This window comes from Miscanthus floridulus, chromosome 10 (assembly GCF_019320115.1).
Source record: "Miscanthus floridulus cultivar M001 chromosome 10, ASM1932011v1, whole genome shotgun sequence".
In the NCBI taxonomy this organism is placed as follows: domain Eukaryota; kingdom Viridiplantae; phylum Streptophyta; class Magnoliopsida; order Poales; family Poaceae; genus Miscanthus; species Miscanthus floridulus.
The window spans coordinates 44,661,551-44,733,639 of NC_089589.1; the positions used below are offsets into that span (position 1 = coordinate 44,661,551).

General features: G+C 46.8%; 3 protein-coding genes and 1 pseudogene across 4 annotated transcripts; 2 read left to right on the plus strand and 2 right to left on the minus strand.

The window, feature by feature from the left end:
* The first annotated feature begins 12,338 nt into the window (after positions 1 to 12,338).
* Positions 12,339 to 16,516, plus strand: LOC136490129 (myosin-binding protein 7-like). 2 transcript variants are annotated; one of them, XM_066486610.1, is made up of 3 exons: positions 12,339 to 13,853; positions 15,748 to 15,794; positions 15,876 to 16,516. In XM_066486610.1, exons 1-3 carry the CDS (start codon positions 12,636 to 12,638, stop codon positions 15,988 to 15,990), a joined length of 1,380 nt encoding a protein of 459 aa, XP_066342707.1. In that variant the 5' UTR covers positions 12,339 to 12,635; the 3' UTR covers positions 15,991 to 16,516. The 2 variants fall into 2 exon arrangements, with proteins under 2 accessions (XP_066342707.1, XP_066342706.1); XM_066486609.1 differs by lacking the exons at positions 15,748 to 15,794; positions 15,876 to 16,516 and adding an exon at positions 14,963 to 15,693.
* Positions 16,517 to 17,472: 956 nt separating this feature from the next.
* Positions 17,473 to 22,746, minus strand: LOC136490130 (uncharacterized). The gene is made up of 2 exons (XM_066486611.1): positions 22,390 to 22,746; positions 17,473 to 20,353 (listed from the first exon to the last, which is right to left on the minus strand). Exons 1-2 carry the CDS (start codon positions 22,744 to 22,746, stop codon positions 17,687 to 17,689), a joined length of 3,024 nt encoding a protein of 1,007 aa, XP_066342708.1. The 3' UTR covers positions 17,473 to 17,686.
* Positions 22,747 to 27,518: 4,772 nt separating this feature from the next.
* On the plus strand, positions 27,519 to 39,465 carry LOC136488524 (obtusifoliol 14-alpha demethylase-like; annotated as a pseudogene).
* Positions 39,466 to 48,798: 9,333 nt separating this feature from the next.
* LOC136488525 (uncharacterized mitochondrial protein AtMg00810-like) lies at positions 48,799 to 49,290 on the minus strand. The gene has a single exon (XM_066485432.1). It carries the CDS (start codon positions 49,288 to 49,290, stop codon positions 48,799 to 48,801), a length of 492 nt encoding a protein of 163 aa, XP_066341529.1.
* Positions 49,291 to 72,089: the final 22,799 nt, after the last annotated feature.

The window sequence follows — 72,089 nt, forward strand, 5'->3', positions numbered from 1 at the left end:
TTGACAATCAACTAGATTTACTTTCAAGTATTGCATATGCATGAATGTTGGTTTGTCATTTTGTTCCATTTGCCCTCTTATTGCCTATTTTTTAAAAAGAATTATAGCCTAAGGCAAAATATTTTGAAAAATATGAGGGTTTGAGAGAGGTCGCTCACATCAGTCCTAATTGGTATTTATTTGGATCTTATTCAAGTTGGGACTTGATTGGGGATAGGCAGCGCGAAGGAACTTTGAAGATTTGCTGGAAAAGGGGCACCAGACGCTGCACCGGACGCTGCTGTCCAGCGTCCGGTCAGTTCACAGGAGGTGAACTGCTGCCGAATGAGTGATCGGACGCTGTGTTTGTGCGTCTAGTCAGGAAGGGATCCAGCGTCCGGTCGATTGAAGAAAGAACAAGCTGTACTGACCGGACCCTGCCTGCGTCTGGTCATGGACCACCGGACGCGTCCAGTCAGTGGATTTCGCGCGGCTTTAGGACTCTTTTCTCCGTTTCCTTATCTGTCGCGTTTGGGGGTCCTCATTTAAACCGCAGCTCTTGCGTCTCTCCTTGACCTAACCCATATGCCGCCTTGACAGCCACCGCGCCGCCGCATCTCACCGAGCCCATGCCAGCGCCGCCGCTCCCGCGCCCAAGCTCACCACGCCGCCAGCAGCCGTGCCCCAGCCACGCACGTCACCGCGCCTTCCCTTGCCCGCGCTCGCCCCTGCTCCATGGCCGAGCACCTCCCGCAACCCTTGTGCCGCTGCAGCCATGACCTTGTCGCGCGCCTGTAGCGCCGCCAGCCAGCGTGCTACCTCCACCGCGCCAATCGGTCGCAGACGCTCCGGCCAGCCTCCAAGTCCATCACATCAGCAGCTCTTGCACCCTAGCCCTATTTCCTCCTTGATTGGTAAGGCCAGACAGTTGTTTCAATCTTGATATTCTCAATTGTGACCTAGATCAAATTGCAGTGCACTGATTCCCCATCGCATTCAGGGCTTTCGACCTAATCCTAGCCGGTTCTGAGGTTCCCCCGCGCGATGTTTTTTCTTTTCCCAGATCACTAATTCGTCAGGTAGCTTGCCCATCGTCTCAATTTCGTACCTACATTGCTTGCTTCCTAGGTTTTCGCATCTATTAGATATATTGTCTTATTCGTATATCCATCTATTCTATCATGTAGCGAGTCGGTGCCGTTGTGGTTCTTATGGTAGTTGGCAATCAACTCAGAGCCAAGCTCGTGAGTAAGGATCGAGGCCAAGCCTAGGGAGTGTCAGTTTGACAGTTGATCTTCATCAGCGGCAGTTCATCCTCTTGTTAGTTCAGATGGCTCGCACCAAGAACGTTGGTGGTGGCCCAGGTGATGATGATCGGAGGCCCCCATCTCACCAGCCTGTAGGATCGAAAGGCAAGTCAACGAAGTAGGTGACATCCAAGAAGTGCAAGTACCCCGATGCAGAGACAGCGAGAGCAGCAGCTGTTGTAGAGGCCGCAGAGCATGCCAAGAGAGGCGGTGCCCGCAGTGGTGTCATCATAGCAGATCCACAGCTCACACCAGCACAGAGGGTAGCAGTTGAGGAGGCTGAGCATCGTCATGGTGGTCCACCTAGGACTGTCATGATGGCAGGTAGTCGACTGGCTATTGAGGAGGCTTGACCTCAAGGGGAGTCCCAGCAGGAGGCACAGCAGCAGCCCCTACCAGCAGAGCCTCAGCCAGCTCAAGAGACTCAGGAGGGCTAGCAGGCCGAGGAGACCAAGCCGACACCCCAGCTACACTGCTCTGGTTGTACCAGTGCTATAGTTCCACTGAGGCTAGCTACACAGCATAGGGGTTCACGCCCTCCGCCTAGACCACAGGGTCCTCCGCCAGTGGTACACCTTGACTTGAGGGCCGCTACAGCCAGGTAGGTTCGCCAGCTGCGTTTTGTTGAGTTCGACGTGTGGTTCCCTTCGAGGAGGGATGAGAGAGCAGCAGAGGGGTTCTATACACTGCTCCAGGAGGACTTCTACAATGCATATGTGAACAGTGGGGCAGTGTTTAGATCTTAGAGGGTCTGTAGTTTGGAGTCTATTGTGGCAGCAGCCGGAGAGCACATCCGCCCCTACTTGTGATATTTGCTGGGGCTAGCAGATCTGATTGGCCGGACAGGAGTATATATACCATCTTGGGTCTGGTAGTTTTATGCTTCACTCTACGTTGATCCGCATCACAACGTCATACACTTTGCATTCAACGGCAGAGATTACAGGGTGATGAGCTTTAGGGCCCGGGAGATACTGAGGTTACAGGAGCAGCATGTAAAATTGCATGAGGTATGTTATGGATAGCAGGAGCCTCCCAGGCATCCTCATGGAGGGTTGGTGCCTCCTACAGATCTGGTGAGACATTGCTTCAAGGAGCCCTTTGGTGAGGGATCGAGCAGGAACCCCAGTGACTTGACTCCTACAGCAAGAGTGCTAGAGGCCATTATTAGGAGGACACGGCTTCCCAGGTTGGGATATAGGGAGGGTCTGACTCGCTTACAGCTTTGGCTCTTGAATGCCCTGATGCAGCAGACCGTGTTCGACATTTGGGACCTCCTTCTATCAGAGATGGAGGATACTATTGCTGAGGGTTTCAAGGGTCACCGACAGCTTCCTTATGCACATTGGGTCACATTCTTGATGCTACAGTGTGTGCACGTCAGGACCCCTGAGTTGGTTGCAGAGTACAGGGCTGCCACCACAGAGTTTCCCACATATAACATGGCATAGAGGATTAGGCACAGCACTCCATAGGCTCCAGCTCATCCTAGTCGTCGTCCAGATATTCCAGAGTCAGCAGCTCAGCAAGACGAGATCATTAGAGGCATTGCCGCCATAGAGGAGGAGCAGCTTGAGGCACAGCAGGAGATGACTGAGTCCAGTGATAGCTTAGATGATGACTATCTACCGATTCCTTAAATGCCTCCACGCAGACATGATGCAGAGATCGGTAGTTCCAGCTTAGCTCCACCAGCACCGCAGATGGACCCCGCATTGATTGCCATTCTTGAGCGAATGCAGCAGGATCAGGCACGATAGGCATAGGAGACCACTACCAACTTCGCATAGTTCCAGGCTCATCAGGACGAGTTCTAGAGGCAGCAGCAGCTTCTCCAACAGTAGATGCATCACCAGTAGATACTCATGCAGCAACAGCTTATGGGCTTTATGCAGCATGTAGTGATAGCACTTGGGGCCCCACTGCCACAGCCTTCGCCCCAGCTTGCTTAGCCTACCTCCACCACGATGACTCCAGCTATACAGCCTAGCGGGCTTTAGAGTCAAGGACAGCCTCCAGCTCAGTTTGCTTCACCTACAGTTTAGGTGTCCTAGTGGTTGTCCTCACCGGTGGTTGCCCCGCAGTTCACTCCATATCACATGGGCTTCTCACCAGAGCAGTCACCCTTGCTATTTGTGCCTAACACATCAGTCTCCAGGAGTCTTGGAGCATCTTTCAGCGAGTTGACCGGCATGCCTACACCGCCTCACATGCATACCGCCGATCCTTCTACAGTAGTCATAGTCGCAGTGACTACTCAGAGGCTCCCCTCGTCTGTCGCCTCGTCAGATCCTACGATAGACATACTAGCAGCTTCACAGGCAGCACCAGCCCCAGCTCAGACCTAGACCGCTTCAGCGACACTTTCTGCTTCAGAGGGTCAGTCAGTTCAGAGCTCAGGGTCAGATGATGATGGCGCCTAGTTCCATCTTGCTCCATATACTTCAGCGCCCGGCTCGTCCGCTGCAGCCCCGCCGACTGACCCTTAGGTTTTGGTGTTTGACGCCAAAGGGGGAGAGTGAAAGGTCCTTGTTTGGTTTTGGTAATTGAGTGACAACCTAGGTGGACTAATTGTGTTTATGTGAGATACACAGGTGATTAGTCCACATGTACATGTGTGTGAGCAACATATGCCATGAAGGTGAAAATGGCTTGGAAATGTTGCAAAGCTCACACATGTGATGATGAAGGAGCTTAAATGCACATGAGACATGACATTGAGTCATGTGATCAAGGTGGAGAAGATCAAGACAAGACTTGGCTTGATGGACCAGTTGCAAGCGTGAAGGGCAAGTCAAAGGCTTTGGAGTGATGGACCGCGTGGCGGTGAAGCTTGAGCAAGACTTGGCACCGATGGATGATGGCAACGGTGAAGAGCAAGTAGAGTCAAGATCGATGAACCAATATGATCATGTGATGATATGAAGTGGATCATATCATTGTTGATCGTGTTGGTGCATGTGTTGCATCGACATTGAAGGAGATGGAATAGAATGCACAAGGCAAAGGTATAACCTAGGGCATTTCATTTCACCGGTCATAGGTGTGTAGAGAAGTTTATGACCGGGTTTAGGATAGATGGTTGTACTATCAAGAGGGGCAAACTTGTTTGCATATTGGTCATCTAGTGCCACTCGAGTGATCTAACTTTGCATTGTCGCTAGGATCGAGTGGCGTGGCAAGTTGAGTGGCTAACATCCTTTGGGAAATGATTGTGAAAATGCTAACACACTTACACATGGTGGTGTTGGCACATTTACAAAGGACTTGGTGCTTGCGAGGCAGGATTCGGCGCTTTCAGGAAAATGGAATGCCTATTTTCTATTGCGCCGGATGCAAATTCTTGGTGGTTAGCACATTGGAGCAAGGGTGAAGAAGTTAGAAGTGAAAACGAGTTGATCGCGAAGATGCTGGCGTCGGTCAACTGACCGGATGCTGGATCTGAATGCACCAGACGCTGGCAGGCTACGTCCGGTCAGGCTGACGTACGATGATGTAGAAGCTAGAGTGTGACCGGACGCTGGCTGCGTCCGATCAAGTGTGACCAGACGTGTCCGGTCGAGGTCGATACCTTACTAGAAACGACCGGACGCTGGGGGTTCAGCGTCCGGTCAGTTGAAAGCTGCTGCGTTCGGTCAAGTCAAGTGGCCGTTGGAACCGGGACACGTGGCCGTCTGTGGGTGACCGGACGCTGAGGTCCAGCGTCCGGTCAACACGACCGGAGCGTCCGGTCAGCCCAATTTTTGCCCAGTGAAGGGGTAACGGCTAGTTTAGCCCTTGGGGCTATAAATAGAAGTGGCCTTCGGCCATGGCTGGTGTGGAGCACCTTAGGGGACTTTGTGTCCATGCTTGAGAGTGCTTAGGAGCCCTCCATCTCACACATACTTGATAGTGATCATTCGATTGTGTGAGTGAGCGATTCTAGTGCGATTGCATCATGAGGTTGCATCGAGTGGTACTAGGTGATCGAGTTGAAAGCCGGTGGTGCTTGTTACTCTTGGAGGTTGCCATCTCCTAGATGGCTTGGTGGTGGTCTCCGTTGAAGCGCGCAAGAAGCTTGTGCGGTGCTCCGGAGAAGTGCTTGTGAGGGGCACTTGTGCTCGCCCCGCAGGAGTCGCGAAGAGCAACTTTAGTAAAGCGTGTCATTGAGCTACCCTCACTCAAGGGGTAGGTTCTTGCGACGCCCAACATGCGGGCTTAGCGGGTGATGCTAATTAGCCGCCGAACCACCAAGTGAGCGGTCGACACAACGGGGACTAGCGTGTTGGCAAACACGTGAACCTTGGGAGAAAAATCATCGTGTCAACCTTGTTCTTCCTGTTGGTTTGCATCCCCATTACACAAGCTTGCGATTACTTTTATACATATTAAGCTTGTGTAGTTGCTCCTGTAATTAGATAGCTTGTGTAGCTTGCTAATTACCTTCTTGCTTGGGTAGCATAGAAGTAGCTCCCTTGCATGGCTAATTTGGTTTGTGTAACCTTGTTAGTCACATTACTTAGTTTATGTAGCTAAGTATTTGTGCTCTCTAATTTGGCATTGGTTGCCTTATTATTGAGCATTACTAGTGAGCTTAGTTGGCTTTGTGCTTTTGCTTACTAGCATGTGTAGGAGCTCCCTTGTTGCTTAAAGAACTAGTGGCATTGGTTTGTGTAACCGTGCTCCTAGAATTGTTTAGGAGAGCTCTAACTAGCCCGGCACCTTTATTGCATAATTGTTATCTTTGCAAGGTGCTAGTGAACATATATAGTGGGGTATAGTCTTGGCTAGACCGATAGTTTTAATTCCGTATTTGTATCGGTTAGCCGACGCGTTTAAGTTTTAGAAAAGACTATTCACCCCCCCCCCTCTAGTCGCTATCTCGACCCTTCAGAGAGGGTTCGAGTATGTAGACTTAGGGGGAGCGAGATTGAGGGGGAGCTAGTTATCTAGTCTTAGTCTATTATATACATTTGGAGTTTTATTTGTGTGATACACTATTACTTATGTATTCGTGTGTTTACTTTGTGCACATTATTATATCTATGTGATAGTGCTATTTACGTGATTGTGATATATGACATGTGTGCTCTCTACTTTACATTATGTATATGTCATATCACTTGTGTTATGCTCATTTGCCTTTGCTTCCGCGCTTATACTCCGATGCAAATGAGCTTTATTACTCGTACTCATGCTTAATTCATATTCTTTGAGTACATTGTGTTGGCTTGGGTTATATAAGCTTGACTAACACTTTTGTTCTTATCGACAAAAGCTTATATGAACCAAGCCTGTCAAAAACCTCACTCTTTCACATACTCGAGGTGGTATTGTCATCAATCACCAAAAAGGGAGAGATTGAAAGCATCTAGCCCCTAGTTGGGGTTTGGTGATTAATGACAATATAAGATTACTATGACTAACGTGTGTTTTGCAGAGGCAATTAAGTTAGGTCATGGTAATGGAGATCGATTGGGCAATCAAAGAGGTCATGCCCCTACGATGGAAATCATTTCGGTTTTCAAAGGATGGATGACAATGTTAAGGGCTTGTTTGGCACGGCTCCTCCCGAGGGGCTCCTCCGGAGGAGCCGGAGCCGTTTTGGAGGAGCCACAAATTGTGGCTCCTCCAAAATGGCTCCGGCTCCTCTGTTTTTTACTGAAAAACGGCTCCTCCAAGAAAACGTTTGGCAGGGCTCCTCTGGAGGAGCCGGAGCCGGAGCTGGAGAGGAGCCCTGCCAAACAAGCCCTAAGGATGACTAGTTCTAAGTGTCGATTGGAGTTGGAGAGACACTTAGAGTAGTTTAGGACTTTGTTTTTCCTTTGGCCATACTATTAAGGGGGGTATGGACGGGTAGCTTGACCTAGTTGAGTCTAGTGAGTTAGGTGTGGTGCACACTTGTTAAAACTAGCTCTAGGTAGCTCTTATGAATGCCTAAGATCCTTTGGAGCAAACTTCATTCACATATGTTCGAGAGTTGGAAGTGAATGGAGGGTCAAAAGCTGACCAGACGCTGGCTCCGGTGCGATCAGATGCTGGCCGCAGGGTTTGGTCAGTTCATTTGATCAGCAGTCTGCGTTCGGTGCGACCGGACGCTGAAGAGGTCAAGTGACCGGACGGTGAAAGACAGCGTCCAGTCGACTCCAGTAAGGTTCCAGAGAAGGGAATCTGCGACCAGACGCGTCCGGTCAGTACTGACCGGACCCTGAGGGTTCAGCGTCCGGTTGAGTCCAATAAGCATCCAGTGAGGGTTTCATGCGACCAGACACGTCCGGTCAGTGCTGACCGGACCCTGCCAGCGTCCGGTCAACACATTTCCACTAGTTCGCGGGTTGAACTGACCACTTAGGTCTCGTGAATTTCCAATGATATTGTAGCACTTTCGTTGTTATTTGACAATTAGTGTCCAATCATAGTCTAATTAGGCTTAAAAGATTCGTCTCGTGAATTTCGTCTAAACGGAGAGAGAGTGAAAAAACTTGGAACTTTGACGCAATCTAAACAAGGCCTAAGTGGGAAATCCTTGCTTGCACGGATAACAAGGCTGGCTAGCAAGGAATCCAGACATATCACCTGTTCCAACTTCTTGCCTGGCGAGGTGACGCAAGTCATGGATAGAGATCCACATGCGCCCTAATGCTATAAGGATTGATAAAGTAGATGGATCATATTTGAAAGGGAAAATGGTGTTCTTGCCCCTGTCCAGCAATCCAATTGTGATTTTACTCTTGTTTTTTCAACTTTGTGATTTTGCCACTGTTATTTTAAAACGAACCATCCGTTTGCCCCTGGTTTGGATGTCTGTTAGATGGACATAGAATAAATGAATTAAAAAAAATCAAAATCCCTGCAAACAGAGGCAAAAAGACCATGTTGCCCCTCATCTTATCTTCAACCTCCTGTTCGTCCAGCCACAGGCAAACCACATGGGTCGGGGATAGATCGAGCGGGCGTGCACGCTTCTCCTCCGGAGTGGTCGGTGTCAGCTTAGCAAGCATCGCGGGGCGTCGACCGGTCCCAGCCACGGGGCGCGTTGTGCGGGGGACGATGGTGGCTGTGACGCTCGGTGGTGGCTGCAGGAGGCTCGGTGGTGGCGGTGTTCGTGGGTCGTTGTGCAGGCGGCTCGATGGTGGTTGTGTTGGCGGTGGTGCCTGACCTCGACGTGGACAGCTCCAGCCATGGCGCGGGCGAGCTCCGACTCCATCGGCTCGGCCCCAGCGGCGCCCTCAGGCCTCAGCCCACTCCCTCGCCCTTTGTCCATGAGCGCGGCCGCGAACGCCATGGCCGAGCAGGGAGCTCCCATCACTGCTGCTTGTCCCACACCGTTCGAATGCCATGGCCGAGCAGGGAGCTCTTGCTCGTGAATCCGAGCCGATAGGCGGCCGCGATGAGTCCTTGCAGCGTCAATGGAGGAGACGGGGAGGCGAGAGGTGCTGTGTATGCGGAGATCGATGAGCTTGACCTCGGGTCGGCAATGGCGGCGACGGCGGTCTCCTCCGCAACATAGGACGCCGCGCGCTCGCTCTAAGCTCCCCTCCGCTCTTGCTGAAGGCGTATGCCATTGGCGCCTTGCTCCACCGCTCCAAGACCGTTGCGCCAAGACCCAGGGTTGCCGCCCACCGCGCCAGAGCCCAACGCCGTCGGCGCCATGCTGAAGACCGCCCGCGCCCTGACCCACCGCCACCGGAGATACTGCCGCCCCGGCCTTTCTCCGCCGTCACCACCAGAGACGCCGCTGTTCTACTTTCTCTGCCTCTCGGCAGCCATGGATGGAGGTGCCTGCCTCCCATCTAGGTCCCAGCCACCTCCGAGCCAACACAACCACCACCGACGTGCCACCACGAGCTCCAGCCACCGCGCTACCGGGGGGATGAACGCCGCTGGGAGGGGAGTGGTGAGGCGCCGCCGGGCTGGAGAAGGAGAGGGAGGGGGAGGGAGGGGGAAAGAGTGCGGCCGCCGCCGCCGCCCCTTGTTTCGGGCTGGGAGACGCAGAGCGAGATAGAGGGAAAAATCACAAGGGCATATTTGTCCTTTGGTACAAAAGTTAACACCGTTAGGGGTGGATGATGGAGCAGGGGCAAACTGGTGCTTCGTGAATAGCCCAGTAGGGGTAAATTCACAAAGTAAAAAAAAACAGGGGCAAAATCACAATTTCGATACAAAACAAGGGTACAAACACAAGAGCCCCTATTTGAAAACCTATATGATCAATATATACATACAACAGGTTGCAACTATTTTGATCAAACACTTGACAGAACTAGTAAACCAAATAGCTTTGTTCTGGAATTTTCATCGAAAAGATGTATTATCTTTTGTTAAAGAGTCAGCACTACTATGAAATTGCAAAATCAAGGCTCTGGCAGGATGTGCAATCACGCCTTCTTAAGTAGCAAAATCCATCTCTGACAATTGCATCTGGTCCACAAAAACATTGACAATTTGAATAGGCAGCCACAATCTATGTGCTACAATTTACCATATTATCTCCTAAACAAATTGCACTGGCTAAATTGGGGTACCACTAGTATAAACATATTAGATAACTAGATCTCAAAAGTATAACCATCCTTGACATGCCTGCAATTCAAAAATACAAAAGGGGTCTCACCGAAAAGTCATCACGGGGAAGAGGATTAATGCAGGTAGGATACCGAGACCAGCAGGAGGCTACCCTGGTGTTTCCCAACCAATTTAAGGCTGTGTTTAGTTCATGAAATGAAAATTTTTAGATATCACATCGGATGTTTCGGGGATGTTGGAAGGGGTTTTTGGATACTAATAAAAAAACTAATTACATAGCTCGCCTGGAAACTGCGAGACGAATTTATTAAGCCTAAATAATCCATCATTAGCGCATGTCAGTTACTGTAGCACTTATGGCTAGTCATGGACTAATTTGTCTTAAAACATTCGTCTCGCGATTTCCAACCAAACTGTGCAATTAGTTTTTTTCGTCTATGTTTAATACTCTATGCATGTGCCGCAAGATTCGATGTGATAGTTTATGGTGAAATTTTTTGGGAACTAAACTAGGCCTATGCACCTGCTGTTGCCACCCACGGCTAGCCGGACTGAACATGGAATCCTATCATCTACCAACGAGGGTATGGGCATCGAATAGGCGCCGGTGTAACTGGGGTTTCTCATGGCACTGATGGCCGATTCAGATCAAGAGGGCGTGATTTCAAGGAGCTCGAATGTGGGAACATGGGGCAAGGAGAGGCGCGTGCATGAGAGAGAGGGTGAGCGGCACGCAGGAAAAAAAAGGAAGGAGCACGTGGGAGAGGGGATGCACTCGCGGGAGGTCGAGGATGGCGAACAACATCTACTCGAGAAATCTACAGAGTGCAAATGCCAAGATAGCGGATCGGGGGAAATGGAGAGCCAGAAAAGAGATGCCGTTGAGGAGGTTTTGTCGCTATTGTCAAATTAGTGTTCGCGACGGGCAATGTCGACTCTGTTGGAGTTGCTCTTAGGCAATACTACCTAATAAGTGCACTTCTAGCTATGCATCAAGATATATAAATGCTGTCTAGATAGGTAGCCCAAAAAAATATTTATTTTTGGACGAAGAGAGTATATATCACTATGTATTCACCAAAAACTCAAATGCAACTACATGAGTGTAGCAAGCAAATTATATAACGTAATTCATAAATTAATATTTTGTTTTAACGAAATTCGTTGCTATTTAACGAAAATTAATAAAGATTTCAAATATTTGAGAAAGACATAATGCTTTATCTGTGTTTTTATTCACACAAAAAATCTAAGTATTCCGGAGGGTGGCACATCAAACACGGTGAGAGTTCTTGTTAGAAAAATCGAAAAAATCATTATGGATGTAATAATAATTTCTTGGTTAGGAAAACAAAACGGGCCATGACAATTAATCTTCAGTCTGTTCGGTTGGCTGGTTCGTGAAGAAGTATTGCTGGCTGGTTTGTGTGAGAGAAAAATACTATTCTGACTGAAAATTTACGATCGTTTACGACAAGCTACAGCCAAACGAACATGCTGTTATGTCCACAGTACCAAAGCATAGCACCTTTGGCAGCTCTCTCATGGAGCCATGCTTGTTTAGTTTATTGTGGTAGCTAGAGTTAGGGCCTGTTTAGATTCCAAATTTTTTTGCGCAGTACCCGTTACATCGAATCTTGCGGCACATACATGGAGTACTAAATGTAGACGAAAAAAACTAATTGCACAGTTAGGTGAAAAATCGCGAGACGAAACTTTTGAACATAATTAGTCCATAATTAGACACTAATTGCCAAATACAAACGAAAAATGCTACAGTAGCCAAAATTTAAAAATTTTTGGATCTAAACGGGGCCTTAGCCAAAACCATGGCCACCAATTTGATGACGTCCCAAAATTTAGGCCCTGTTTAAATCTTTTTTTTTTATTTTGGCTACTGTAGCGCTTTCGTTTGTATTTGACAATTAGTGTATAATTATGGACTAATTAGGTTCAAAAGTTTCGTCTCGCGATTTCTCATCCAACTGTGCAATTAGTTTTTTTTTGTCTATATTTAGTACTTCATACATGTACCGTAAAATTTGATATGACAGGTACTACGCAAAATTTTTTTAATCTAAACAAGCCCTTAACCAGACACGCACGCACGCACGCCCAAGATTTATATATAATAATATAGGCCGAGCGTGCTTTCGCGCCTACGTCATTTCGAATCGAGAGACGACGACCCGCCAGCAGTTGTGCAAAATTTAGCCAGGTAGGCTGGACATCGGGCCAAGCAGCGGCCTGGCCCACGCTAGCGCGCACGACCCGGACACCCGGTCCCCTTTTTCGCTTGCATCAGCCGCAGCACGCCGAGTCGCCAACCCACCACGGTCCCGTGTCAGTTTGCGTGGATACGGACCGTGCCGCTTGCCAGCGACCGGGCTTGGCTGCTGCGGCGCTTGCAAATATCGCCCGGAACTAGCCCGATTCGGCCGTGCTCCGCTCCTCCCCACCCCGCCACGGGAGCAGGACGGGCTCCCGCGCCCGTGTCCTCCCGCCTCCACCACCTCCTCCCTCCCATCCCACACCCACCCCAAATTCCGCGGGGCAATCCACAACCACCACCCGCCGCCGAGCCCGACAACGCCGCCCTTCCCAACCCGCCCGGAGAGAGAGAGAGAGAGAGTCTTGCCAGAACAAGTCGCCCTCGTCACAACCAAATACTGCATCCTGGCAGAGCGCCAGAGCCCCGTCTTCCCTGCCGCCGCCTTTCACGCCGCGCCTCTCCCACGGCCACCCCCGGCGAGCCCACCCCCACCCCCGCGCGCGCGCCTTCCCCCAGCGGATGCGCGCGTGCCCGCGCCGGCGGCGGCGTCGTCACCCTCCTATCCCGCCGCGATGGCAGGGGAGGACCCCGTTGACGCGTGCCCGCTCTGCGGCGGCGCCGGGCCCCCTTCGCGCGTCGCCCTCGCCAAGCGGGCCCCGCCCGCCGACGCCACCGCGGTGGCGGTGTCCTCCGCCTCGGTAACCGCGTCTGGCGGCGACGAGGCGTCCGCGCTCCGCGAGGCGCTAGCGCGGCAGCGGCGAGGGGTGGCGGACCTGCAGGCGGAGCTGGAGGCGGAGCGGGGCGCGGCCGCGGGCGCCGCCAGCGAGGCCATGTCCATGATCCTGCGCCTGCAGCGGGACAAGTCGGAGGCCATGATGGAGGCGCGCCAGTACCGGCGGTACGCGGAGGAGCGGTTCGCGCACGACGCCGCCGAGGTGGGCGCCCTGCACGACGCGCTCGACCGGCGCGACGCCGCCGTTAGGGCTGTCGCCGCCAGGCTCAGGGCGTGCCAGGCGCGCCTGCTCCACCTCGGCTTCCCTTCTTCCCCGTCCCCGACCCCGGCCTCGCTCCCAGCCTCCCCGACTGCGGCCGACCTCCCCTGCTCCGACAACTCCGACTCCGACGACGGCGACGGTTACCGTTCCGTCCAGTGCCTCGACCACCCCGCCGACGTGGGCACCCCGCGCACCCACCACCTGCTCAACAGAATTCCCAGCCCGGACGGCTCCGACAAGGCGGTCGTCATGTTCGGCTCCCCGCGGCGCCGCTGCTCCTCGCGCCACGCCCGCACGTTCTCCGCCGGCGATGGCGTCCCGTACGACTGCCGGATCGCGTTGGCCGACGAGTTCCCTCTCTTCACGGACCGGGACGCGCCGGACCAGGACGACGACGAGGAGGCTGACCGGGTGTACACGGTGGACGCGGTGCATGGCGTGCCCGTGATGGCGCCCGAGGACTGCTGCTACTTTGGGACGACGACGAGGGAGGGCGCTCGTGCTGGAGCTGGGGGCTGGGCAGAGGAGGACGAGATACAGAAGCTCAAGGCCAGATTGCAGGCGTTGGAGGCAGATCGGGAGTCCATGCGCCATGCCATCTTGTCCATGGGAGATGAGAAGGCGCAGGTTGTTCTGCTCAGGGAGATCGCTCAGCAACTCTGCAGGGATGCGGCGCCATTCCCGGTTGTTCCGCTCAAGGTGCAGCCAAGGCCACAACCAGTTGTGATGGCACAGAGGAAGGTGGTGAAGAGGCAGTCATCCTTCGCTAAGGTCTTCATTGAAACTGTGATCAAGGTAAATATGTGCGGGTATTGTGTTTCTCTGTTTGATTGCTTCGTTATAGTTCTACTGAGTTGACAAGTTATTGTGTTCCCAATGTAATGTTTGCTTGGAGGAATATGTGATGTAATTTAGACATGCATTAGAAAGGATAACGTAATGAGTATGCAGGACTCTAATCAATGAGCTATCTGGAACACACTATTGCTTGATAACATGTGAAATCATAATGGGTGCTCTTTTGTATTCCCTGCATTTTGGCGGTAACTTGTTCCTATTTGAGCTTTTGGTAAGTAATAATTGTCTCATTTAATGGATTCGGCGCTGTTACAATTGGAATGGACGCACTATTTTTTTGAAATGCAGAAATATGCGTACTTTTTTCCTCCCCTGAAGGCAATAATACCTAATACCTTGTTTTATGTGGAGATTAAATTGAAAAAATGGACTGGTCACTTTTTTGTTAATGTTGTCTTGAAGTGTCCATGATTCTCATTTGGAGCTTATGTTTTGTAATACATTATTATTCTAAAATATTTGACCTCTTAAAACTTTAGTGAGTGCCACCGTTAGAGATACAGATCGCTACTGTATGTATTCTGTTCAATAAAATGGCAGTATCACTATGTACCCACATTTATGTATCCAAATTCTATGATTGTGCTGGGAAAATTAGTTGTTTGTGATGAACTTGTGGGTTATGAACCTGTGGTTATTCATGCTGTTGACAATCTGTTGTTTTCTTGGGATGCAAAAACTGCTATACTACAAATGTACTTCATTTAGTAAAAGAAATTCTCCAGCTACATGGGCATGACATTCTTGAACTTTGAAGAAATCTTAACATTTATAATGTTCATTTTTATAACCATGGTAGCTGTGGGGACTTAACACAGTTACTTAAGGTCTCTGTTTATTCCTTAAAGATGTGATGTGCTGCAGCAGAAAGATTGTGCAATGGTCAACGGATGGTTCATCATCCTTTCACTTAGTTCTCTTGCGAAACTCTTCTTCCTTCTGTATCTCTTAACAAGGAATCTTCCTGTTTTTTTTTTTATTACAAGTATTCCTGAAATATTTGAGATAATGCCCCTCAACTGCGCTCCCGTGTGCACCCAGTGCAGAGAGCTCCCGTTCTGTGCGGGGTCTGGGGAAGGGTGTCTGTGGCAAGCCTTACCCTCGCCTGTGCAACGCGAGGAGACCGCGACTCGAACCCGGGACCTTCCGGTCACATGCGGTATATAAATATGGAAAAAAACTTACGCTGTCGACTTTACGAGGTTACTAATTACTGTTATTTGACTACATCTGTTGCACCCTATCCCAAGTGTTCATCCTTTGTTGTGCACTCTCCCAGTACTTCAGCATTGTATAGTGCATCGTACCTTAACTAGAGGTCTTGGTCATGTGTGTTTTCCTGTCACACTCTAGAACCAGAAGAAAGGGCAACCTCTATTGGTTGAGAACAGGGAATCAATTTTAAACTTGGTTCTTCGATTATTTTACTGTGCCAGCTGCCAAGTCTGCTACCGTATGTGTTGGAAACAAAGGAAAACATGTGATCTTAGGATGTCCACATGGTAGTTATCCACCAGGATTGGGTTATAATTTATAACTGATGATTGACTAAAAAAGCATGAGTTTTGACTTTTGACCACATTACGCTTAATTTACGTGTACTGGTCCCAGCGTGTTGTCTTGTTCTGCTGTGTAGATTGTGTTATGGATATTTACTTTAGTTAAATTATTACAAGCTTCCATTTCTCTGAGCTTGGAATAGAGACATTAAATGTAATTCATATCACACCATTTGATTGTTAGCATCTAGCAAAAATTAGTGTTGTACATGATTTGTTTCATTGGCACCAACTTATTTATTGCTGCCTTGCTTGTTTTATGTGCCATCCAGTGGGTCGTGTCTATCTTTTGCTGGCGAAGGAAATCAAGTCGCATCAGGTAAGTTGCCAAATCTTGCTCCATTGTCTGATCTTTGGGTGTTACTTTTCTGCATTTCACCAATGCTTGGTATAATGGCAGGTATCCCATCGGGATGTGTGGGAGCAATGTCGGATTGATGCTGGTACTGGATAGGTTCTCCAAACAGAGGCAAAAGAAGATTCCTAAAAGGAAGCTAAGTGCCTCCACTCTCTGATAATCTGATTACATGCGACCTAGGGAAAGCTGAGTCGTGCCTCTGCGATTATCTGACCCGAATGAGCAGTTCTCTGAACATAAAAGCTGGTTTTGTGAAGAAGCGATTGTTGTTGCACATCGTTCCAACCATTTTTTTTCTATGCATTCATTGGTTGATTTGTTTTTTTGGCAGTCTAGCTAAAATGTTCATATCCTTTGTGTTTTCTTCCTCTGCCTGTTTTTTTCTCCATTTATTGTTGATATTCCTTTTTTGTGCAGTAGTGTCGAAAAGCGCATTGTAAATAAAACACGGACCATTTTAATCGTTAGCAGTAGAAAGTTTTGACACATCAGCAGAGTTCTTTTTTTCTTTCTTTTCTCTATGTCACCTTTTCTCCCCCTTTTGTGGAACAAAATCATATTGTGTTGTATTGTAAGCAAATTTCAAACTGAGTAGTTTGTTTTGTGGGAAGTCTTTTCTTTTTTTAGTTCAATGGGAACAAATTGATGTAAACTTGAGGTACCATTTTAAAGAGAATTTGGGGAACCAACTTTAAATGTCTTGGATATATTTAGAATCTTAGCTGGTACTGTCATCAATGTCTATAAACCATTCAGAGTAGCCTAATATATATAAACACTTAACTAATGATCCAAGTTGCTACTAGATATTTACATAAGTTATAACTCATCTGAAATTACTATATGTAATATTCATACAAATTGTTATAAAGTACACCCAATTTTATATCTTATTCTGAAATATATGTCATATCTTTAATAGTTGCAGTAAGTTACGTATATATGCATATATGCTAATGGGGTATGCACATAAGTAGCTCCTGGACATTTCATGAAAAATGTTGCACACATCCTGTCAAACTAATTGTTGGCTGTACAGAAAAAAAAATAATTCTAACTGGCATTCAGCGTGTAGTTTTCTATTTTTGGGGGCCAATATGGTTTAAGATTCACTACTAAAATCGTTGCGCCCAAAATGATTATTTGCCACATGCGCTGAGCAGATCTTTTTGATGCCAGAATTTTTATTTTAGTATCGGTTTTCTTTTGTGGGCAAGGCGTGATGCTGCCTTTGGTCAACTAAAAACACCGAAACATGTTTCTTTTCTTAACCGCTGCAGTTTACTATGTGTCTATGTGCATAGTGCGATTGCAAATGCAAGTGGTGACACAGACGTGTCAATTTAGTTTTGCTTTAAATTTTATTAGTTAAATAAATAAATAAATTGAGTTTTGTGCCGGCCTGGTAAGCCAAGGAAGGTAAAACTTGCATTCTAAAATGTGATCCACGCTGTGCTCGAGTGACAGATTGTACTGTCAAGAATTTTATTTCTGAATCCTAGGACAAAAATATAAGAATTGACATCAACGGGGGGAAAAAAAATGTACTATAGCAATTAGAACATTTGGAGATTACTCTTTAGGTAACGCGTGACCCAGATGGACCTAATGCATTGAATGTAACGTGTACAAGCAAAGCCAACGCACCCGCTTTTTATTTGATTTATTTACAGAACAAGATTAGTGGCAGAAGCAGGGATTAGCCACACCAACGACGACACTTAGCACACATCGATCCCTGAAACAAACCGACTGAGGAAACGAAAATTCGTGCAGAAATCAAGGGCAACCAGAAACACGAGACATGCAATCTCCATGGCTCATCACTCATCGGCGCGCCGTTTGTCTGTCCGTCAAACGATGTCATCACCGACGGGCACCACCGCAGTGGGCGATATCGCTGGCATGGGCGTCGCCACCAGACGCTGCTGTTCCTGTGCCGCTCCGGCGTCGTGTCTTGGCTGTGGCGTTGGGGCGGCGGTTCTTCTTCTTCTTCTTCTTACCTGTGCCGGTTCTTCTTCCATCTCCTCATCCGGTGCCTTTACCAGATCTCCGGTGTCCCCAACCGTGGGCGGCTCCGGCCTCTGCATCTTCTCCGGCATGGTCTCCATCCCCATGTAGGACAGGAGGAGCCAGACGTAGGAGAGGTACTCGCCGCCGTTGCCCAGGCTCTTGGCGTGCAGGTACCCGCGGCACCTGCCGGCGGAGAAGCAGAGCATCTCCACCCACACTCCCTGGATCACCGCCCACATCTTGTCATCTGCGTGCTCTCTTGCTCGAATCATGAGCAGCTCCTCATTCTTGGTTATAAGATTCCTATCCACGAGCTCCGCGAGCTTCTGATTCTCCTCGTCCACCAGCTTGATGGCCTCCCCTGCTTGCTTGGAGAATTCCTTGGCCGCGAGCACCGACTTCTCCTCTTCCTTCCATGTTGCCTCCGCCGCCATCTTTTCCTCGTTGTTGACGAACTCCTCTGCCGCCTTCTTGGCAGATTCCAAGAGGTACGTGATCTTCTCCTCCTCGTTGGTTTGCTTCTTCTTTTTCTCCTCGTTGATGAACTTGTTTGCCCCGTTGATAAACTCCTTTGCCTTCACCTTGGCCTCTGTCCTGCCATCCATGAGCAGCTGGATGACCTCCCCTGCATTCTTGGAGAATTCCTTGACCGTGACCACCTTCTCCTCTTCCTCTTGCTCGGTGCGGATGCAACTCACGACCTCCGCCTTGGTTTTCTCTTCCTCGATCTTGATGAACTCCTCTGCCTTGTTCTTGGCACATTGCAGGAGCTCCGTGATCCTCTCCTGGTCCTTGGTTTGCTTCTCTTTGATAAACAACTCTGCCGTCTCCTTGGCCTCCTTCATGACCTCCACGAGAATCGACTTGCCCTCCATCGCTTCCTCTGCCTTGTTACTTTTGATGATGAATTCGTCTGCCTTCTTGGCAGAATCCATGACCTCCATGAGCTTGTTCGAAACTTCGTCTCTCTTCTTGTTTTTGACGTCGATGAATTCGTCTGCCTTCTTCTTGGCACAGAGCAGGACCCTCATGACCTCCTTCCTCTTGTCCTCCCTCACCTTCTGCTCATCGATGAACTCCCGTTTCTTCTCCTCGGCAAATTCCATGAGCTCGTGGGCGACCGCCCAGGCTTTATGGACAAGATCTTCGGAACCGAGACTGATGGTGCTCTTCACCTTCTGGATCACCTTCCGCACCATCTCGTTCTTGGCCCTTGGTGGAGGCGCCTTCTTCTCCGTTGGCTCGAGCTCTATCGCTTCCTCATCCTCCGGCGGCGGCTTGAGCATTTTCCTGAGCTCGTGGTAGGTTGCCCTGAAGAGCTTGCTCCTGGCGCCGGGGATCAGCATCTCCGGCTCGACGAACAGCAGGTACGCCATGTAGTTGGACACCATCCTGCTGTGGCGGGTGGCGTCGTTGCCGGTGTCCACGTGGTCGAAGTAGCAGAACTCCGTGGCGAGGTGCCAGAGCACGACGCTCTCGTTGAAGGGCATCCGCAGGCTCTCCTCGATGGCGCTCCGGCCGACGCATCCCTCCCTCTCCAGTGTCCGCTGGCCGCGGCTGTCGTTGAACAGCCGGTAGGCTCTCACACCGTCAGTTAGAGTTGTCTTCCGCTTCCATCCGCCGGTGGCGGCGTCGCATTCGTACAAAGACTTCCTTATGTAATCCTTCCACCCAGCGGCGACGTGGTCGTAGACGAGCCTGGTGATGCCGAGGGACGGCTCGGGCGGCGCCGTGCACCAGAGCCGATCCAGCTGGAGCCTGGCCCCCAGAAGGCGCGCCAGCGCCGAGAACCGCGGGTGCTTCTCGCCGCGGGCGAGGTAGCCGACGAGGTTGTACTGCGCGAGCTGGTCGTCGGGCTTTGGCAGGCCCGACCCCAGCACCAGGCACGCCGAGACGAACTCCAGCGCGGCGGTGCAGCAGAGCAGGACGTAGGTGACGACGACGTCGGCGCGGTCGTACACGCCACGGTGGCTCCTCTGGAACAGCCCGATGTCCACGAACGTCAGCAGCACCACGGCGGCGCGCAGCAGGCCGCCGAAGCTCGCCTTGTGCTTGGTGTAGAGGCGGTCAAACGCCTTGGAGAGCGACGAGCGCACCAGGCCGTGCACTTCGGCTCGCGCGGTGCGCGGCGCCACGAGCCGCAGGTTGCTGAGCCGGACGGAGTAGGGGTGGCCGAGGTCCACGAGGAGGTGGTACGGCTGGTCGGCCACCTCGTCCTCGAAGAGCACCTCAGGCTTGGACTCCAACGTGGCGACGCACTCGGCTGCGGCCTGCACGTAGTCCTCCTGCGAGTAGATGTCCTTCTGCACCCTGTCGTCTTCCTCGAGCGTTCGGTCCAGCCGTGGATCGGAGGAGTTCATGATGCTCGTCACCGTCGCGTTCTTGAGAGCCCATGGCTTCTCCAGGCACTTGAGGATCCCGGGGACGAAGAGCAGGATCGCTGCTCGCAGCAGGATCATGTCGCCTGACCACCATGACTTGCGGAAAACGTAGATGGCTACGGTGATCTGGGACATCCATGCATGGGCAAATAATGTGAGACATCTATATACTAACTCCGATTATCTCCTTTCTTTTCCATTTTTTCTAATATAATAAAGCGCCCACTAGCTTAAGATTCAAACTTGATCTTTGGTCAACACTTGTATATTCAATTTTTTTTTTCAGATTATACTTCGTGCAGGCCAGTTTATAAGGCGCACACATGTATCAAGGTTCGAACTTTATGAGATATTTGACTAATGGTTTAGTTAACAATTTTTAACTGTTGTAAATTTGTAATATAAACTTGATAAATTTAGATTTGTAATCACATTTACTATCCAATAATTTTAAAATTATGGTCATAAATAATATAATAAAAAGTAAATAAATAGTTAAAGCATATTTTGAAAAAACCATGCTATATCTAATTATGTCTGATAAACTGAACTGGATAGTTTACCACATAAATGTGGTATTCCTGGGTTCTTATTTGAAACTGTGACCTGAGACATGGGCAAATGTGAGTTATACACTTCGTCCGGTTACGAATATGCTTCTTTCTTTTGTTTCTTTAATAATAATGCACGCATGTAATTTAAGTTTCAAACTATCTTTGATCAACGGTTATATATTCTCTAAAATCTTTTCGATCATACCATATAAATTTTGTATTTATCGATTCTTACTGGAAAATAAACTTTCATGATATCAATTTTATGGTCAAGAACATCTACCTATTATATTAGTATTTAACAAAAAAATCTCCACTTGACCACAGGGCCCAGAAATTACCATATTAATCGAAATATAAAAATAAACCACCATTGTCATTATAAAAAAGTTAATCCGTGATACCCCTATAACTATTATATATTATTACCCTCCAATTTCATTACGAAAAAGTTAATACAAAGTAACCCTATACCTACAAATAAATTGCCTCAATCGCTGCCATTATAAAAAGTTAATCTAAGTACCTCTAGTTATAAACTCATTATCAGTATTACAAAATAAGCAAAAAAAAAAAAAAAACTTCAATACATGATTCTCTTAACATCGACCTCTTGTGCACGATCACTATTTTGTGTACATAAAATTAACCTCATCAAAGTTTTAGTATGTGTTACAACTACTCCATCATTCATTACAAATTATAAGTCATTTTAGCTTTTCTAAATACATAGTTTTGTTATACACCAAGATATATGCTATGTAGATACATAACAAAAGCTATGTACCTAAAAGATTCAAAACAACTTATAATTTGCAATGGTGAGTGTAATGTTTAAGATTCATATATTTGTACATGCACACCTATACTATACACTTACTTATGAAAAATATAATCTAACAAATGACAAATAAACAATAAAAGGATGCACAAAACTAAAAAGGACAAGTCTTACTAAGAAAAGACACTGTTTGAACTGATGGTACATGTTCATATGTTTCCAGAATGACGACACTTGTGCACTAAATTTTTAGTGCCTAATCTAGGTGGACGTCCAATTAAATCTATCATATTTAGAATGACACAGTCAGCAACAGTAAATTTTGACCATGGATTCCTCTCTTTCATCATATTGTCAATAGATACAAGATAAACATTGTCTTAAAAGTATTTTTTGGATATTATTCTATTGGAGCAAAGCACATAATAACTTAACTAATTATTAGAAAAAATGTAAAATTTAATTTTATCTAAGCAAATACACCTTACATTGATGGACAAAGGGAGTACTTATATCCTGGCAAGCGGAAGAATTGCGGCCTCTGAAGAAAACATTTTACTACTACTCCTTTAAACTATGTTTTATTAGTGAGCAATAAAAGGGTAGCAAGCTAAAGAATACTATAATGAAGTTTATCCAGTTTCAGTGACCAGTACACTTGAATTATCCAATGCAAAATACCTTTATTTAGCCACTAGATATTTAGAGCAAAATACTAATTCGGCTGAAAGACAAATAATATATATATAAGTAACTTTTCAACTTTGAACCGTCCACACAACAGATGGTCGTGAATGTAACTTACATGGCCGCTGCACTGCACTAACCTGACACACCGCAAGCAAAAGGTAGCGTCTCCAGTTCTCGTTGTCCTCGATGCTGTAGGCTGTAATGCCGTCCTGGCCGCCGAGGTGCAGCAGCAGGACGGGCGCCCACAGCGTGTCCAGGTGGTACCTGGCCAGCGCCTCCTCCTTGTGCTGGTTGAAGAGGGTGGCCAGGGCGTAGACCGCCACGACGTCGCTGCCCTGGTAGGCCAGCCAGATGAGGGCCCTGAACCAGTGCGGGACGCGGAGCTTGCGGACGATGGCGGCGGCGAAGAGGAAGTACTGGAAGAAGAGGCTGGCCAGGACAAGCAGCCGCAGCTGCCAGTCCTCCCACCATTGCACGGCTGCTTCGAAGCTCATGGCCGTTCCCAACTCTCAGCTCTCTAGTGCTGCTTGCCGTTTCCTCCCCGCTCTCTCTCTATATATACTACAAGGAGGCATCGGATGATAGCTTCTGTCACACGTGCTCCGAGCTAGCTGTGCCTGCCGTGTTGTGGTACTTGTTCCTGAGTTTTGTAAGATGTACATGTCTCTTTTTTGTTTTACAAGACTTGTTTTTCGATACTCAAGGCATCAGCCGAGCTTTAAACAAAGAAGTTTAACAAGGCTCTCACACAGCACAGAAATTCTCAGACACTCACTACTAGAGAACAGACTTTAGAACGATGTCCCAATTTGGCATTAGCCTCGGCATTTTTTTTTTGCCCCCGGGACTAGAAGTCCTTTAGTCCCGGTTGGTGTCTCCAACCGAGACTAAAGGTCCCTGCCCAACGGTTAAACCGGGACTAAAAGTCCTCCAACCTTTAGTTCCGATTGCTAATACCAACCCAGACTAAAGGTAGACCCTTTAGTCCCGGTTGGTAACACCAACCGGGACTAAAGGTCCCCGGATGGGTTAGTTCAAAAGGAAAGCATCCCATCCATTGTTAGATGTGTTGTGTAGGTGGGGTGGTAAGCTACGCGCGAGGCAGTGCATGAGGTCTTGGGTTCGAATCTCACAGGGCGCAGCGGTGGGAGGAATTATTTTTTTAAAGCTGGGAGGATCTTTAGTCCCGGTTGTGGCAAACCGGGACTAAAGAACAACACCTTTAGCCCCGGATTGCTAGTCCCGGTTGGAAAACCGGGAGTAGAGCTAGTTCCCAACCGGGACTAGATCTCATTTCTATAGTAGTGACTTTTTTTAATATACGGCGTGGCTAGCGCCCGGATGTCCGGACGGACGCATGTGTCCGGACGCCAGTGCCGCCTGCATCCGTCCGGCTCACTCCGACTCACAAGTGCACCTCACCCTCGACGCTGCGCCCACCGCTCCTTGCGTCCGGATGGACGGCCCTGCAGCCCGCCCCCGCCTTGCAGCGCACCCTACCCCCGCTGCGCCCCACTCCTTCCCCCGCGTGGGCGGGACCTGAGAGCCGGCCTCCAGCTCGCTGCGCCCTCGTCCGCCGGTCCCCAGCTCGCCGCGCCCCCATCCCCGGCGCCTGGGCCATGCGCCCATCACTCAATGTGCCTCCGTGAAACACTTGCAACATGAAACACTTGGATGCAATATACGTTAGACACATGAAATATTTGAAATATACTGTTGCAACATATGTGTAAAACATATGTAACATCCGGATAAAAACACTTACAATATGTGGGAGAAATATATGCAACATCCAGATAATACACTTGCAATATGTGGGTGAAACATATATAACATCCAGATAAAACACTTGCTGCAACACATGTCTGAAACAGATAAAATATTTTTTCAAAACGCTTGCAACATACCACTGAAAACGCTTGCAAAAATATGCAACATGTGCAACTTCCTGATCTACTTTTGCAACATCCATGTATAATAATTGCAACATACCTCTAAAACATATGAAACACTTGAAACATACATTTGCATCATAGGGCAGGGGAAGGCCAGGGCCGGTCGATTCCGGTCGTCGGGGTAGGATCTGGTAGCGAGCGGCGACGAGCGAGCACCACCCACGCTCGTGGGTGCCCTTGGCTCGTCTAGAGAAGACATGAGGCGCCATGGCACATGCGCCCCAGTGGCACGCCCGATGGTGATGGGCGACGGACGGACGCCGAGGGAGCGAGCGGCGCAGGTGAGCGGCACAGGGAGCGAGGCCGTGCGGGCAGCCAGTGATCGGGGGAAGGGCACAACGCGGTAGCCCGACGAGTGCGCGGTGGGGGAAGACAGTGGACAAGATGAGCGACCACGCTGCTTCGGGCCGACCGGAAAAGCATACGAGGGAACGGGGATTTGTGTTTTTGTTTCTGAGAGAGATGGACCCGCTCCTATGGAGCCACATTCGGACAGGAGTTATGGACAGACGTCCGTGTTGGATCATTATCGTTTAATAAATTGCCTGTAGGGGCCTAAAATTCCCTTCAGTTTCTAAAAGAAGGCTTCAGCCCAGCTGGGATCATTGTATAGTTTGGTTCGAAAAAAAGGGGCGGCGTATTTCGTTAATTTTCTTTTCAATTTAAACTAAATTTAAGTGACCTTGTGTTGTGCAGGACCTTGGGATATAGGAATTTAATTACTGAAGGGGTTGATTTGTTAATCCGATCACCCCTTGCATAGAAGGGTTCGGGGCTCTACTGTATATATGCTTGCCCCAAGTCACATTATTGGAATTGAGAGGTTCTACGGTATTATAGGAGCTTTTAATTAAGTACAATTCTAAGTAAATGATGACGATGATTATGATGGCAAACAACCATTTAGCACGCCGACATACACTAGAACAACTAACTCGAGGCTTTACTAACACAAAAGGCACTCTAATTTCCATGTTCATAGCTTTCGCACAAAGGGCTTGCCACACTACGCAAGTAATTCTACCCCAGCTGGCTGAATGGAATATATTCTTAAAAGAAATGCTTTACATAAGAATGTCGAAATCTTTGTCCTGACAGTGGGATCAGATGCATCATCCACATCATTCAGGCCTCGTTTGTTTAGGGTGGATTAAGGGCGGGAAATAATCCGGCTGATCATTGCTACTATAAATAGACCTGCCATTCCATCGGGAACCATTCCAGACGCCCATTTCCAAGTAAACGAACGGGCCCTCAATGTGAAACCACATCATAATTTTATCTTTGTTTTTACAAACATGGAAGAGAGCCGTCGATCATGTTATTATATTTAAAAAGAAGTTGAAACCTAGAGAGGGCAGAACACCATATATAGCAATGGGACACTAGAGATTTGAGCAACGATAATAAGAAGCAAAAAAATGGGCACAATAACGACAGAAAAAACACTAAGGGCGCCCCCAACGGTTGTCCACCTCGCTAGCGAAGAGGAGCATCTACCCAATCAGGTAGAAAGAGAAACCAGAAAAACTCACCGTGCTAGCGAGGCAACATGAGCTTAGCTCACACGTTTCTTGAAAATTTTCAAGTCTCTGAGTCTGACATAGTACTTACTACTATAAAACTTCTTATTTTTTAATTATTTTAGGCTTTATGTTAGCCAGCGATTTGTAAAGGCGGTTGGGGACGTCCTAAGGATAGGTTTGGATGCCTGTCCATGGGCCATGGTAGCCCTGTCACTGCGGGCTAGCCATACTTGGGCTTACCTTGGCACTAGTGCTCACAGGCTAGTTAAATTTATGCCCCAAAAAAGTGCGCTCCAATCGTGAGTAGGGGCAGCAAAATCGTCTGCCAATATTTGCCCGGCCTAGGCGTGTACGTGGACGGGTTTTAAAACTTCCGGTGGGTTGTCATCTTTCAATTCGAAATGGCATAGGCTCGAAGAAACGCTGGTGCTCATAAATCTTGGGCGTGTCGTTGTCATCCAAAGCTGCTTATATTCATTAGCCAGGCTAAATTTGGTCATGAAATTGGTGGCCATGGTTTTGGCTAACTTTAGCTAGCACAATAAACTAACATGGCTCAATGAGAGAGCTGCCAATGGTGCTATACTTTGGTATTGTGAACATAACATTTATTGTCATGGTCTATATTCTGTTTTCCTAACCAAGAAATTACTATGTTAATAATGATTTTGACATTTTTTCTAAAAAAAAATCTCACCAATGTTTGAAGATGTGTTACCCTCCAAAGTATTTAAGTTTTTTATGTAAATACAAACACAAATAAAGCACTATGTTTTCTCAAATACTTATTATGTTTTCTCAAATATTTGAAATCATTATTAATCTAGTTAAATAGCAATGAATTTCATTAAAGAGAATGTTATTTCTAAATTAATTTATGAATTATAGATATAGTTTTCTTGCTACACTCATGCAGTTGCATTTGAGTTTTTTGGTGCACTAGTAGAGAAACGACTTTTGATCCACTTCGAAATTTGGCTTTAGTCTCGGTATTTTTCGCGCCCGGGACTAGAGAAACCTTTAGTCCCGGTTGATAGCCTTGGGATTGTCCACTACGAATCTTCTCCACCAAGGAAGGGGTCTCCTCACCCGTCACCCCAAAGTACCCACCTCTCCACGCCAAGCCTGGAGGGTCGGTCATCGGTGTTGCTAGTGAGCCACAAAGATAACTTAATTAACTATTGTCATAGTTTTACTGCATTACTACAGTCTATCTCATCAAATAAGATTACTCCGATGCTTGGAAGTTATTCCATTCCAAAATAGTACAACAAACGATTTTACTTGGCATGGTATTCAAGACAACACATTGGACACTAGTTTCTCTTATACTCGTCATCTATGGCATCAAAAGTTTGATCATTAGGAAGTATTTCTAAATATAAATTGAGCGCAAACCTTTTGTGGCACAAGCTTTTCATATCGTTGAATTAATTTTTAATCAAAGATTATGATGTTTGAATCTAGAAATACATGCTCGCTTTATATTTTAGGATGCAAGGATAAGTATACATCAATTTTTTTTCTTTTGTTTTACTATATTTTTTCATTGCCTTTGATTTTATTGTCTCTATAACCTTGTGTGCTCAGAAGAATCTTTAGGTCGTAAGAAATACCTGAATTTCTTACCATGTAAACAAACACAAATGTTTGTTATAGCTAAGCTGTAGAATATGTTTCCATATTTCATTTGTTTGATGACATAAAGACCATTTACATGTAAACAGTTAATGTAACTTCCAACTCAACTTCATTTTTATGTAGTGCTTTCATCAACACCAAGCTGCTGCACTCTGTCATTCTACCAATAACTGTGTCAGCATGGATATGACAAATGACATCGTGTGGCTCACCATAGCACTTGCTTCCATCACCGTGATAATCACCAAGGCTAAAAGGAAAACAACTAAGCTTGATTCAAAATGCATTAGGATGCCTCCACCAGCAGTGAAGGGTCTTTCTATCATTAGAATTTTGCATAGACTTCTTACGAAAGGTCTGCAACAAATGATCCATATATGACCAATATAAAAAGTTGGGGAGTGTGTTCACAGTAAGTTTCTTTAGAATGAAGGCAACGTTCTTGATTGGGACAGAGGTCTCTGCTCATTTTTATCAAGGCACCGATTATGAGATTAGCAATGGTGTTGGCCTCGAGTTTACTGTGCCCATGCTTGGCAAAGAGGTTGGCTATGGCGTGGACAGTGCCACCCAAAATGAGCAGTTTCGTTTCGACGTTCTAAAACCATCAAAGTTGAGGAGCCATTATGGTTCCATACTTCATGAAGTGGAGGTAAGTAACAATTGACCATGTCTGAAGTTTGATGCCTCATCTTCCATGACACCTTAATCAAACTTTGATGCCTTACATTTATGGTGCCTGAATCAAACCTGGTTAATTATTATTTCTCCTATAATCTGTAGTCTTTCAAACCATCATGAAACTTGGTTTTGTTTTATATTTGAACCATTTATGAAAAGTACACAGGAAACAATTTTGTCTTGAACAAACTTTTACTGACTATGCTTCTAGTTAACGTGGTGATTGTTCTAATTGGTCGGCACAGATTGCCACTTATCACTACGGGAAACACGTGATTTGCCGAGTGCAAAAATCTTTGCCGAGTGCTAAATTTCGGGCACTCGGCAAAGACCTGCTTTGCCGAGCGCCGCACTCGGCTAAATATAGCCCTCGGCAAAGAGGCCTTTGCCGAGTGCCTGACACTCGGCAAAGACCTGCACTCGGCAAAGGCTGGCAGACACTCGGCAAAGATTGGTAGGGGCCTAACGGCATCCAACGGCGTCCTCTTTATCGAGTGCCCCCCGTTTGGCACTCGGCAAAATATTTTTTTTTGGTTTTTTACCACCAATTTTTTTGAAGCTTCAGTACACTACCACAAACAACATGTTTAAATTTGGGACATTTTCATTGCCTTTTGGCATATTTCTATAGTTTATTTTGTTTTGTTGAATTTTTTCAGAAAATGTAAGTTTGAACTGCAGGTGCATCGAATAATGGATTACATTCGTTCAAAAAATGTTATCCTTGTTTCTTAGTGTAAATTTAGGCTAAATCCAAGAACTGTCTCAAAATATCGATCAACGTGCTCACGGGGCAACGCTGCCAACTTGCGTGTGAGTGGTTTTTTAATTGTAAAAAATACGAACGAATTCCGAAAATCATGAAACTTGTCGAGTTGTCGCCCTATCGTATGCGTATGCTGTGGAAAAAATTTGAAAAAGTTTTGACCACGTTGTCATGTACGATGCTCACAAACCAGAACATCTCCATGTGGAGATGTCCTAGTTTGTGAGCAGCGTACGTGACAGCATGATGTCCTGGTTTGTGAGCATCGTACATGATAACGTGCTCGAAACTTTTTCAAATTTTTTCCACGGCATACGCATACGATATGGCGACAACTCGACAAGTTTCATGATTACGATATGGCGACAACTCGACAAGTTTCATGATTTTCGGAATTAGTTCGCATTTTTTACAATTAAAAAACCACTCCCACGCAAGTTGGCGGCGTTGCCCCGTGAGCACGTTGATCGGAATTTCGAGACAGTTTCTGGATTTAGCCTAAATTTACACTAAGAAACAAGGATAACATTTTTTTGAACGAATGTAATCCATTATTCAATGCACCTGCAGTTCAAACTTACATTTTTCGGAAAAATTCAACAAAATAAAATAAACTACAGAAATATACCAAAAGACAATGAAAATGTCCCAAATTTAAACATGTTGTTTGTGGTAGTGTACTAAAGCTTCAAAAAAAAATGGTGGCAAAAAACAAAAAAAATTATTTTGCTGAGTGCCTAGGGTTGGCACTTGGCAAAGAGCTGCTGATTTTTTTTAAAACTTCGCCGAGTGCCAGATCACGACACTCGGTGAAGAAAATTGACTTTGCCGAGTGCCGCCGATCTGGCACTCGGCAAAGCCACCTTATCCCTTCACCCGCGCCCGGCCGTCTCTCTCTCTCTCTCTCTCTCTCTCTCTCTCTCTCTCTCTCTCTCTCTCTCTCTCTCTTTCTCTCATTTCTCTCTCCCTCTCACCTCTCTCTCCCTTAGCCGCCACCGCCGCACATTGCCGGCCCGCGCCTCCGCCCCGGCCCGCACCTCCGCACATCACCGGCCACCGTGCCTCCCCGTGCGGCGAGCCCTCACCGACCGGCGCCCCCGGGCCGCCTCCCCGTGCGGGCCCCAGTGTTGCCGCGGCGCAACCCGCCGGCGGCCACCGCCCGCGTCGGCCCCCTCGGCGGCCACCTCCCCCACCTGCGCGCCCCCTCGGCGACCACCTCCCCCACTGGCGGCCACTGCAGAAGAGAGGAGGAGGAGGCGCGTTGCGGCCACCGCCCTCGCCCAGCCTCCACCGCCCCCGCCCGGCCTCCACCGCCCGCGCCGGCCCCCTTGGCGGCCACCTCCCCCGCCTGCGCACCCCCCTCGGCGGCCACCTCCCCCATCGGCGGCCACTGCCCTCGTCGGCGGCCACTGCAGAAGAGAGGAGGAGGAGGCAGGGGAGAAGAGAGGAGAAGGGGAGAAGAGAGGAGAAGGAGAGGAGAAGGAAGGTGCTGGCCTAGGCCCGTCGACCCTCATGCCGCTGCGGCCGTCCCCATCGTCGTCGCCGACCCTCGTTGTTTCCATTCTCGTCGCGAAGGTATGCCCTACAGCTGTAGTAGTTAGTAGTAGTACTTAGTAGTGTTAGTAGTAGTTAGTAAGTAGTAGTAGTTAGTAGTTAGTAGTGTTAGTAGTATTGTTAGTAGTAAGTAGTGATAGTAGTAGTGTTAGTAGTTGTAGTGTTAGTGTTAGTAGTAGTTGTAGTGGTAGTAGTACTTGTTGTTGTACTACTTCGATACTTTCATCTGCATGGAAAGAGAACTAAAGTACATGGCTCGTCTGGGTATATATATGTTTGTTGGCCTTCGTGCCTATGTTTGGTATATATGTGGTTGTTGGCCATCGCGCCTATGTTTCTTGCAGGTTTTGGAAACCTCCCCGTGTAGGGGAGGTGCTGCCGAAATTTTCAATGGATTCTAACCTATTGCCTTTTTATGTAGGAGAAGGACCCGTGGGAGGGACTCGGTGACCCTGATCGTCTTTGTCGGTGCTGCTGGTCTGCCTGCACCGCATCGCCTCACCACTGCACCGACACGCCACTGCCCCGCTAGCCTGACTCCACCGCCACCCTAGGTATAACCCCCTCCTCCTTTGCATGCATGTTTTATATGGTCACGTAGCCTAGTTAGGCATCTCCCATTTGAAAGAGATATGGTCGAAGGTATGTAGATCTTTGCATATCTGCGACCGTATCTCTTTCGGATTGTCCATGTATTTTGGACAGCCTGCGGATGCATAGATGAGGTTAGTTTTCATGGTTTGCTCTGGTCCGAGACAGACTTTCGGCATCACCTCCCTGTTGTTCTTCGGACACACACTCTCCCTTGCAGGACATGTATCGGGAGAACAGCGGGGATGTGCTACCGAAATTCTGTCTCAGATAGGAGCGGAGCATTGAAACTGACCTCATATACGCATCCGCGGTGGGATTAGGACCTATCCTCACCTATTAGATGGTAGGAATGCCGTGCAGATGTAATTGCTGGTTATATTACTCACTTACATATGTATATGCCAGAGGATGGAGCACCGTGATTGGATGTACATGGGCCACACAAGTATGACCCCAGAATGGATGACTAAGACTAATGCTTTCTTGGAGCATTCATTTGGCGAGGCTGCTAGAGGGTCGAGTCGGATGCCGTGTCCCTGTAGCAAATGTGACAATCGTGTAAGAAAGAATAGGAAGAACATGGGGGAAGATCTTTGCAAGTATGGATTCACGCCAAACTATACCTGCTGGATCCACCATGGTGAAGCCGATCGTATTAGAGAGGAGGTGGTGAGACCACACCTCGAGGCTTTTGATGGAGATGCCGGGGTAGCAGACTGGATGGATGACTTTTAGGAGGCACGATTCGGTGAAGGATTAGAGGACGAGCCAGAGGAATCCACAAAGGCGTACTACGATATGCTATCTTCGACACAGAAGCCCCTTCATGAAAAGACAATGGTTTCGCAACTGGATGTCATTGGACGCCTAATGGCGTTCAAGTCGCAGTGTAGCATGAGTCGAGACAACTTCGATGGTATGTTGGTAGTTGTTGGATCCCTGCTTCCGGAGGGTCACAATTTGCCAAAGAACTTATACGAGTCATAGAAACTTCTTCGTGCCCTTAAGATGCCGTATGAGCACATCCATGCTTGTCCGAATGGTTGCGTCCTATTTAGGAAAGATCACGAGAAAGCAACGCACTATCCAAAGTGCAAATCCTCTAGGTATCTGGAGGTCGACACTAGTGATGGCAAGAAGGAATAGCTTGGTATCCCCGTGAAGGTCCTACGGTACCTTCCTGTCATACCAAGGATCCAACGGCTGTACATGACAGAGGAGTCCATGAAACAGATGACATGGCACAAATATGGCAAAAGATACAATGTTGACAAGATGGTACACCCATCGGATGGCGATGCATGGACCCATTTCAATGGCATACATCATGGTAAAGCTGAGGAGGCTCAGAATGTACGTGTAGCGCTGGCAACAGATGGGTTCAACCCCTATGGATTGCTGGCAGCCCCATACACTTGTTGGCCCGTGTTCATGATCCCCCTCAATCTCCCCCCCGGCGTCATGTTTCAACCCAAGAACGTATTCTTGACACTGATAATTCCTGGACACCCGGGGAACAAGATGGGTTTGCCTCTCATTGATGAATTGATCCTTGCTTGGGAAAAGGGGGTACTGACATACGACCGAGCTACAAAGAAGAACTTCACAATGCATGTGTGGTACCACTACTCCCTGCATGACTTCCTGGCGTATGGCATATTCTATGCGTGGTGTGTTCACAGGAAGTTCCCATGCCCAATATGCAAGATAGCTGTGAGGTTCACTTGGCTGAAGAGGGGTGGCAAGTTTTCTTCGTTTGACCAACATCGTCAATTCCTCCCTCTTGACCATCCATTCAAACAAGATGTCAAGAACTTTAGGAAAGGGGTTCAAGTCACCGACCCTGCACCTCAGATGATGACCGATGCCGAGGTCCATGCAGAGATAGAGGCTCTCAAAGATGATAAAGAGAAAGGTGGTTTTATTGGATATGGTGAGGAACACCAGTGGACTCATAAATCGGGCTTGACTAGGCTCCCCTATTTCAATGACCTTCTTCTTCCACACAACATTGATGTAATGCACATAGAAAAGAATATCGCCGAGGCGCTTTTTGCAACACTCATGGACATTCCTGATAAGTCAAAGGACAACGTTAAGGCTAGACTGGACCTAGCAATGATGTGCGATAGGCCAAAGCAAGTGATGAAGCCTCCCGCGCCCGGCAAGAAATGGTGAAGGACTCCGGTCAATTTCACCTTGAAAAAGGACTAAAGGAAGGAAGTATTGCAGTGGATCCAGACGTTAATGTTCCCTGATGGGCATGCGGCGAATTTGAGTAGGGGAGTGAACTTGTCCACTATGTGAGTCTTAGGGATGAATAGTCATGACTACCACATATGGATTGAGCGGCTCTTTCCTGTGATGACCCGGGGATACGTCCTTGAGCATGTGTGGTGCGTGCTGGCAGAGTTAAGCTATTTCTTCCGCCAGCTTTGTGCCAAGGAGTTATCTTGGGACGTGATTGATGACTTGGAGAAAGTGGCACCTGTGTTGCTCTGCAAGTTGGAGAAGATCTTCCCACTCGGCTTCTTCCTAGCGATGCAGCATCTGATTTTGCACCTACCGTACGAGGCACGAATGGGGGGGGGGCCGTGCAGGCTTGTTGGTGCTATACAATTGAGAGATGTCTAAAGTGTAGAAATAAAGCCAAAATTGAGGCTTCTATGGTAGAGGCATTCATTCTGGAGGAGGTGTCAAACTTCACAACAGCATACTATAAGGATGGCCTTCCCAGCGTGCACAATCGTCCCCCTCGTTACAACACGGATGAGAGTTCATCGAACCTCAGCCTTTTCAAAGGGCAACTCAAAAAGGCAAGTGCATCGGGCACCAAAACCTTGCGGCATGATGAGTGGCGCACTATCATGCTGTATGTGTTGTTGAACCTTGACGAAGTGAAGCCTTATGTGTAGTAAGTTCTTAATGAGCTTGTTACATACGCCCTTGTCACTATCCTCCATCTATCGAACCCCCTTATCTCTTGTTTTTAGGGAATTTCTGAATAAATACTAGAGAGGGAATAGGGCTCCTTCCCCTCAAGAAGAAGATAGTCTTCTCAAAGATGGTGTGCTCGATTTCATATCCTAGTTCGATACGAAGGTACCGTCCAATTTACCTCGTTCAATCTTTGACATCCCACTTTGCTCCTACGAGCGAGTAATGTAACGATCTATCCGGCCTCACCTTGCAGGCCCGCAAGGATGCGGAAATGGATGCTGAGTTGAAAAGGCTCACCAAAGGCTTCACCTACAAGGTCAAGTCATTCACCGTTTATGATGTGAATGGCTATCGCTTTCACACAAGAAACTACGAGCGGAGTTGGCCCAATCGGAAAACCACGAATACCGGTGTTCATACGCTCGGCACCGATGAGCGCGACTACTACGGCATAGTAGAAGAAATATACGAGCTCAATTTTGAGTGTCGCAAAGCTCCTAATCAAGTCATATTCAAATGCCATTGGTTCGATCCTAATGTCATGAGAATAGCCCCTGAGATTGGACAAGTCGAAATTCGACATGATTCTGTCTATCAAGGAGAGGATGTCTATATTGTGGCTCAACAGGCCATGCAAGTTTATTATCTCCCATGGGCGTGCCAAAAAGACCCCAATCTTATCGGTTGGTACCTTGTGCAGTTGGTATCGCCGCACGGTAAACTGCCTGTCCCAAACGATGAGGATTACAACTTTGACCCAAACACATGGGAGTTCTATCAACCTGAGGGGCTAGAAGGGAGGTTTGACATAGACATGTTTTCGCTGATGGGCATGAAAGTAGACAATGACATTGATCAGGACGATGTAGATGAGGATGATGGAGAAGAGGTGCAAAATGCTAAGGACTTACAAATGCTTGAGCGATTATAGTTAGGCGATGACAATGATGACAACGATGGAGATGAGCCCAATTTACTCGACAATATTGATAGTGATGACGACACGTATGATCCAGCCATTGCCGATCGTGAAGAATATTTCTAATTCATGTAATACTATATTACTATTATTATTATTATTATTATTATTATTATTATTATTATTATTATTATTATTATTATTATTATTATTGCAATTATGTTTTGTTCATTTTGCATCTCTTTATAAGTACTTGTAATTTAACTGTGCTAATTGGTTTACTCTTTAAAATTGCAGGCACTCGACAAAATGCCAGGCGGAAGGCAGGCCCATCGGGGGGTCAACTCCCTCTACATGAGGGAGCGCTCACCACCCCACGCTGAGGAGGACCCCTTGCCGGAGCCGCCGACGAGGAGGACGAGGAGCAGCTACCCCCGCGGCCGTCCGAGGATGAGGGTGCAGCTGGCTGCCACCCTGTCGGTGGACGAGGACGACCAGGCAGTGGGCCTGCACATAGGAGGGGGTGGCACTTCCTCTGACTCGTCGGACCACGGGGAGGCAGCGATAGCGACAGCAGGGGGTTCCACTTGCACTGTCTCTGGCTCTACCTCGTCGAGAGTCTACTTGCGCGGGCCCTCGCAGCTCCTGGCGTGGCCGATCCCACTTCACCGACGCCCGGTGATTCGACCCAGCGGCAACAAGTAAGTATTATTTCACTACTATTTCATATGACATGTTGAAAATCGAACTGGAGACTAACAATTCTTCTTAATGACTCTTGCAGCAACTGGGAAGTTGTGTCCGGAACGGGCTGGCACATCAATGGCACCCTGGGCCTTCTGATTCGGCAGCACTACCCTAGCATGGTCACCTACACCTCGGTGACTTCACCGCCCTGGACGTGGGACCACTTCTACGTTGCCGAGGACAGCGAGTTCGGCACCGTTGCGGCGTGGATCAAGGCCGAGTTCTGGGTGAGTCTTCATCGCACTAAATTGGTCAATACTACGCATTCATTGGTCATTCTTGAAATAATGAAACGATACATGATGTCTATATGAAGGACTTCTTCAGGTGCGACGAAGGGTTTGAGGAACGGGCGGCATGAGTGTAGGACAAGGTCTGTAGGTCCCGACTCTCGGACCTGTACCACGAGATGTGGCTCTAGTGCATCATCCACTACAGCGCCGACGTCCTTGGTCAGGTGGTGAGGAAAGCCGATGCCAGGACCAGGACGCTCACCAAGGAGTAGTACCTCTCGGTAAGTACGAAACATTAATACTGACTCCTTCCATGAAGAATAGGTAGGCTTCATTTCATCTTCTGACATATCAATAACTTGATGGCATGCAGCAATGTCCTGATTGGTGCGCTAGGCACCACCTCTGCTGGGAGGCCATTGTGGACAGGTGGCTCTCGGAGGAGTGGGCGGAGAAGCACAACATCCATCATGACTGCCGCCTACAGATGGGTGGGGCGCCACACCACCAAGGCAACCGGAGCCTCAGCGCGTACGCCCAGACATGGGTAATCTTCTTTGTGTTTTCATCTTTATTTATTTATTCTAACGCTTAATTCTCATTACTTGTAATCATCTTTATGTTTTCCTCGCAGTCCTAGGCGCACCAAGGTCAGGAATGCAACGAGTTCATGGCGTATGCCCTGGCACACAAGGGCAAGGTGACGGCCCCGGAAGTCACATACAACCCGGCGGACGGGCCTGAGGCGTACACCAATGCGAGCGTCCACAGCAAGCTTAGCGAGTACACCTCGGCGGCCCGCGAGCGCCATGGGGAGGACTTCGATCCGGCCACCCAGCCCCTGGACACAGACCTCTTGATGAGGATGGGAGGAGGGAAGCAGCACGGCCGGTACTGGATGGCGGACAGCACAGTCGACTCCGCCTCTGTTCCCAACCTCGCCGAGATTCGAGCAAGGAGCACGAGCTCCTCCCTCCCTATACGCTCTCGGCAGCAGAGCTCACAGCAGCAGATGGCAGAACTCTAGGTTAGTACTGTTTTATTCGTCGTTCATTGCTTTTACACATCTACCTTGCCTTTGCATTGTTTAAACATTGCGGGTGGAATGTTGCAGGTCGACTTGCGGAGGTTGGAGGCCCTCCTCCTCCTATAGTGGCTCGCTCCAGTTGTGGCTCCTCCTCCTCCTGTAGGGACTCCGGTGAGTATATATGGTTGTTTATTCCTTTAGCTTGTGCGGCCCTCCTGTAGATACTCATGAATTCGCTTCTCCTTTGTGCAGCAACAATCAGTGGGTTCGAACCGGACTCCTCAAGGTGGCCCTTCTCCACAAGCCGGGTGGACATCTGGCCCTCCTCAAGGTGGCAATTCACACTCCGGGTGGGGAGGCTGGCAGTAGGTACCGTTTATTTGTTTCTTTTCATGTTGCATGGACTTGTGTTAGACTTAGCCTTTTGTTGGACTACTACTAGAGACATATATATATTGTGATGGATATTGTCATGGATGATGCGGATGTATGTGATGGATTATGGACAATGGATTTGTATGTGATATATTATGGATGGTGGATGTGTATGTGATGGGTTATGGATGTGTATGTGATGGAATATGGATGTGTATGTGATATATCCTGTGCTGTGTGTTGATATATATGTGATTTCTTTGTTTGTGCTGATGGAAAGCAAAAAACCAAAAAAATAGCATTTTCCCCCTCTTTGCCGAGTGCCACACTCGGCAAAGAGGGCTTTGCCGAGTGCCGTGACCATGGCACTCGGCAAAGCTGGGAAGCAGAGACTTAATTTCTCAGCTTTGCCGAGTGCCAGAGCCATGGCACTCGGCAAAGATTTTTTTTTAAAATAAAAAATTTCTTTGCCGAGTGCAAGAGTATGGCACTCGGCAAAGAATTTTCAAAAAAAAGAAAAAAAATTCTTTGCCGAGTGCCGCTGACGTGGCACTCAGCAAAGAGGCCGTTAGAGTTGACGTCGGATTTTTTTATGCCAAGTGCTGATGTGACACTCGGCAAAGGCTTTACCGAGTGCCCGATATGTGGCACTCGGCAAAGAAACCTTTGCCGAAGGGTTCTTTGCCGAGTGCGGCACTCGGCAAAGCCTTTGCCGAGTGTATTTAGGGCTTTGCCGAGTGCTGCAGGCACTCGGCAAAGCGCCTGAATCCAGTAGTGTATTATTTGCTGTAGATAGTTTGACCAAATCGTGTGAACAAAATTGACATCAATTCCTACATATATGATGATGCACAAATTTTGGCATAGAAACACCATATGAAACTGTTAAGGCTTTATATGTTTGATCTAAAGTATATGGTGTAAGATATCTGTTATCACTGTTGAGGATGTTTGTCAGATTTTCACAAAAGTTTAAAGGAATAAAATGCTCTATTTCATTCCATTGAAATTCACTCAGAAAAAATGTTCTAACAATTTGGGAATTTATCACTAGTTGTTTACCATGAATTTGAAGAGTGTATAACATTCCACCATTTGCTGCATACCTTACTTTAAAAAAATGCTAGGTTCGCTAAAGAGAGTTACAGTAGAGTGTCATCTCACTTCTGTCCACACAATTGTTACATGTTTGCCACCCAATTCACACAGGGCACTAAATTAGTTAACTTGACCATGGTGATGCATTTTCTACAGGAGTACTTTGAAAAATGGGGACATCAAGGCATAGTTGACCTAAAGCACGAATTGAACCAATTACTCATGCTAATCTCTGGGCGATGCTTACTGGGGAAACAGGTTAGGGAGAAGATGCTTGATGAGTTCTTTACTCTGTTGCAAGAACTCACCGATAATGGCATGTGCCTAACCAGCATATTCTTCCCGTACGTCCCAACTCCAGCAACTCGACGACGTGACATAGCACGTGCCAAGCTCTCAGAGATGCTCACTGAAATTGTGAGATCACGCAAGGAATATAGCCATGTGAGAATGACGTGCTGCAGAACTTTATTGATTTCAAATATAGATATGGTCGGTCTACAACAGAATCAGAGGTCATTGGATTGATGATTACTTTGATCCTTGCAGGAAAACATACAAGCACCATCACTAGTATATGGACAGGTGCTCACTTGCTTGCTAGTGCAAGGATCCTGAAATCTGTCCTCGTGGAGCAAAAGATATTAATCAGTAAGTACGGGGATCATTTAGACTATAACGCCTTTCTAGAGATGGACACCTTGCATAATTGCATCAAAGAGACGCTACGCATCCATCCTCCAGTTGCTATATTTCGTCGCAAGGTACATAAGAACTTCATTGTACAGACAAAGGATGGTACTGAATATGAGATCCGTAGCGGGCATACCTTAGTAAGCCCAGTGATATTCAATAACAATTTATCTCACATTTATAAGGACCCGGATGTGTATGACCCAGACCGGTTTGGTCCTGGAAGAGAAGAAGACAGAGTTGGTGGTAAGTTTGCTTACACGTCATTTAGTGGTGGAAGGCATGCTTGCAAAGGCGAGTCATTTGCTTATTTGCAAATTAAGGTGATATGGAGCTATTTGCTAAGAAACTTTGAGCTAAAATTGGAATCTCCTTTTCCTGAGCCTGATTGGACCAAGCTAGTCGCGGAGCCTAAAGGAAGAGTAATGGTGAGTTACAAGAAGCGGCTGCTAGCTACCACCTAGGTCGTGAATGCCTAGCTACTTATGTGGATCCAATAACTAAGTATGCTTGTGTGTGTAATATGTATGCACGTATCATGTTCATGACACATGTTGTATGGACTGATGTTGCCATTATCAAATACAGCGGGTACCATGCATGGGAGCTTAAAACGGAAATTGGAAATGATATATCTCTCTCAAGAAAAGGAAGAACTTGGAATGGCAAATGCAAAAAGAACATTATGTTAATACCAGCATTATGTGTAATAAATCATCTGTTTGATCACTAGAACGTACTTCTATATACAAATCCAATGCAACCAACCTCTTTTTTAGCACACGTTTTCTTATTGTTAGACTACTTGTTAGTCAAAGACTACAATGTGAATCTTTTGAGTGCTTGTGGGCCTTATATTTTGGGACTGAGGGAGTAAGTGTGCAATAAATTTCTTTAATTTTACTTAAATTTTTATTATATAATTGCAATTGTATCGTTTCCATATAATACCATTTGCACATATGATTCTCTAAGTCCTAATGAACACTGGGAAGTGCTAGTGCCTGGACGTCCGAACGGACGCTCGCGCCTCGCATGCCCCGCCTGCCTGGATTTGCACGTTCTGTTTTGCGTGTGCACGCGGGAATCGCCCCGCCCACGAATGCGCACTGTATGACTCTGGCCATCCCATCCAAGAGTATACACTTGAAACATGAAACACTTGTTGTAACATATGTTTGAAACAGCTAAAATATTTGCAACATACACATGCAACATATGTTTAAACATATGCAACATTCAGATAAAATGCTTGCAACATACGTCTGAAACAGATGAAATATTTTGAACGGATGCTGGCAACTTACGTATATAGCCATTGCAACACATGCAACATCCGGGTCTACTTTTGTAACATTCATATGAAACACTTGCAACGTACCTCTGAAACATCTGAAACAATTGAAAACATACGTTTGCAACATGTGCTTTCAGTGCAACATCTCCTTGCTGAGGTTGCGCGTTGCGGCGGCAACGACCTTCCTAGTGGGGAACTACAGCTGTGGCAGAGCGGGGGATGGGGCGAGCAGAGTGGGCACAGCGGGGGATGGAATCGGTAATATCCGCAAGGTCACTGTGCCCATAATTGGCAAATAAGTTGGCTATGACATTGACACCGCCACCGAAAATGAGCAAGGTCATTTCTACTATGACAAACTAAAACCACATTGATTATATAGAACAATGCATTTCACTATATTGTTTTTTGCATGTCACCGACCTGTAGTGCGCAAGGCAGTCTCTCGGAAGCGTGCTTTTGTGGCTACTTTGTATGTCAATTTATGAGAACCAACAGGTGGTACTACACTAACCTTGAAGACATAAGTCGATTTGTCAAACCATATCATATACATATGTTCATTAATATGAATCTAGCTAATTTTGCTCCTTCTGTTTCGTGCAGCATACGGCGTTTTGCCTCCCGTGCAATTAACCTAAAGGATATTCAAGAAGTTTAAGATGATTTCTACAAGTTCTTGATGCGGGAGGTTCTCTGCGAGAGGGGCTTATTCTTTGATCATTATACAGAGTATGCCACACATCCCAAGTTTGAGGCTCTTCGCGCTACAGAACAACCCTTCAAATCATTGTTGTGATGAAGCACAATGTTATTTACTAGCATGTAATGTAAATTATAGTATGCTACAAATACTTTGTGAATCAAGTTTGTATTATTTAACTAGTCCACTAGTATATATGAAGTTTATTGGAATCAACTGCAATAGGCTCTGAAATTTGGTGGGAAATGGGCGATTTCAAATATGGTGGAAAATTTTAAAAATTTAAATCTGATTTTCAGGGGCGGTTCAGATTGAACAGGATCACACATGTAAATCTATTTTTAGGGGTGGTTTCAATAAGCAACAACCCCAGAAAATGTGTTTTTAGAAATAGTTTGCATTGCCATAACCATCTGTAAGGAAAATGGACCCTAGGCCCGTTTACTTCGGATTTTGGTGCTTAATGACCAACACATCCAAATTGGACTAATGAATTTGCAAGTGATTGTTTTGTAGTTCAATAGGATACAAGACGTGACTTGGACGAAGGCGACGTGATGATCCGATGATCAACACCACAAGCAAGACCTTAGGAGCACAAGAAAAGACCCAAGATATCAAGCAAATTCCAAGCACGAAGATAGAAACCAAGCCGCATGCAAGATCGCGAAGAAACAAGCTCACAGAAGTGACCGGACGCTCCGATCAGTGGCTCAGCAGTAGTGACCGGACGCTAAAAAAGTAAATCGACCGGATGCACCGATGGCACTGTTCATCAGCCCGGCAACACACTCAGCATTGACCGGACGCTGGTGGCAAATCGACCGAACGCAGGACAGCAACGTCCGATCGAGTACAGAGAGGTTCTAGAGCGGCGAAATTGCGACCGGACGCGTCTGGTGGCAAATGACCGGACGCTGGTAGCGTCCGATCAATTGTTCGCAGTTCCAATGGTTGGCACAACCGGACGCATCCGATCAGGACGACTCCAGCGTCCGGTCAGTAGCAGAAAAGCGGGATTTCGTCCCTAACAGCTACTTTCTTAGTGGGGCTTATAAATACAACCTCCAACCGGCCATATGAGTAGTGTGGAGTTGAGAAAACATATCTAGGGTGTTGATACACCATTTTAGTGATCTCCACTTGTATAGTGCTTAGTGTTTTATTAGGTGATTAGTGTAGGTGCTTTACGAAGTGCTTAGGTTGATTAGACCACCGCTTTTGAGCTTGCTCTAGGTTTAGACCTAGTGTTTAGTGTGGTTTGCATACCTCTTACCACTCGGTGCTTGCATGCACCATTGTTGTACATCGGAGGGGCCTGTAGTCTTGCGAGATCACACCAACTGCGGTTGTGGTGTGGCCGCCACCATATACCGGAGGAAACAAGGCCCGCGACGTTTTGGCCGGAAGCTTGATAGTGAAGACGGCGGGGAGCTTCCGGGAGAGGCTTGCCGAAAGGCACGTTGGAGACCCACTTGTGTGTGGGGAAGGCCCAAGGCTATCCACGGAGTTACCCGACTGGGAGCTTGGCCCTTGCGAGGGATTCCTTGTGAGGGGCTCCAATGAGGACTAGGGGGAAGCTTGCGTGCTTCTCGATACCTCGGTAAAAATACCGGAGTCGTCGACGGGAGTTTGCATATCTCTACCTTGCTCTTTAGCTTCCGCATTTACATTGATTGTATTACTCCTTTTGTGGTAGAGATAGCAACACACTAGCAAAACCATAGTTGAACATTTAGATAGTTTATCTTTTGCATATGTTTTGCTAAGGTTAGAAAAAGAGGCCATAGTTTAGAGTTAGAATTTTAAGTTGCCTAATTCACCCCCTCTTAGGCGTCACGGTTCCCTTCAATTGGTATCAGAGTGGGTTGGCTCAATTTGAACCTTTGGCTTAACCGCCGTTGAGCCAATGCTATTTAGAGTGGTTGGGATGGATACCTCTAGGCCTCTTCACTTTGACAGCACTAACTTCTCCTATTATAAAGCTAGAATGGCTTGCTATCTTGAGGCAGTTGATTTGGGAGTTTGGAGAGTCACTCATGACGGGATGAAACCCATTAAGAATCCCGATAAACCCACGAAGAGTGAAGAAAAGGAAATTCATTTCAATGCTAGAGCAAAAAATTGCTTGTTTGAATCATTAATCATGGATGTGTTTAACCAAGTATTCACTTTAAATATGGCACATGAAATTTGGTTAAAGCTTCAAGAGCTCCATGACAGCACAAGTAATGTCCGTGAGCAAAAACATTGTCTAGCTAAACAAAATTATGATTCCTTTGAAATGAATGATGATGAGCTTGTTCGTAATATGTATTCTCGTTTGAATCTAATTATCAATGAGCTCCATTCAATAGGATTAACAAAGCTAGATGATGCGGACATCGTGAGGAAGATCATCTCCATGCTACCACAAAAGAAATATGCAAGCATCATCACCATCATTCACAACATAGAGGACTTGAGCACCAAGACTCCGAGCATAGTTATTGGCAAGATAGTGGCATTTGAAATGTCATGCAAGATGGGTCAAGAAGAAGCCTCTTCATCAAGCAAAGGTAAAGCTCTTGCATGTGGTAAGAAGAAGATGAAGAGCAAGCAAGTTGAGACAAGCTCAACCTCAAGCTCCTCAAGTGAAGAAGTAGAAGAAGATGAGGTTGATGACGATGATGAAGATTCAAGTGATAATGATCAATCTTCCTCATCCACCTCCGACCTTGATGAAGAATCAATCAAACTAATCAACAAGGTGGAGAAGATGATCCAAAAGCTCAATGTCAAGGGTGTGCACATCCAAATCCAAGATCTTATTTTCACCAATCAAAGAAATGAGCAAAGAAAGAGAGGATGCTATGGATGCAGTGAGTTGGGGTACTTTATTGAAGTTTGTCCAAACAAGCCCACACCCAAGACAAACAAGAAGGCATGCAAGAACCAAGCCCTCACATCAATAAGATCATGGGATGATTCTTCAAGTGAAGAAGAACATCATCACAAGAGGCGAGGGCGCAAGCACTCATCATCATGCTCTTATCGTGTGTGCCTTATGGCATGAGGTAATGAAAGCTCATCCTCTAGTGAGAGTGATAGTGATGATAAAATACCTTCTTATGAAGAAATTGTGCAACAAAATCTTAATTATGCTAAAGTTTGCACTACTCAACAAAAGAAGCTCGGGAAAATAAAAGAAAAGCTAGATAATTCACAAGAAGCATACAAAACTTTGCTTGAACAATATGAGAATTTTGCTAATCTTAATGTTCAACTATCTACTAAAATTGAGCAACTTGAGGCTAGTGCAACAACAAATGCATGCACAATCAATGATGAGCAACTTGTAAAGAAAAATGAAAAATTAAAAGAAAAATTAGCTAGCTCACAAGATGCTTATAAAAGTTTGCTTGCTAAAATAGAAACCATGTGCAAACATTGTGATGAGCTAACTAATAAAGTTGCTAATCTTGAAGCCGTTAGTACAACTCCCACTAAGGCATCTAAAAAGAAAATTTCTAACATGTCTAAAAACGATGCCTCTACTTCTTGTAATGATTTATGTTTAGACTCACCTTTGTGCAAACAAGTTTGTGTTGAGAAAATTGTTGTAGATACATGCACACAAGAGGTTGCAAAGGAGAATGAGCGACTCAAGCAAGAAGTAGCTCGCCTCACCAAGGACTTGACTCAAGTGAAAGGCAAGGCAAAGCAAGCCCAACTTCATCAAGATAACACCGTCAAGGGAGTGAAGAAGCTTGATGAAGGACAAACCGTGGTTTGCTACGTGTGCCACAAGGAAGGTCACAAGTCCTATGAGTGCAAGGTGAAGAATGTGGGAGGAGCAAAGAAGAAAGAGAAGAAGCAAACAAGCAAGCTCTCTAACACCTACACTAATAAGGTGGACAAGAAGGCCTCCACACCTTATCTTTTGAAGAAGAAGAAAAATGACAAGGTGGTGGCCATAAAGGTGAACAAGCAAGCCAACAATGGGGTCAAACGCTTTTGGGTGCCAAAGAAAATCATTTCGAATATGAAGAGCACCAAGAAGATTTGGATCCCAAAAGGGAAGTGAGAAGTCCAATGGACTTCGGGGAATTTGGAGACTTGGCAAAGTAAGGGTGCATTTCATGGGCTGCATCATGATGGTCAAAATCATTGCCAAGTGGGTTAGTGAATACTATGGACCCAAATTCCTCTTCCCATATTAGGTAACTAGATTCAATTTACTTCAATTGGTATTAGATTTAAATTTTCCTATAATTGGTATCTTTAAGCATCTAGTTACTCTTCTTGCCTAGGTTTGCATTTGCATGCTTATATCTTTTGTCATGCATACACTAGGTATATCATATGGTAGGCTTGCTCGGTTTCACTCTTAACTTTTAGAGCAAACCTACATGGTTTAAAATTATTTAGGAGCATGGCACATAGCTTGTCTTACAATTGTTTATCTAATATGTGCCAAAGTCCAAATTGTAGATAATCTCTTCTGGTTATCACCTCCGAAAATGACTCTCACATTCATGTGACGTCATCTTTCAAGTGGTATTTTTGATTCTAGAATCAATGTGCATGTTTCCTACAAGTATTCCACACTTGTGTGCACAAATTTAGGGGGAGGCTACTCTACAAGTTGGATGCTTTGAGACTAACACCTTTTTAAGCTTATCATGTGTGTAGTAGTCTCATTGCAAGAAAAATCGAGTCCCCGGAGTTAAGCATCAATACTTCAAATACCCACCACCGATTGCAAGTGGTAGAAATCAAATTGATTTCTACATGTGGTATTTCTAAACCAATATCATCATGTTGATTTTATTTTGATATTTATATGTTTTCTCTGAGCATTATATAGATTAAATTCCCTTGAGCAAAAAATTTGCCAATTATGCATATGCTTTGCCTTCTATCATATATATGCATATATTTAGGGGGGCTTAGTCTATATAATGTGAGAGTCAAATTTTGTGATCTATTTCACTCCACACACAAAGGATCACAAAGTTTGACCCTCCCTTGTGCTACTAATGTCTTTCTTTTTGGTGTTTGATTCCAAAGGGGAAGAATTTAGAGGACCAAAAGCAAGCATTAATTTGTAGTAATAGTCCGAGAAATGGAGGATAGTGGATTATGGATTAGCCTATGTAATGGAGAGAATTTTTAAGAAGCAAGGCTTAAATCCATAATATCACATGGGGACATTTGCAAGGGCAAGACAAGTTTTTATGTAGTCTTACAAGTAGTATCTTTTAGCATCATATAATCTTGCCCCTTGCATTGCATCCTAGCAAGTTGATTGGTTTTAAATTTAAAATTTTTATTATTTGCTTGTTTTGGTCGTGTTGTCATCAATCACCAAAAAGGGGGAGATTGTAAGGAAAATGGACCCTAGGTCTATTTACTTTGGATTTTGATGCTCAATGACCAACACAACCAAATTAGACTAATGAATTTGCAAGTGAGACTAATGAATTTGCGAGTGATTGTTCTGTAGTTCAATAGGATACAAGACGTGACTTGGACGAAGGTGACATGATGATCCGATGATCAACACCACAAGCAAGACCTTAGGAGCACAAGAAAAGATCTAAGATATCAAGCAAAGTCCAAGCACGAAGATAGAAAGAAAGCCACACGCAAGATCGCGAAGAAACGAGCTCACAGAAGTGACCGGACGCTGGACCGGACGCTCCGATCAGTGGCTCAGCAGCAGTGACCGGACGCTGAAAAAGTAAATCGACCGGACGCACTAATGGTACTGTTCATCAGCCTGGCAACACACTTAGCATAGACCGGACACTGGTGGCAAATCGACCGAACGCAGGACAGCAGCATCCGATCGAGTACAGAGAGGTTCCAAAGCGGCGAAATTGCGACCGGACGCGTCCGGTGGCAAGTGACTGGACGCTGGCAGCGTCCGATCAATTGTTCGCGGTTCCAATGGTCAGGACGACCGGACGTGTCCAATTAGGACGACTCCAGCGTCCGGTCAGTAGCAGAAAAGCGGGACTTCGTCCCCAACGGCTACTTTATCAGTGGGGCTTATAAATACAACCCCCAACCGGCCAAATGAGTAGTGTGGAGTTGAGGAAACATATCTAGGATGTTGATACACCATTTTAGTGATCTCCACTTGCATAGTGCTTAGTGTTTTATTAGGTGATTAGCGTAGGTGCTTTGCGAAGTGCTTAGGTTGATTAGACCACCGCTTATGCGCTTGCTCTAGGTTTAGGCCTAATGTTTAGTGAGGTTTGCATACCTCTTACCACTCGGTGCTTGCGCGCACCATTGTTGTACATCGAATGGGCTTGTAGTCTTATGTGATCACACCAACCGCGGTTGTGGTGTGGCCACCACCGTGTACCGGAGGGAACAAGGCCCGTGGCGTTTTGGCCAGAAGCTTGATAGTGAAGATGGCGGGGAGCTTCTGGGAGAGGCTTGCCGGAAGGCACGTCGGAGACCCACTTGCGCATGGGGAAGGGCCGAGGCTATCCATGGAGTTACCCGACCGGGAGCTTGGCCCTTGCGAGGGATTCCTTGTGAGGGGCTCCAATGAGGACTAGGGAGAAGCTTGCGTGCTTCTCGATACCTCGGTAAAAATACCGGAGTCATCGACGGGAGTTTGCATATCTCTACCTTGCTCTTGAGCTTCCGCATTTACATTGATTGTATTACTCCTTTTGTGGTAGAGATAGCAACACACTAACAAAACCGTAGTTGCACATTTAGATAGTTTATCTTTTGCATAGGTTTTGCTAAGGTTAGAAAAAGAGGCCATAGTTTAGAGTTAGAATTTTAAGTTGCCTAATTCACCCCCCCCCCCTCTTAGGCGTCATGGTTCCATTCACCATCCTTGAAAAAACAGTTTCAAGGATGCAACTATCACTTTACAGGGGTGGTTCTTTTATTGAAACCGCCCCTAAAAATAGATTTTTAGGGGCGGTTCTCCTATTGCAACCGCCCCTGAAAATACCATTTCCAGGGGCCAACGCTACAAACGCCCTATCTTTACAATCAATGGGATAGTAGTGGTTTTCTAAACCGGCTCTGAAGACCATTTTTGACCGCTTGTAAAAATCTTTTTTTGTACTAGTGCATGTTGGTTCCATGCTTCAAGAAGTGGAGGTAAGTAACAACTTCCTCGCAAAAATAAGTAACAACTAACCAAGTCTAAACCTTGATGCCTAAATCAAATAAGATATGGTTTTGTGAGGCAGAACCTGATTGGATATTATTTCTCCTAGAATATGTAGTCTTCCAAACCAGCATGAAACTTGGTGTCTGTTGTTCTGAGCCATTTATGAAAACTACAAAAAAAATATTTTTGGTTCAGATAAATTTGATTGACTATCATTCCAGTTAATGTGGTGATCCTTCTAATTGGTTGGCACAATGAAGAACACGGATCCAATTTGACCCCCGCAGACTGGATCTGAAGGCTTCAAACATCGAGGTAGGCACATGAAGAACACGGAGGTCACCCACTTGAACGCGTTCGTGGACAAAGTGAATGTCTAACTCAATATGCTCCGTTCTCATGTGATGCACTGGATTGGCGGACATGTAGACCGCAGAGACATTGTCGCAGTATGCCACAATGGCCTTGTTGACGCCGCAGTGCAGCTCGCCGAGGAGTTGGCGCAGCCATATGCATTCGGCAGCTGCGTTGGCCACAGCCCTTTACTCCGCCTCCGCGCTCGATCTCGAGACCGTAGGTTGTCTCTTGGATGACCACAAGACCAGCACATCACCAAGAAACACGCAGAAGACTGATGTCGATCGCCGTGTGTCGGGGCAGCCGGCCTAGTCCGCATCAGAGTACGCGGTCACCGTGAGTTCCGGCGATGCACGCAGACAGAGCCCCATGGTGGATGTGCCGCGAACATAGGGCAAGATCCTCTTGAGTAACGCCATGTGAGGGCCACGGGGAGCATGCATGTGGAGGCAGGCTTGTTGTACCGCGAAGGCGAGGTCAGGGCGCGTGATGGTGAGGTATTGGAGCACCCCGGCCAGACTGCGGTAAGCTTTGGCGTCGTCGACTGGGTCACCATCGTCGGCGGGAAGCTTCCCTTTGGCGTCGATTGGAGTTGGTGCCGGCCTGCAATTCGCCATGCCGGCGCATTCGAGAATGTCCTCAGCGTACCGCTGTTGGGACAAGTAGAAGCCGTCGCGGCTGCGCTGGACGTCGATGCTGAGGAAGAACTGGAGCTCGCCAAGGTCCTTCACGGCAAACTCAGTGCGCAGGCGGTCGACGACCTGCTGAAGCAGCGCTGTGTTGGAGCTGGTGAGCACCATATCATCGACGTACAGAAGGAGGTAGACGACATCACGTCCACGTCGAAGCACGAACTTGGACGAGTTGGAGCAGGTAGGAGTGAAGCCGGTGCTTGACGTAGCCCGTACAGCGACTTGTCGAGGAGGCAGATGGCGTTTGGGTGCTCTGCATCGACAAACCCAGTGGGCTGTTGACACAGAACGCGCTCTTGGACATGTCCATGGAGGAAGGCGTTGGAGACATCCAGCTGGCACGTAGCCCATTTCTTTGAGGCGGCGATGGTGAGCACTGTACGGATCATCGCTGGCTTGACGACGGGCGTGAACGTCTTGCCGAAATCGACTCCGGCACGCTGCGTGAAACCGCGCACCACCCAACGGGCTTTGTAGCGGTCCAGGGAGCCATCCGGATGCAGCTTGTGCTTGAAAACCCATTTTCCTTAGATCACATGAGCGCCGGCAGGCCGATCAACCAGGCGCCAAGTGAGATTGGCCTGGAGAGCACGGAACTCCTCTTCCATGGTGCTATGCCAGTTTGGATCACGAAGTGCAGTGCGCACCGAGGAGGGTAGGGGGGAAATTGTAGCGTCGGCTGGCGAAGGGGTTGCCTGAGCTGTGGTCAGTGAATACCTGGGATTGGGTTTGACAATGCCAGCCCGAGCGTGGGTTACCATAGGGTGTGTAAGTGCTTGTGGGTGTGGCTCTGGAGGTGCAGATGACACGCCATGGCCGGGTGAGCCAGACGCCTGGCTGGATGGAGCAGCAGTGGGGTTACCAGGTGGAGGCTGGATGGGGAGCTGAGATGAGACCGGTGAGGCAGGCGTAGACACTCTGTGCCGTGGCGCTGGGTTGAGCCGGAGCGGCTGGAACGGCCGGAGCAGCCAGTGGTGGGGGCTGAAAGAGAACTGTGTCTGTTGCCAGATGGTGAACAGTACCCGAGATGGGGATGGTTCAGGCAAGACAGACCGAAAGGGAAAGGTCTGCTCATCAAAAGTGACACGGCGAGAGGTGATCACTCGACGCGAGGCAAGATCGAAGCACCGATAGCCTTGATGATCACTGGGATAAGCCAAGAAAACGCAGGCTGTAGATCAAGCCGCGAGTTTGTTGGCCCTGGGCAGCACGAACTGCACTCACACGCTCATACACGAGAGGAGACGGAGGTGGAAGATGAACAGTGGACGCGAGTTTTGCTGGCGACGAACGCCCCGGCCGCCGGACGGCCTGTATGTTGGCTTTATTAACTGGAAGATACACAACTCGACGCACCTGAACTAAACAGGATACACGGCTAAATAGCCTTGCCCACATGCACACGGGAGCCACTACTGCCCGGGTCTCATGCGTGCTCGCACGTTCCACAGCTTCCGAGCCACACACTCATATGCTGCACGTACGCCGCATGAAACGGTCCTCTGACCAAGCCACGCCTCCAAACGTGCCTGGCTAACATGTAGTGGCTAATACTACTCTACCGTATACTCAACACATGCAAGTCCTAGAGACTAGCTAACAACCTGTTGTGCAACACACGCACACTCTAACTTGCTAACTAGCCTAATCTACATGCAACTGACTCTTGAATCCTCCATGAGAACACATCTCGTTTTGGATGACACAGACTACGTACATGACACACATGTACATGGCCTATATGCAATAACTCAAATAACCAAGTCATGATTATTCCTAACATTGCCTCCCCTAATCTTGACTTGCGCACTCAACGCTTCATCACAGAAGGGTTGCTTCGTTATCGGCCTTCGCAAGCAGCGCCTCTTCCTGCTTCTTCTTTGGACATTCATGGGAGAAATGTCCTCGCTCGCCGCAGTTGTAGCACTTGCCTTTCTTGTTCTTTGACTTGCCCTCGCCGTACTCAGAGTAGGTGTTGTTGCTCCCGTCATCATCGTTGTCGACGCCGCGGCCACCACCACGGCCGTTCTGCGCATCGCCCGCACGTGCGTGGTCCTTGTTGCGTCGCTGACGACGACGTGCCTCCCACTGCTCCTCCGTGAGAAGCAGCTGCCCGGTGCGCTCGCCTCCAAGCTCGACGCCGCCGCAACGCTCCTCCGCCACGCGCAGCCTGCCGACGAGTTCCTCCAGCAACATCTTCTTGAAGTCGGTGAACATCTCGATGGAGCATGCAATTTGGTTAAACCTCGATGGCACAACCCGCAGCATCTTCTTGACGACGTGCTCGTCCTCCATGTCCTCCCCCAACTCGCGCAGCTCCGCGGCGATGGAGCCGATCCTCACGGCGAAGTCGTCGATCGCCTCACCGTCCTTGAATGCCGCATTCTCGAACTGTTTGAGGAGGTGCTGCGCCTTGGCTTCTTGCACACGCGTGTCTCCCACGCGTAGCGACTTGATCGTCTCCCAAGCCTCCTTGACCGTCTTCTTCGCGACGAGCCCAGACTTCATCTCCGGTGGCACACCGCGTAGAATGACAGCTAGTGCCCGTCGATCCTTGCCGCGCTCAGCACTGCCGCCCTCCACGGCATCCCAAAGCTCCATGCCCTCCAGGTTGCACTGCACTTCAAGTGCCCACTCGCGGTAGTTCGTCTTCGTCAGCTTCGGGATCTCGACGCCACCAAAACCGCGCTCCACCACGACCGTACGCGGCGAGCTGGTAACTTCCTTCACATCACCACCGGCCATCGTCGTTGCCGTCGGACCTCTGCGTGGGATCACACGCTTCTTCTTTGGCGGCTCTCGTGGTGGACTGAAGGAACCACCGTAGTACATACACCGGCTCTGATGTCAATTGTTGGCCCTGGGCAGCACAAACTGCACTCACACGCTCACACACGAGAGGAGACGGAGGTGGAAGATGAACAGTGGATGCGAGTTTTGCTGGCGACGAACGCCCCGGCCGCCGGACGGCCTGTATGTTGGCTTTATTAACTGGAAGATACACAACTCGACGCACCTGAACTAAATAGGATACACGGCTAAATAGCCTTGCCCACATGCACACGGGAGCCACTACTGCCCGGGTCTCATGCGTGCTCGCACGTTCCACAGCTTCCGAGCCACACACTCATATGCTGCATGTACGCCGCATGAAACGGTCCTCTGACCAAGCCACGCCTCCAAACGTGCCTGGCTAACATGCAGTGGCTAATATTACTCTACCGTATACTCAACACATGCAAGTCCTAGAGACTAGCTAACAACCTGTTGTGCAACACACGCACACTCTAACTTGCTAACTAGCCTAATCGACATGCAAATGACTCTTGAATCCTCCACGAGAACACATCTCGTTTTGGATGACACAGACTACGTACATGACACACATGTACATGGCCTATATGCAATAACTCAAATAACCAAGTCATGATTATTCCTAACAGAGTTTGTGCGGGGCAGTAGTTGCTTGGTTTGGGAAACAAAGACAGCTGAAAACCCTGAGATGATCAAGAGTAGGACGGGCACCGAGCAGCCTTTGGAATGAAATTTGGGCACCAGTGGCATTGCATGGGCGACGATTGAGGAGGTATGTAGCTGTAGATAATGCCTCCGCCCAGAACGAAGACTGCATTCCAGCATGCAAAAGAAGGCTGCGAACGCAGTCATTCAGAGTGCGAAGGGCGCGCTTGGCAGTGCCATTCTGAGGAGAGGTATACGGGCAGGAAAGGCGAAGGGCAATGCCGTGAGTAGCGAGGTGGGTGCGTAGAGCTTGATTGTCAAACAGCTTGCCATTGTCGGACTGAAATTAAATGAGGGGCAATTGGAACTGCGTGCTGACATAAGCGTGAAAGGTTAACAGACAAGTGAAAACGTCAGACTTGGAACGCAGCGGGAATGTCCAAACGTAATGAGTTAAGTCTTCAATCAACACAAGATAATACTTGAACCCAGAACAACTAGAAACGGGTGATGTCCAAACATCAGCATGGATAATTTGAAAAGGTACATAACTGATGAAGTAAAAGGAAGTCGAACATGTTTACTAGACTGACAAGATGAACAGACATGTGAGGAAGACTTTGTACAGCTAAACTCAAGATGGTCCAAGGCTTGATGAAGAAGGCGACGCCCAGGATGTCCTAGCCGCAGATGCCAGAGATCTGCAGAAGGAGCCGTGGCGACAAGAGCTGCTGGCGAGGCTGCCAACGAGAACGACGTCAGTGGGTACAGATCACCGCCGCTGTTACATCGGAGGATCACCGTGCGGGTAGGAAGGTCCTTGATTGAAAAACCAAAAGGATCAATCTCAACCGAAACATTGTTGTCACCGGTAAGTGAGCGAATAGAAATAAGATTCTTCACGAGAGATGGAGAAACAAGAATGTTGTTGAGACGAAGAGGAGAGTGATCTGTAGCAAGGGTCGTGACTGCTCAGTGTGTCACCGGCATTGTAGCACCATTGCCGACAGTGATGGAAGTAGGTCGAGACAAGGGAATGGGATGGGAAAAGCTACCGGCGTTGGAAGACATGTGGGAGCTGGCGCTGGTGTCGAGGAACCACTCTGATGCTTGCGGCCCAGAGGGTGGAACGCCGGAGTTCATGAGGGTGGCGAGAAGAGCTTGGTGGTTCCACACGTCCGGCTGAATGGATGGGGTGGCGCCGTGGATGAGCGGCATTGGAGGCACGGCGCCGGCGAAGTACGCCTGCTGAGGCTGTGTGCCGGGACGCGGACCCAGAACGCCGGCGCCCGGGACGCGGAACGGCATGGGCCAGGCTTGGACCATGCCGGTCCATGGGTTCAGCCCGGGAGCCCATGATCCGCCCGGTGGCCGAGCTGCAGGAGTTGGAGGTGGAACCACCCGGTTGACCGCGTCCACGGCCTTTCTTCTTGGGAGCACGATCGGATCGTGGAGCGGTTGCTAGGGGAGCGGGTTTGGCGGCCGAGCTGGTACCGCCGTTGCCAGGTGGAGTCAAGGTGGAACGGCCGCCGGAGGTGGCGAGGAGGGCCTGCTTGTGCGCCGCCTTCGCCTGCTCCTTGTCGTACTGCTCCTCCAGCAGCAGATAGGACCGCACCGAGAGGAATGTGTGCGGCGGGTTCTTGGCGGTGATCACGGGGACGGTGTGCCAGTACTTGGAGCTGAGGCCGCGAAGCATGTTGAGTACTTGGGAGGTCTCGCGAACTAGCTGGCTGATGTCGTGCAGTGCATCGGCCAGCTGCTTGAGCTTGCTAGTGTAAGCCGTGATATCCATGTCGCCATGGACGATGCTCCTGAACTCCGCCTCCAAGTACACCGCGCGGTGAAGCTCATTGTCCCTAAACTGGTCATGGACGGCGTGGCAGATGGAGTAGGCCGTGGCTTTGGGGACGCGAATAATGGCGCGGACGTCCTTGGACATCGAGTTGTAGAGCCAACTCAGGATGCACTGATCCTTCATGACCCAGTCCCGATCATGGCGATTGTCAGCGGTTGGCCCGGAGGAGAGGTGGCCGTCGAGGCTGAACTTGCTGATGAAAGCGTCGAAGAAGCAGCGCCACTCGGTTTAGTTCGACTCGGCGAGATCGAGTTCGACAGGAACATGTGCCTTGATGTTCACCGTCTGCAAGACGGCCGCCGGCGTCGCGGCCATGGCGGGCGCGTCGAAGGAGGCGTCGAAGTCGATGGAGGATCCGGAGGAGTTGGAGGCGGCATCGGACTGCTGGAACTCAAAGAGAGGGTTGGCGTTGGTGTCCATGGCGCCGGAGAGAAAGGGCAGCGGAGAGGAAGGAGAGCAGCGATGGGTGGACGGTGTTCATCGGAGATGAACGGCGGTTGCGGAAGAGAGGCGAGCAGGATCAAGCCGCGTCTACTAATACCATGTAGAGAGAATGAATATGGCCAACAACTGTTGTATTGCATCTCAATGTTGCTTATATACACATTACAGCCGAGTGCATAAGGAGCGCACGAGTATAGGTCGTGGGCGACGCCGTGGTCACCGCGACAGACTGCTAACTTCCTAGACTAGACCGACTGGTTCTCAACAGCGCCTAACCAGCGTTTTTTCCCGTATGCTCCAACCATGGTAAACAACGACATGACAGAGCATATGTCAAACTCTTTGAGATGTTCAACGGGATTGTGAGAGCATCCAAGCAGGGTTTACAATACCGGTAAGAAAAAAATTTCGGTCCCAAGCGATAAATACGAAATTTTGGAAATTTCGGAAATATCGGTTCAAATTTAAATAAATTTAAATTGAGTTTTAAACAAATTTGGCATCATTTCACTAGAAAAACTCTATAATCCATTATCCATCATAAATTTATATAACATCGACGAAATAACATAATATATCACAGAAGTAGAGCCGCGGTAATACAGTGTGCTGACGGTAGGCGAGCTGCATATACTAGTGCCGTCCAATGTGTGGGTGAGAAAATTAAATAAATTTGATGAAATTTAGGGCTTTGATAAGACTAGATGATATGGAGGGTCATTTTAGTGTGGTTTGGTGTAATTTTAGAGTGAAAGATGAATTTAACCGAAAAATTTTGATCGATAAAAAAAAAATTCGGACCTCAGCGAAAAAGGTGATATTTCGGAAATTTCGGCGATATTTCGCCGAAATTGTAAACCCTGCATGCAAGAGCTATAACCAGGTGGAGAATGATGGGTTGCAGAAGTTGATAGAATCCAAATACCGAGATGGCCGATCTACAATGGAAGGAAAGGTCATTGGAATGATCATGTCCTTGCTCTTAGCAGGAAAGCACATAAGCACAACCACTAGTATGTGGACAGGTGCTCACTTGCTTGCTAGCACAAGGAGCTTGACATCTGCCACTGAAGAGCAAAAGAAAATAGTCAGAAAATATGGAGATCATCTAGACTAATGCCTTTCTAGAGATGAACACCTTGTACCGTTGCATTAAGGAGGCACTACAAATCCACCCTCCAACATCAATATTTGTCCGCAACGTATACAAGAATGTTATTGTACATTCAAAAGATGGTAATGAGTATGAGATCCATAGAGGGCATACCATAGTAAGCCCAGTGCTATTTAATAGAAATTTACCTCACATTTACAAGGAACCAAATGTGTATGATCCTGACCGGTTTGGTCCTGGAAGAGAAGAAGATACAGATGGTGGTAAGTTTTCTTACAAGCCATTTGGTGGTGGAAGGTGTAAGATAGGAGAACGCTCAAGTTCATCTAGTCAGTGACCAAGTCTCCAACGGTAAGATAGGTAGATAGGGATCAGCTGAAACTATTAGTCTTTGTATAGGAAACGGCCATGTACTGGTATTCAGCTGATCCCAGCTTTCAGGCATTCAGTTTCAGCTGCAGTGCTTGAGCACTTGTATATGTACCAAATCTCTATCAATAGATGAACTTGAGCGTTCTCCTATCTTACATGGTATCATCTTTCTTCTTCCTGATCCAACCTCTTGCTTCCGCTGCTCCTCGCCATGGCAAGCCCCACTGGTTCCTCCTCATCCATGAACACCAATCCGTTTGCCATGGCCGATCCAATCCCACCCCCAGCTTCCACAATCGTGCTGCTCAACATCCACTGCCAAGCTCCCGTGACGCTGAATGCCGTCTCCGATCAATTAAACTAAACTTAATTAAAAAGGTTTTAGAGGCTTAACCGATATTTTAACAAAAAAATTTCCTACACAATAAAATTAGTGCAAGCAACATGAATGTAACAAAATCGAAGCCTATGTCAAATTAAGTTTAGTTTATAAATTATTGTTTTCCTCCAACTGCTATTTTGTCTCACTTTTAAACTTAATTTTAAAATATTTTTGAAAATTGTAAAATTCAAAATTTAGGGTGTTACAACATGTGTCCCACTCATCCTCGATTGACCGATCACCAAGTGCTTGCGTGCCCATCTTGACTTGATCCGGTCGCCGTCTTGACTTTGATCAACACTGTCTCCATCATCACCCTCGCTTGTAGACTTGCTTGTCGACGTGTCCAAGTGCTAGCCATCCACGGTCGTCCATCCTCCGACCCTCATCGCCAGTGTTGGGGATTATGGGCGGAGGACCTCGACTACGGAGGAGGTCGTAGTCATGATGAGTAATGGGATGAGGTTTTTCCCCTCTGCGCCAAATTAGGAAGGAGAAAGGAAATTGTTCTATTGCTTGCATCTCAAAGTTCTAGTACAAGAATAGAAATAGGAAAAGATGGTCTAGTGGCCGCGGTGCTATGTGACTCGGTGAGGAACACGCCCCTCCGCAGGCTCTCATGTGGGCGTGGTCGCCTGGCCGCGATGCACGCGCCTCCACGAGCTCACGCGCCTACAGCACGATTGCCTTGCGTCTTCTTTGATGACATCCTCATCTTCAGCACGTCGTGGGCGGATCACCTGCGACACATGCCCACTGTCTTCACCACCCTCCAGCAGCACTGGCTCGTCGTCAAGTGTTCCAAGTGTGCTTACGGGTTTGAGGCCACTGCCTACCAGGGCCATATCATCTTGGCGGCTGGCGTCGCTATGGATCCCGCTAAAGTCCACGCGGTGCGGGACTGGCCATCACGGCGTTCGGCGCATGTGGTCGCGGCTTCCTCAGCCTCGCGGGCTACTACCGCAAATTCGTCCGCGACTACAGCACCGTCGTGGCACCATTGACCACCTTGCTCAAGAAGGACGGGTTCCTGTGGTCCGCCAAGGTGATAGCGGCCTTGGAGCCCTGAAGACAATCGTGACCACGGCCTCGGTTCTAGCGTTGCCCGTCTTCACCCACCCCTTTGTGGTCAAGTGTGATGTGTCTACCCATGGCTTCGGAGCCATCCTGCTACAAGATAAGCAACCCATTGCCTTCTTCAGTAGGACGGTGGCTCCTCGGCATCGCTCCCTGTTGGCCGCCTACGAACGGGAGCTGATTGGGATCGTGCACGCTGTCCGCCATTGACGACCATACTTGTGGGGCAGTGTTTTTTGGTAAGGACTGACCATTATAGTCTGATTTTTTGTTGGATGAGTACCTCACAACAATGCCCTTACATCACTGGGTGGGCAAGCTTCTGGGCTTCGACTTCATAGTTGAATACAAGGCGAGTGCTGTCAACACGGTGGCTGATACCTTGTCATGCCGTGACATGGAGGAGGAGAGCATCAACTTCGCCATCTTAGCGCCCTAGTGAAAGGTCCTAATGGCTAGAGGGGGGGGGGGGTGAATAGCCTAATAAAATTTCCACAACAACACTTAACAAAATGGTTAGACAATTATGAGGCGAAGCAAGTGTTGCGCTAGCCTACTCAAAATGCAAGCCACCTACCACAATTCTAGATTAGATAGTGTTTAACCACACAAAAGAAAAGACACTACCCTATCTTAGTGTGCTCTCAAAGACTAACTAAAGAGCCACACCAACCAAGCAAACAAGCTCTCACAACTAGTTACACTAAAGAACTTGACAACAAGTTTGCGGTAATGTAAAGAGAGTGATTAAAAAGGTTATACCGTCGTGTAGAGGAAGAAACCAATCAATCACAAGGATGAATGACAATAAAGACCAATCACCTCGGAATCAATGATGAACACAATGATTTTTACCGAGGTTCACTTGCTTGCCAGCAAGCTAGTCCTCGTTGTGGCGATACACTCACTTGCAGGTTCACGCGCTAATTGGTATCACACGCCAAACCCTCAACAGGGTGCCGCACAACCAACACAAGATGAGGATCACACAAGCCACGAGCAATCCACTAGACTACCTTTTGGTGCTCCGCCGGGGAAAGGTCAAGAACCCCTCTCAATCACCACGATCGGAGCCGGAGACAATCACCACTCTCTGCTCAACGATCCTCGCTGCTCCAAGCCGTCTAGGTGGCGGCAACCACCAAGAGTGACAAGCGAAATCCACAGCGAAACACGAACACCAAGTGCCTCTAGATGCAATCACTCAAGCAATGCACTTGGATCACTCCCAGTCTCACTATGATGATGAATCAATGATGGAGATGACTGGGAGGGCTTTGGCTAAGCTCACAAGGTTGCTATGTCAATGCAAATGGCCAAGAGAGTGAGCTTGAACCGGCCATGGGGCTTAAATAGAAGCCCCCACGAAATAGAGCCGTTGTACCCCTTCACTAGGCACTGATCGGGGTGACCGGACGCTCCGGTCCTACTGACCGGACGCTGCTCCTCAGCGTCTGATCGCCCGATGGCGGCCACGTGTCTCCTGCGTTCAATGGTGAATGTTTGATCTCAACAGTCGACAAGTTGACCGGACGCTCCGACAGAGCTGACCGGACGCTGGACCCTCAGTGTCCGGTCGTTTACAGTAAGGGTCTAAAACCAGTTTTTGCCGACCGGACACAGCCCAGCATCCGGTGCTTAACCCTAATCTCTGTACCGACCGACCACTCTACCGGACGCAGCCCTTCAGCGTCCGGTCATAGAGCTACCCAGCGTCCGGTCAGTTGACCGATGCCAGCATCATTGCGACCAACTCCCTTTCACTTCTAACTTCTCCACCCTTGCTCAAATGTGCCAACCACCAAGTGTATCACCTTGTGCACATGTGTTAGCATATTTTCACAAATATTTTCAAGGGTGTTAGTTCTCCACTAGATCCTAAATGCATATGCAATGAGTTAGAGCATCTAGTGGCACTTTGATAACCGCATTCCTAAACAATCCTAAATGTGATCACACTCTCTAAGTGTCTTGATAGTATGGCTATCAATCCTAAATGTGATCACACTCTCTAAGTGTCTTGATCACCAAAACAAAATAGCTCCTACAAATTATACCTTTGCCTTGAGCTTTTTGTTTTTCTCTTTCTTCTTTTCAAGTTTAAGCCCTTGATCATCACCATTGTCATGCTATGATCTTCATTGGCTTTTCCACTTGAAGTGTGCTACCTATCTCATGATCACTCGATAAACTAGGTTAGCACTTAAGGTTTCATCAATTCACCAAAACCAAACTAGAGCTTTCAATCTCCCCCTTTTTGGTAATTGATGACAACTCTTATACAAAGATATGAATTAAAATTCAATTGAATCCATGTTGCTTGTCCAAGCATATTTACCATGTGTAAAAGGATATGGACAAGTTTTATGAACCCCAAATGGTAGCAATTTCTCCCCCTATATATGTGCTAAGAGTTTGGATTGAAGCTTGCACATATGCTTAGATAGAAAATATAGGAGTCAATGTCTACCACATGATGCTAAGGTATAAAAGATGGACCTTTGAAGCATGATACTAATCGGAGTGCACCATTATACCATCCTTAGCACCATGGTTAGTTTAATACCACTTGGAAATACTTGGAAATGAAAGTTATGTAGTGATTTCATTTCATCATTCAATCTAACAACTAGCATACATCACACAAGCATGGATATTTTAAATTTAGAACGTATGCCATGCAAACAAACATATGAAATACACATTCAAATGCACCATACAAGTTTATGAGCTTGCTCCCCCTACTTGTGTGCTCAAAATTTTAATTGATCTCTTTCCATATATCAAGTCATATATCAAGATATCTTTATGTTTCTCTCCCTTTATGATATTTCCCCCCCTTTATGATATTTCTCTCCCTTTTTCACTATCTTTGTTTCTCTCCCCCTTTGTCATCAATGACCACAAAGGTTCTAAATATAGATAGTATTACTTGTAGGGTCGAGATTATCAATGTCAATCAATGGGGTGAGGATCATTTTCCCAAATTTGGTCTAGTCTAGATCATTTACCAAAGATATTTAACTCGGTTTGATCCAAGGACAAGCTTCTTCACACCTCCAAATAAGGGTTATCTTATACCATGTTGAGTTAAACACTTATAGCTCATTTTCTAGATTAAACACTAGGTTTACAAGCCCACAAATATGTCATATGCTACCACTAGATCAAGTCAAATATAGAAGCAATAGTGATACCATATAAACATCAAATTCATTTGATTTTCATGAATGAGCCTAATAAAATAGAACCACTTAAAAGGTCCTAATAAAATTGAAAATGTGACTAGATGCACTAATCATGTCCTTAGCAAAGATGTATGTCATGCCAATCAACTTTTACCTTGGATTGCTCGAAGGAGAGGCATGTCATATGAGTGGGGGTGCATCAACACATATTTGAGAAATCCAATATGTTCAACTCATTCCTTAGCTTGCAAAACCTTTTCTCATCCAATGGCTGGGTGAATATATCGGCAAGTTGATCTTTGGTGTCTACACTCTCAATGTAAATGTCCCCTTTTTGTTGGTGATCTCTTATGAAATGATGACGGACATCAATGTTCTTTGTTCTTGCATGTTGCACCGGATTGTTGGTCAACTTGATTGCACTCTCATTGTCACATAGCAATGGCACTTTCTTGAACTTAATTCCAAAGTCACTCAAAGTGGCCTTCATCCAAAGTATTTGTGCACAACAACTACCGGCGGATATGTATTTGGCTTCGGTGGTTGATAATGCAACACTATTTTGCTTCTTTGATGACCATGAAACAAGTGATCTTCCCAACAATTGACATATGCCCGAGGTGCTCTTCCTTTTAACCTTACATCCCGCATAATCCGAGTCGGAGTAACCAACTAGTTCAAACTTTGCTCCTTTGGGATACCATAAACCAACATTTGGTGTATGCTTCAAGTACCTCAATATCCTCTTTGTAGCTTTTAAATGACTTTCTCTTGGTGAGGCTTGAAATCTTGCACACATGCATATACCAAACATGACATCCGGCCTTGATGCGGTCACATAGAGTAGGCTTCCAATTATAGACCGATATAATTTTTGATCCACTATGTTTCCACTTGCATCACTATCCAAGTTGCCATTGGTGTGCTAATGACTTTGCACTCAATCATGCCAAATTTCTTGATCATGTCCTTGATGTACTTGCCTTGACTCACAAATGTACCATTCTTCAATTGCTTGATTTGAAGACCAAGGAAGTAACTCAATTCTCCAATCATGGACATCTCAAACTCATTAGCCATCATCTTTCCAAACTCATCACAAAATTCTTGATTTGTTGATCCAAATATGATGTCATCAACATAGATTTGCAATATAAATAGATCTTTTCCAATCTTCTTGATGAAAAGAGTGGTGTCAACTTTGCCCATTGTGAACCCTTTAGAGAGTAGGAAATCCCTCAATCTCTCATACCATGCTCTAGGTGCTTGCTTCAAGCCATACAATGCCTTCTTCAACTTGTACATATGGTTGGGCTTCTTGTCATCTTCAAAACTGGGAGGTTGCTCAGCATATACTTCTTTATTGATGTAGCCATTTAGAAATGCACTCTTAACATCCATTGAATAGAGCTTGATGTTGTGGGCATAAGCATAGGCTAGCAAGATTCTAATTGCTTCCAATCTAGCAACCGGGGCATATGTTTCTCCAAAGTCAAGACCTTCAACTTGTGTATAGCCTTGTGCTACCAATCTTGCTTTATTCCTTACTACTATCCCATCTTGATCTTGCTTGTTTCTAAAGACCCATTTGGTTCCAATCACATTGTGTCTCTTTGGTCTCTCTACTAATTCCCATACTTGATTTCTTGTGAAGTTATTCAATTCTTCATGCATAGCATTCACCCAATCAATATCCTTCAAAGCTTCATCTATCTTCTTTGGTTCAATGGATGACACAAATGAGAAGTGTTCACAAAATGATGCCAATCTTGATCTTGTTTGTACACCTCTTGAAATATCACCAATGATAGTGTCCAATGGATGATCTCTTGCAACATTGGTTGGTTGGAGGATTGGAACTTGATTGCTTGCACTAGCTTGATCATTGGGTTGAGATGATGTACTAGCCACTTGATCTTGTTTATTTTCATGAGATCCACTTGTACTAGCTTGATTTGTATCATCTTGCACATTTGAGTTGGAGAGCACTTGTACTTGATCATCTTCATCATTATTCACTTGCCTAGGCCTCAATTCACCAATATACATGTTCTTCATGGCATTTAAAAGTTGAATACCTCTAACATCTTCCAAGTTCTCATTCTCTACTTGTGAACCCTTGGTTTCATCAAATTCAACATCATGAACTTCCTCAAGAGTACCACTATCCAAATTCCAAACTCTATATGCTTTGCTTATAGTGGAATAGCCAAGTAGGAATCCTTCATCACATTTCTTGTCAAACTTGCCCAATCTAGTGCCTTTCTTCAAGATATAGCATTTGCAACCAAAGACCCGAAAATATGCAATGTTGGGCTTTCTACCATTCAAGAGCTCATATGGTGTCTTCTCTTTCAATCGGTGACAATAGAGGCCATTGCTACAATAGCAAGCCATGTTGATAGCTTCGGCCCAAAAAGATTGACTCACATTGTACTCACTAAGCATAGACCTTGTCATATCGATGAGTGTTCTATTCTTTCTCTCAACAAGGCTATTTGATTGAGGTGTGTACTTGGCCGAGAATTGATGTCTAATTCCAAATTCATCACACAACTCATCAATTCTAGTGTTCTTAAACTCACTACCATTGTCACTTCTAACTCTCTTGATGGTTGTTTCAAACTCATTGTGAATGCCCTTGACAAATGATTTGAATGTTGCAAATACATCACTTTTGTCCACTAGAAAGAATACCCATGTATATCTAGTGTCGTCATCCACTATCACAAAGCCATACTTGTTTCCACCGATACTAGTGTATTGTGTTGGCCCAAACAAATCCATATGCAATAACTCAAATGCTTTACTAGTGCTCATCATGCTTTTCTTAGGATGGGTGTTTCCAACTTGTTTTCCGGCTTGACAAGAGCTACAAAGCTTATCCTTTTCAAACACAACATCTTTCAAGCCTTTAACTAAGTCATGCTTAACCAATCTATTCAATTGTTTCATTCCAACATGACCAAGCCTTCTATGCCATAACCAACCCATACTAGACTTAGTGAACAAGCATGTAGATAATCTAGCTTCACTAGCATTGAAATCAACCAAGTATAGATTCTCATATCTAAAGTCTTTGAAGATCAAGTTAGAGCCATCTACACTTATGATTTCTACATCATCTACCCTAAATATGCATTTGAATCTAAGATCACACAATTGAGCCACAGATAGCAAATTGAAGTTCAAGCTCTCTACTAGCAACACATTGGATATGCTCATGTCATTGGATATTGCAATCTTACCAAGCCCTTTGACCTTGCCTTTGCCATTATCACCAAATGTGATACTATCATAACCATCATTGCCATTGGTGTTGATTGAGTTGAATATTCTTGCATCACCGGTCATGTGTTGAGTGCACCCACTATCAAGAACCCAATGCCTTCCTCTGACTTTGTAATTGACCTACAAAAGAAGATCAATTCTTTTTAGGTACCCAAACTTGCTTGGGTCCTTGAAGGTTAGTTACTAGGCTCTTTGGTACCCAAATAGCTTTCTTCTTTGAGCCCATCCATGGTTTACCAATGAACTTAGCCTTCACACCATTTGTACCCTTAGTAAGCATATAGCATGAATCAAGCTTTATGAAGGATACATTAGCATTTTTGCTCTTGTTTTTGCATTCTTGCTCTTTGTGACCCACTTGCTTGCAACTAGTGTAAAACCGACCATTGTTCTTCACAAAACTAGTCTTGTGAGGAGCAAAGGCCGCCTTGCCTTTCTTGGGGGTATAGCCCAATCCCTCTTTGTAGAGAGAAGCTCTTTGGCTACCCAAGCACATAAGCAAGTGGTCCTAACCACCGTAAGCCTTAGCTAAGGTGCGAGTGAGCTTAGTGACCTCCTTCTTGAGGTTCTCATTCTCAGCCACTAGTGAGGCATCACAAGTGAGACCATTACTACTAGATGAGGAGGAAGTGGAAGTACTACAAGAAGGGTTAGTGGGAGCAACAATGATAGGCATAGATAGCGATTCATCAATTATATCACAAGTTAAACCTACATCACAAGTTTCAACATGCTTCTTTTTATCTTGTTCATTAAGCAAAGTGGAATGAGCCTTTTCAAGCTTTTTGTGAGCCTTACCAAGTTTCTCATGGGCTTCCTCCAGCTTCTCATGAGTTGCTTTGAGCTCATCAAGGGCTTGCTTAAGGGCTTTTACCTCCTTATTCAAGCTCCTGCATTCCCTTCTCTTAATGTCAAAGTGTTCTTTAGCATCTTCTAGCATGTCAAATAATTCATCCTTAGTAGGTTCATCATCATCACTATCACTATCATTTTTATTTTCATGTTCATTATCATCAACATGTTCTTTATCACTTTCATCATCACAAGATTGTACCTTAGTGGCCTTAGCCATGAAGCATGATGAAGATTCGAAGAGAGAAGGCTTTTCATTGATAGCAATGCTTGCAAGAACCTTCTTCTTGGTGGTCTTGTGATCATCACTATCATCATCATCATCACTTGAGGAAGCATCACTATCCCAAGTGACTACATATGAACCACCCTTCTTCTTCTTGAAGGCCATCTTGTCCTTCTTCTCTTTCTTTTCCTTCTAGTCCTTCTTCTTGTTCTTCTTGTTATCATCATCATTGTCGCTATGGTATGGGCATTGAGCAACAAGATGATCTTTGCTTCCACATTTGAAGCACCTTCTTGACTCTTCTTTGTTCTTGGATGAAGACTTCTTTCTTCTAGCACGGTAGCCCTTCTTCACCATGAACTTGCCAAATCTCTTGACAAATAGAGCCATCTTCTCATCATCATCATCATCCCATGAATCATCATCTGCACTTGATGTTTCTTGCTTGGCTTTTCCCTTGAATGATGTGGCTTTGAATGCCATGCTCTTCTTCTTGTCATCCTTCTTTTCTTCTTTCTTCTCCCTCTTTTCTTCCTTCTCATCATCATCTCTATAAGCATCATCGGTCATGATATCTCCCAAGATTTGATTTGGTGTCATTGTATCCAAACCGGACCTCACTAGAATAGTGACCAATGTACCGAATCTTGAGGGTAAGCATCTCAAGAACTTATTTGAGAATTCCTTGTCCTCTATCTTCTCACCAAGTGCCTTGAGATCATTTACAATCACTTCCATCCGATGGAACATGTCTGGCACACTCTCATCTTCCTTCATCTTAAAACTAGCAAATTTATCCTTGAGAATGTATGCCTTTGCACCCTTGATTGCCTTGGTGCCCTCAAATGATTCTTCCAATTTCTTTCATGCCTCATGAGCTCTCTCAATGTTCTTGATTTTCTCAAATGTTCTCTCATCCAAAGCATCATGGATGGCACTAAGAGCAATGTCATTGTTTTGGAGTAGCAATTCTTCAGCGGCGGTGGGAGCCTCTTCATCTTTTATCTCAATTTTTGTTTCTACCACCTTCCAAATCTTTCTATTGATTGACTTGATATATGTTGTCATCTTAGCCTTCCAATAGGGATAATTTGAGCCATCAAATTGGGGTGGCTTCTTGGTGTTGTTGATTTGAGCCATTTTAACACCGAAGGTTGTTAAGCCTCAAATAACGGTGACCTCGGCTCTGATACCACTTGAAAGGTCCTAATGGCTAGAGGGGGGTGAATAGCCTAATAAAATTTCTACAACAACACTTAAACAAAATGGTTAGACAATTATGAGGCAAAGCAAGTGTTGCGCTAGCCTACTCAAAATGCAAGCCACCTACCACAATTCTAGTTTAGATAGTGTTTAACCACACAAAAGTAAAGACACTACCCTAGGTTAGTGTGCTTTCAAAGACTACCTAAAGAGCCACACCAACCAAGCAAACAAGCTCTCACAACTAGTTACACTAAAGAGCTTGACAACTAGTTTGCGGTAATGTAAAGAGAGTGATTAAGAAGGTTATACCATCGTGTAGAGAAAGGAACCAATCAATCACAAGGATGAATGAGAATGAAGACCAATCACCTCGGAATCAATGATGAACACAATGATTTTTACCGAGGTTCACTTGCTTGCCGACAAGCTAGTCCTCGTTGTGGTGATACACTCACTTGGAGGTTCACGCGCTAATTGGCATCACATGCCAAACCCTCAATAGGGTGCCGCACAACCAACACAAGATGAGGATCACACAAGCCACGAGCAATCCACTAGAGTACCTTTTGGCGCTCCACCGGGGAAAGGTCAAGAACCCCTCTCAATCACCACGATCGGAGCCGGAGACAATCACCACTCTCCGCTCAACGATCCTCGCTGCTCCAAGCCGTCTAGGTGGCGGCAACCACCAAGAGTAACAAGTGAAATCCACAGCGAAATACGAACACCAAGTGCCTCTAGATGCAATCACTCAAGCAATGCACTTGGATCACTCCCAATCTCACTATGATGATGAATCAATGATGGAGATGAGTGGGAGGGCTTTGGCTAAGCTCACAAGGTTGCTATGTCAATGCAAATGGCCAAGAGAGTGAGCTTGAACCGGCCATGGGGCTTAAATAGAAGCCCCCACGAAATAGAGCCGTTGTACCCCTTCACTGGCACTGATCGGGGTGACCGGATGCTCTGGTCCTACTGACCGGACGCTGCTCCTCAGCGTCCGGTCGCCCGATGGCGGCCACATGTCTCCTGCGTTCAACGGTGAACGTTTGATCTCAACGGTCGACAAGTTGACCGGACGCTCTGACAGAGCTGACCGGACGCTGGACCCTCAGTGTCCGGTCGTTTACAGTAAGGGTCCAAAACCAGTTTTTGCCGATCGGACACAGCCTAGCATCCGGTGCTTAACCCTAATCTCTATGCCGACCGACCACTCGACCGGACGTAGCCCTTCAGCATCCGGTCGTAGAGCGACCCAGCGTCCGGTCAGTTGACCGACGCCAACATCATTGCGACCAACTCCCTTTCACTTCTAACTTCTCCACCCTTGCTCAAATGTGCCAACCACCAAGTGTATCACCTTATGCACATGTGTTAGCATATTTTCACAAATATTTTCAAGGGTGTTAGTTCTCCACTAGATCCTAAATGCATATGCAATGAGTGAGAGCATCTGGTGGCACTTTGATAACTGCATTCCGATAAGAGTTTCACTCCTCTTAATAGTACGGCTGTCAATCCTAAATGTGATCACACTCTCTAAGTGTCTTGATCACCAAAACAAAATAGCTCCTACAAATTATACCTTTGCCTTGAGCTTTTTGTTTTTCTCTTTCTTCTTTTCAAGTTTAAGCCCTTGATCATCACCATTGTCATGCTATGATCTTCATTGGCTTTTCCACTTGAAGTGTGCTACCTATCTCATGATCACTCAATAAACTTGGTTAGCACTTAGGGTTTCATCAATTCACCAAAACCAAACTAGAGCTTTCACCTAGATCGACTTCATCGACCGTCTTTGCCAAGTGTAGACCACAGACCCTGCTCCAGTGGCCATCCGCGATGAAATTGTGGCCGGACAACCGGGTGCCGTGGTCCATCATCGATGGCCTAGGTGGAATCAACTCCAAGCTATACATTCTGTCGGCGTTGCCTCTGCTACATGAACTGGTGTCTGCTATCCACTACGCTGCTCCTGGTCCCTCGCACACGAACTCCTCGCTTGACCTTCTCCATTGCCATCGACAGTCTCCCGCTCAACACCTGCACATCACAAAGCCAAGAGGCATGTTGCACACACAACACACTCACGCCATGGTTAGTCCCACACACACACCTAACCAATGCTCCAATCACCTCATTGATAATCACTCATCACTCACACATGGGCACATATCAACCATGTGTTTGTAATCTCCCCCTTGATGAGTGTATTGTCAACACCAACACAAGAAATGAATCAAAAGCAAAAGAAAAGTGTGAACTCGTCCAAATGACCAAAAGACAGGAAAGGGCAAAGGGAGCAGTTCACTAGAAATGAGCAAACTCAATCCCCAAAGACATGGCCAATGGCTCGACGCAACCAAGAAGAAGCAAACCTTGGTTCCCAAAGACATGAGTAAAATCTCAACACAACTAAGTAAGAGAGCTAGTCCTCTAGAAGTGATCACCACGATAGGAAAAACATGATCCGCTAGGAGTGAGACACACAAAGCCACTGCCACGAGGCCCGTAGTTATATTAACCATTACTAGGATCCCGTTGGGCACGCACTCCTGGAGGCCTATCCCCTTGAGGCCTTGGGCCTCTTGGTCCAGCAGTAGCAGCACGCCTCTGGACAGGTGGAGCATGTACACCTAGGATAGGCTTAACATGTCCTGGTTGTTCATCTGAAGCCCATGTCGTTCAGTCCTTTTCCTCCTAAAGCGAAACTCATCAAGGTGACCATCCCTATGGCAGTACTTATAGTGGAACCTCACCTCTCTCCTAGGCTGATGGTCCTCTCTTCTTGGGATGCGGTTCACTTTTGGATGTGGTTGTTGAGGCTAAGGAGGGGTTTCTTCACGGATGTCAGGAAGAGTGTCAAGTGTGTTCTTTAAGTGGTTGATCTTGTTTTTGGCTTGGAGCTTTGGGTGGTTCAATGAACATTCCATCTTTGATGTTTAGTTTGCTCATCGTGGATGGCTTGGGCGGTATGATTTTTGTGAGTTTGGTATTGGTAGAAGGGGGCTTCTAATTGGATTTCAAGCCACTGCACTCACCGATCTTGCCATAAAGCTTGTCAAAATCAACACCATCAATAGCAAAACCAACACCCGGTCCACTGCCCAAAATCAATACCATCAATAATAAAACCAACACCTGGTCCACTGCCCCGCTTAAACTGGTGGATCATCATCCCCATCTAGGGCTCCCACATGCCACCCAGCTCAAGATGGTCCTAAGGTATGTGTTTTCTTCCTCGGACTTCATCTTGGCAGCATGACAAGGCTCTACTTGCTGAATTAAGCCTGGGTAAAGGACACACTCAGCAGAAGAGCTATTGCAGCTAGTTTTCTCAAGAGCGATCTAGGAGTTTTTCTCCAGATTTTTTCAACGGCATGACAATTGATTTACCATGTGACTATACGTTGATTGCACGGTGAAGGATCCTTTTTTGGTGAGGATCCACTATATGGAATCTTTATGGTCATCCAACTCTACAAATGCATTTCTTCTTACTAATTCACACTATTTAAATATTTGTTCTCACTAATGCTCTTAGGAAACAAATATTAAAGGGTGTAGTACTAAAAATAGAAGAAACTGAAATATGTTTCTTTTCTTGTAACGCTGTATAAAAATGAGTACTGTTCTTTGAAGGTGTTGTTCAAACATATGTACAAACTACTTAGGTGCTCTGGCGCTTCTTTCTCATCAATCGTCCTGATATCCTCTGACCTACTTGTAAGAAGATTAATTTGAAATTATTCCAATTTTTGCTAATAATATCAGACATAGTTGTGACACAAATGTTAATATCTTACTAAATTATATATAAACACAGTATTTGAGAACAGATGAACAATATATATGATCAAGAGGGTGAGAATTTAGGAGGTCGTCTTGATGATGTATTTGAAACAAATTTCTAGTAATAAATTTTGAACCCTCCAAGTAATAAATTTTGAACCTAGCTTATTAATAAGTCACGTACTGATTAGTTGTACAGGTGAGGCAAGAACATCGTCACGTGTATTGTTTGCTGGATGAGTCAACGCAATATCAACCGAACGCTTTCTTTCCTCCATCCTTTTTGTTATGATCCAGCATCTTCAAGAGTACCAAAAAAATTCGTAGCCAAAAATTGATTTTGGATGTTTAAGAAAAAACACCCTTCCAACAGCAGCTTAAATTAAAATCACCATCTTATTTTAGCCATTATTCAAAACAAGTGCCATGTCTCCTCATTGAGCTTCTTGTTGGGATTGACGTCAGACAAACGCAGTCCCCGACGCTTCGTATCAATCTAATGTTTTCTTTGTCAATGGTCGCCTTTAGGAGTATCTTCGCCTGGAGAAATAAAGGGAGAAAGCGAAAACAGTCGAACCACTTCCCTTGAGTACAAAGACCAGAAGTAAAGGACGAAAACACATGGTTCACTTCGCTGTCAACCGAAAGACGAAGCCACCTGACACACTTTGCTGTCAAGCAAAGTCAAAAGAAAGCAAAGGTGATACAACTTGTTTCCAGGACGCGAAGCCTCGTCGTCAATGATCTCTCTTCTTGTTTCGTCACTCAACCTTGAGTCATTTGTAAAGGAAATCCTCCCACCATCATCAAAGAAGGCGCACATATCTTGCACCCTACTGTGAGTGAACTGGAGAGGGACGCATGCACGCAGGAACGTATCGCTCGGTGAGAGCAAGTGAGATCCTCGAGGAACAATTTCTGAGACTCCCAAGATGGTGCTGATCCATGGCGTCTCCCCGTAGAGCTGCCTTCCATGGAGCTCCCCGTCTTGAACCACCGGCCTTGCCGGGTGGTGGAGGCGGAAATTCTGCGTCGGTTGTGGGCAGATGCAAGTTCCGTCTCACGCCGTCCACAGTGGGAATCCTTCTCCAGTCTGTGCTTGGTGGTTCTCCTTAAGCCTATCGTGTTGTTCAGCTGGCCGACCGGGTCTTCAGATTTTCAGTCTCCTCGAAACCGGTAGGCTTCCATGTTTTCAATCTCAGATCTTTTGAATGTTTGGAATTCAGAGTCTTCTTCCACCTCTGGCACGATGGAGGGCCTAATTACAAGTTGGAGTATCGTAATTGGGAAGTTGAACAATCCGCTGAATGGGTTGAAGTTGTTAAGCGCAATGGCCAAACATAGCAGGCTCATCAGGCTCTTCGTCCTTCTCATCCGGTACGTCTTTCTGGTGCCAATGCTGTTCCAATCTCTGGTGATCGCAGCCGGCCATCGTCCTCCGGTGATCGCCGCCGGCCATTGTCAGTTAGCTTTCCAAACAGCATTCATGGACGGCGGCCAAAATGGCCCGTTCGGCTGATCAAGTGTGGACTTATTTCAGCTTGTTTGAGCTTATTGTCTCTCACAGAATACTATTAAATCATCCGAAACCATCCGAAAATTTACCAGAGGAATACCCCTGATTTACTAAGTCTGACCGGGCAAAATCA

What these genes read in the sequence shown, in the direction of transcription:
- LOC136490130 (XM_066486611.1), bottom strand. Translation starts at nt 22,746, where the DNA reads ATGAGCTTCGAAGCAGCCGTGCAATGGTGGGAGGACTGGCAGCTGCGG. An exon ending in TTTTGCTTGCGGTGTGTCAG is followed by an intron (nt 20,354 to 22,389) that starts GTTAGTGCAGTG and finishes TGGATGTCCCAG; the next exon opens with ATCACCGTAGCCATCTACGT.
- LOC136488525 (XM_066485432.1), bottom strand. Translation starts at nt 49,290, where the DNA reads ATGGTGCTCACCAGCTCCAACACAGCGCTGCTTCAGCAGGTCGTCGAC.
- LOC136490129 (XM_066486609.1), top strand. Translation starts at nt 12,636, where the DNA reads ATGGCAGGGGAGGACCCCGTTGACGCGTGCCCGCTCTGCGGCGGCGCC. An exon ending in TCATTGAAACTGTGATCAAG is followed by an intron (nt 13,854 to 14,962) that starts GTAAATATGTGC and finishes CACCCAGTGCAG; the next exon opens with AGAGCTCCCGTTCTGTGCGG.